The 72089-nt window shown below is 35.6% G+C and overlaps 3 protein-coding genes across 3 annotated transcripts; 2 read left to right on the top strand and 1 right to left on the bottom strand.

Moving 5' to 3' along the window:
• The first annotated feature begins 267 nt into the window (after window positions 1-267).
• Window positions 268-23106, top strand: ltl (leucine-rich repeat-containing larval translucida). Its single transcript, XM_028177230.2, has 8 exons — window positions 268-665; window positions 16813-16981; window positions 17482-17688; window positions 18326-18514; window positions 18710-18940; window positions 20143-20364; window positions 20515-20713; window positions 21054-23106. Exons 1-8 carry the CDS (start codon window positions 334-336, stop codon window positions 21515-21517), a joined length of 2013 nt encoding a protein of 670 aa, XP_028033031.2. The 5' UTR covers window positions 268-333; the 3' UTR covers window positions 21518-23106.
• Window positions 23107-31308: 8202 nt separating this feature from the next.
• On the top strand, window positions 31309-49994 carry LOC114245173 (protein zer-1 homolog). The gene is made up of 8 exons (XM_028177225.2): window positions 31309-32732; window positions 33833-34035; window positions 34112-34283; window positions 34363-34524; window positions 40792-40953; window positions 42826-42975; window positions 46340-46592; window positions 47876-49994. The coding sequence occupies exons 1-8, from the start codon at window positions 31713-31715 to the stop codon at window positions 48055-48057; spliced, it is 2304 nt and encodes a 767-aa protein (XP_028033026.2). The 5' UTR covers window positions 31309-31712; the 3' UTR covers window positions 48058-49994.
• A 5462-nt stretch (window positions 49995-55456) lies between these two features.
• On the bottom strand, window positions 55457-68741 carry LOC114245135 (glutamine synthetase 2, cytoplasmic). The gene is made up of 8 exons (XM_028177161.2): window positions 68581-68741; window positions 60263-60320; window positions 59099-59296; window positions 58086-58247; window positions 57736-57949; window positions 57189-57446; window positions 56977-57116; window positions 55457-56422 (listed from the first exon to the last, which is right to left on the bottom strand). Exons 2-8 carry the CDS (start codon window positions 60291-60293, stop codon window positions 56274-56276), a joined length of 1152 nt encoding a protein of 383 aa, XP_028032962.1. The 5' UTR covers window positions 60294-60320; window positions 68581-68741; the 3' UTR covers window positions 55457-56273.
• Between the last annotated feature and the right edge of the window lie 3348 nt (window positions 68742-72089).

The following is a 72089-nucleotide window of genomic DNA, read 5'->3' as shown; positions in this document are numbered from 1 at the left end:
CTTAACGACGAAAACTGTAAGGTATTCGAAACGCCCGAAATAATATAATGACAACACAGAAAAGGCAAGATTAAACCGTAAAAGTAGTTTTATTAGAGAATCGTAATTGTTCATTAATTTCATCATAGTTACCTTTGATTGCCAATCTATTGTTGAATTATGTGCCTATTGGTGAAATGGCAAACGAGATTATATGGGCGGCTCAATAGGTATGCGCGGGATGGGTCGTGTACTCGTGCGCCTGCGTCGGGGACTCGGCTGGCTTACTTGTCCCGTCGTGCGTACAAGCAAAGTGCCAGTCAGTAGCGCGAACAGCCCCGAACGGCACACACGATGGTCGCGCCTAAGCACGCGCTCGCCGCCGCGCTGCTGTGTGCTCTTGCAGGGCAACTCGGTGCTGGAGCTAGCCTGCATTGCGCCATGAGAAGAGAAATCTCCCCGTGCACCTGCCGACGTGAGGACACCGGCACCGGCACCGTCTTGGTAGTCTGTCAACGCATCAACGCTTATGAAGAAATCGCACGAGCTTTAACGAATAAGTTCAGTACCGAAACTAAAATCGGCCTGGACATCTCTTACTCGCAACTTCCGGATTTTGCAGAGCACAGCTTTCGCGAATTGGGACTCTCAATCACGAGGCTGAAATTGAACTTTGACAACCTAAGGCAAGTCGCTATGAAGTATTGTTAGATCACCCCCGGAAAATACGAGATGTGGTGGGTTTTTTAACATGTGTTGCTCTTTTCAGTGTGAATTCTTCGTTGTGTGAAGTCATAATTATATTTTGAATAACATTCACAATAAATGTGATCGCGATATCAAAACAATGTGTGAGTTGAATGAGAAAACAACAGGTCTGTGATAAGACGAGCGCAATACCGATGAGGATCGGCCCATTATCAACTGAGTGGGCGGAACCCTTTACAGGGTTGACAGTTCATCAGCTATGAAAACATATTTCGAAATTTTTTGGCCCACAGAACTCATTTTAAATACACATTAGCATTGGTATAAAATCTCAATCGCATTCTTCTCTCGGTATATTTCCCTTCAAATGGTGTTATTATTAAGATATTTTCTTATCAGCAATATTATCAGCAGCTAATTACTACAACATAAACGCATGCTCGAAAAGTGAAGATGTGTTAGGTAATTGACGTTCTACGAAACTATTTTCGGTACTATCTTTCTCATAAAACAAGAATTAAGACGCCCGTGACCCGGAGGTTCGATTTTATTGACCGTTCAATTGATCTTCACAGATTTTCCAGTCAGCCTAATTACCGGTACCCTCTTCATAGCATTTTCAAGGGGCCCTTTAGCTATTCCTTAATGTCAGGTATAGTTCTTATGGGATGGTTGGTTTTATTTCGTTTACATCATCATCAATGATATTGGTATTCAAATATTCAAACTTAGTATCTGGCAGATGCTGATTTAATACCTAGTTATATAATGCTGTTGAGTTTGCATTTCGTGTCGAGGTTTGCGAGGTATGAGGATGACATCTTAGAGACGGTACTCGATAGTTTGTCCGGGTTATCTAAGGTCGCTTCTAAAGCAGTAAAATTGAATGATATCATATTGGTCTTGTATCAACCGTGTTTACCCATTAATAGGGAACTAACAAATTAATGTGTTTAATGTTTATCAAAACTATTAGTAAATGGGTTTTTAATATTTGTTTCTCGTAAGTACTTTCTTAAATACTTTCCACGGAATCATTACATTTTAACTAATTTAAAATATTTAACATGGATAGCCTTGAAAGACTCATTGATTCGTTCTTTTGCCTGAAATGTTCCTTCGTACTATAAACTAGTAAAGTGTTTCCTGGAAACCACGATACTGAAAATGAAGGCAGGTACAAGAGCTAATGTTTTTAATACGATAAACAAATAAAACTTGATTGACTGATAGAATCGATATATTTCTCTCAATAATGGTTTTTTCACAGCGCGCAATGTAAGATTATTAGTATACGTGAGACGTCCGCGCTATTTGGTTTAGCATCCTATTGCGGGCTCACAGAGTAAATAAAATCTTATTCCACATTTACGGCACTCGTTTGTTACAGTTTCGGATCCGAGGATGATCATACGTGTAACCATGTTGCAATTTGATTTAACTTACAGTCCTCTGGCCAGTCGCCTACCGGCCGTCAACCCTTGTTAGGAATGAACTTATTAATGAAATAAAACAATATTGATGTAACTATCAGAAAAGTAACGGAATCATAACAAACGGGTTTCAAAGATAAGAGAGATTGGCATTTATTGACTCAACTACAATCTACCAGAAATATCAGTGCTCGTAGAAAATTATTTATAGTTTAAAAAAACATTAATATATATTTGTACTTTTATTAAATTTGGATTCAATAAGTTACCGAATTACCAGCTCTAGTGATTTTGAATTTTTCAACGATTCATCAGACGTTGAAGCCTTAGCATGCAATAGCCATAAAGATTGTAAGATCTTCTATTTCAAAAGCTAAAAATTAGCTTTCTTGTTCATTCCGTGCACGGAATCAAATTATCATTGTGCAATATAATGTGACTTTATGGTAATTTTCCATAACTTTTTTATGAACTCTAGATAAACAAATAAACTGACGTATTCAATGTTAACTGTCTTTTCTTCTTAAAAAAATAGGAGCCAACTGGGAAAAATCAATAATTTTTACCTACACTTCTCGTTTGCCTCAATTTTATGGATTTGCTGGTGCTTTACAGAGCACTGTTGCTTTTTTCCAGAATACAACATTATATCCATACTTTATATTACTTGAGATATTTTAAAAACCAAATTTTCGGAGAATGTCCTGGTCGTTTCTACTCGTCGCCGAATGGTCTGCTTGGTGCGGTATCGCGTCGGGTTACATGTCCACACTTTACAAAATTTTGTATACGGCCTAGAATGACCTTAGCGATGGTTGCGTTATCGCGCAGCACACACATAGACTCAATCCGGAAATGAAATCTGGCTTCTGCAGGAACGCCGTCGGTGCGACTTAGTTTTTAAGGAATGTAGATCTTCACGACCATCTGGGTTTGGAATCCATCAAAAAATTACAAAAACAACTGTGGACCGCTATTTCGGAATGCCGGAGCGACATTCAAACCCTCTTGTCTTAGTCGCCGCTAGCTACACTCCTGATCCGACTGATGCAGGAGCCAGTCACCATCGACGCCCTAGATACCTACGACCTAACGGATCTATCTATACGACCCACTCTGAATTCTGTTGGACATTACTGATAACAGCACTCATCACTCATCACACATCACATAACACACCTCATCGTACTCGTCAAATTCGCCGAAGAGTTCGACATGAACCTTAGAATCAGCTCGTTGAGTTTCTTGCTGGATCTTCTCATCTAATGGTAGATGCACTCGCGCTTAAGCTGTTAGTTCTACTCTAGGGGTGCTCGGGAAGCTGTGGGAAAGCCTTCCCTTCCTGGTTGTGTTTGACAAACCGCGATCCGAATATCCCACAAAACTGGACATTGCAAAACAAATCGATTTGCTATGCCATGCTTTCAAATGTATTTCGGGTGAGTTATTCCTCAAAACAGTATGATGTGATAGTTTCAAAGAAGCGAGAAGAAGTGAGCGATGGTGCCTGAAAATATTAAATTATAAATATGTATTGATAGTAACAATCTGCACTCAAGTTAGTGTACGAAGTATTTATTTCATATTCTGATCGAGCTTTTTGTTCCCTTTCGCCCTAATGACAGACATTTTTTATAGATGAATATTATAAATACATATTTTGTTATTTTATGTAGAACGTTAAGTGACCGTTCCCGAGGAAACGGAAATGACGTTACGTAAATGGAAAAAAGTGTCCTTTTACTAAAGTAAGGATGCTTTTAAATGCTTGTCTTTTTACCATTTAGTATCGAGCCACCTGATGGATAAGTAAGTAAGCAGTTTATATTTCGTGAACCTGTGAATGCTATTATGAATCCCAGCTTTGCCTTTAAGTCGTAGATTTAGCGCATCTGTTCGTTTTTTTTTAATTATAGTCCATTACATTTAATGTAAGAATAGAATTTTTCTAATGACAAGTTATTGACTAAGTATCGCCGGCTTCACCATCTCTCATCACTTTTGTAACGTTAATTATGAAGTACACAAATATTATTTTACTGACTTATTGATATTTTTGTACACAGTACAACAACAACAAATTTATTATGAAAAGAAAATGTTTAAAGAATATCTCCAAAACAGAAAACATTTTCGAAAAAATTTTACATGTCGAAACACATTTTTAACTTAAAGTCGTGTTTCGAGTCAAATACTGTAATGAAGTCGTTGTTAGTACGTTAGCCTGCTACACAGATAAAATTCGTTACAAAATACATAAATCCAGATTCTTCGCTAGAACTTAGTGAAATTCTTAATTGTGATACAATCGCACTACGGTTAAATCATTTAGTCAATGTATTATTATCTATTAATTAACTTTGCCAATTTTGGGTGGACAGTTATTACCTAATGACTTAAAAGTCAAACACGTAAGAGATTTTGCCGCCAAATTTTCAATAAACGACATCCTGACATTCTGATACATATTATTTTCTTGATAGAAAACAGCATTGCAGAAATTTCTAAAGACTGCGCTAATTTTTTATTGTATAAAATATGTATAATAAAAGTAAAAAATTGTTGCACCAAAATACTAACCAATAAACCTGAAAAGTTATTGAAATGAAGAAAATGAAAAATGTGAGATTTTTTTTAAAAATATTAGCGTAAATAATTATTAGAAACTTTAATAACATTCACAGGGGACCTACCTGCCTGAAAAAAAAATCAACGAAGTCGATGATGCCTTTGTTTTGGTCGCGACATTTCAAATTTACAACTTGCACATTTAACAATTAAGTAGTTAAATGATTTTGAGGAAGCCGTTTCGAATTCTTATATTTAAATTATTATTATTTTATTTTAAAACTAGACACGTTCCATATTATGCAATATTACGACGGTAGTGTGAACTGATTAATAAATTACACCTGAAGCGAAGCCTGTGCGATCACTCCCTTATTTAATTGATGTTTTTATATTATTTGTTATCAGGCAATAAATTCGAATTCAGTGATGTACGGGTAAAATACTCATTGGGTCGCTGAACTGTTTCTCTATTTCCACATCATAAAACTATATAAGAGACTGTCTTTATTTTCATTCAACGTTGTCGTACTGCCACGTTTTGCTAATATACAACACCAACGATCGGGGCCAACAAGCAAGTTGATCAATCGTTACATTTATGCTGTTCTATTGGTGTTTTTATTAGAACTGATTTTTTTGTTAAAAATAATAAGACCGTGCTTGTAACTTTTATATGAGCAACTATTAGAATACAGCTCAATACAAAATAACTTAGCAGCGCATTTTTGTGAATGTTCACGATTGTTTCTTGTAAATTTCGAATATTAGGCTAGAGTTACTGTAGGTCAATTGCAGTTCTGTTTTTAATTTGTTCTGTTGTTAATAGAACATTGACATATCGATCTTTCTAGCAAAATAATAATATTTTACAGGATATCGTCTGAAAATGTTTTTGTTTTAAAATAACAGACAATGATCTGCCTATTTTCTGTAAGAACTTGAATCCTCTGAACTCCTAGATATTTTATTAGTTGTAAAAATTGATTGGTAAACTACATTTGTAAACGTCATGTTTTTGCAGCGGAGCAGGGGCAGACGAACTCACGGCTGATCTGATGTTATTGTAAACGAAGACTAGAGGTCGCAGTCTCAATTGCGATATAATAATGGATATCCCTTCAAACTGGGAGCCATTAGCCGTGGCAGAAATAACATGGACGGTGAAGTTGCATTCGGGTGTACGATATAATCTAAACCCAAACAGAATGCACAGTGAACAATCGATAGATAACACTCACTTCAGACGTTTGTAAGCACATTGTTTTTTAGGCATAAAACACACTTCGGTCGTCAATAATGAAATGTAATTTATTTATTAATTAAAATTGGTGATTTATAAAGCCTAAATACCTACCTACATTTTGTTAGAGTCAAATAACTAAATCAACGAGAATTTAATATAATTTAAAATAAATAATTATAAATTAAATATAAAAAAGTTGTCTATATCTATACTTAATATTATAAAGAGGAAAGATTTGTTTGTTTGTTTCGAATAGGCTCCGAAACTACTGGACCGATTTGAAAAATTCTTTTTCCATTAGAAGCCGACATTGTCCCTGATGAACATAGGCTACTTTTTTTATTTATTTTTTTATTTTATTTTTTTGGTTTCATGTGTGTTTTAATGTTTCCGAAGCGAAGCGAGGGCGGGTCGCTAGTCTTTTATATATTTAATCCTGTTTCCTTAAGCTTGTAACAGGGTTTGCCTGTTAGAAACCGCTTCAACGTAGATCGATCTACAGAAGATGTCGCAATATTATTGTTGATCGGGAAATCTCGAAATTATCTATTTCTTACTATTACAAAGTTTTCTGAGAATCCAAGATTATAAGTTTGTGCAGGACATAATTTTCAATTACTACGCTTAAATATAAATACATAAATGTTATATTCTCGCATTCTTCACGATTATCAGATGTAATTGTAAATTTGTACAATTGCACGCATTGGTTTTTCGCATAGCACCATTGCATAGATTAAGCGAATGAAAAATGGTGTGTGCTTCGTACATTTAATAATATTTAGTCACTTCAAATCGTGACCAAATTCACCAGTTCAAAAAAACGTACAACAGACTTTTATAGCTGAGACAAGAAAATAAAACAATAGTAGATACAATCGTAATGACCACAGCTGTCCGGACAACATGATTAATTACAACAAGAGAGTGACAAGATCTTGTTGTGCCATATAACTGACTACGTACGTATGTTTATTTAATAAAGCAAGAACATTGTTCTGAAACAATAATAAGATAAAGTAAAAATATGAAGAAAGAGATAATGTGATTGTCACAAAGTGAGATACCTACGTGTTATATTTTTGTCGATGTCACATTATAGGAAACCTTTTCAATAACTGTATATTTTAGCATTTGGAGAGGCCTATATCCAGCAATGGAATGCTATAGGATGATGATGATGATATTTTGGCACTGTTTCATTAAGATTTGAAAATGGGTTCTTGCTTACCGATCTTAAATAATAGTTGAAAATCGCATATCACATAAATTTGGTGACACATGATCTGTATTAATTTTGAGTTTCATTTTTTAACCAAAACTTACAAAATATATGCATTATTTAAAATAGCTGGTTCAAGTCTTCAAAGATTGGTTTCTTAATTATTTATCGCAAATATGATATTAAAAATGTAAATTTGATGCTGAATTTTTTAAGGGTTAAACTTGATTTTTTTATTTTGCATGAAAAATAAAGAAACTATGTATTTTGCAGTTTATATTACCTATAAGATTTTCTGCTTATAAAGGAATTTATCTACTTCTTTCGTCGTGTACATTTAGTTTAAAATATTACGATTTGATCATTTTGAGATTAGACGAATCCTCAAACATCTTTGACATTAACGCAACAATTCACTCTCCTGTACAGAGTTTGTGTAGAATGGCATTTGTCATTTTTTTACACGCTTTATATTAGCTTCACTTGTATGTATGTTTGTAACTGACTCCTTTAGACGCGATTTTGACTCACTTTAAACGGCCAGATTTCATTCAAACTTTGTAGATTTATCGAGGACCGATGACAATGCACTAATTTCATAAGATTATTCCATTATTCAATTTGCAAACTAAGATTTTTGCCAATTTATATAATAATTTTTATCTATAGTAGATAAGACAGGAATTGATGTTAAAGTACTTAATAGTTTTAAAAAAAACGCCATTATAGAAAATTTAACTAAACAATAAAAAGTAAATAATAGTTTAAAAAAACTAAAAAACACGCTTTATATAAAATTCAACTAAAACATAGATAATAAATTTTAATAAATTTAAATTGAAAATAGTGTAAAAAAATATTTTATTTAAAAAAAAGCGTGGGGCGCTTTTTAAGATATTATTGAAATAAAAATTCTTCTACTCAGATCTGTCAGAAAAATATTATATAATATTTATAACTAATAACACCATGCACATTTTTACACTATTTTCACTAAATTTATTAAAATTATTTTCTATTTTTTAGTTGAATTTTATATAAAGCGTGTTTTTGAGTTTTTTCAAACTATTATTTATTAAAATATGTAATGAGTCACAACCGTAACAAATCACTATGTAGGTACTGCTGACGAGCTCAGTCGAGCCTAGCGGTTCGTTTAATTGTATTTGCTGGTCCCGTTTTGTAATTTAATTACCCTTTGACCTACGCGAGAACGTCAATTTATGAATCGTTCGACTTGCTCCGGTGTACCTTGAGCTGTGTGTCAGCTGCGTACTTAATCCAGTTCGCAAAGATTACTATGCAAAAAACACTTTCTCCTTGACCTATGTACTTGTAACAGATATTTTAAATTTTAATTTTTAATTAAGTTCGGTTATGTGAACTGTAATATTTTAAAAGTGACGTGACATTTGCAAATGTACAGTGTCACAAATACATCTTCAGACTATGAAACAAAATTTAAACTACGAGTATATAATGTTAAGCGAATTTATGTTGATTTTGGGTAGACTACGAACTCATCATCTACTTATTGTTGTTAATGGTTGTCGAAGCCTTTACACATCACTACTCGATGTAACTGTCACCTTGATACCTGGAGCTTCAACCTCTCAATAAAATCAACTCAACGTTTATTTCAAAATGACTATCCCTCCCACCCTTCAAACCCAAACACGTAATAATTAGCTTTTGTCGTTTGTGTGTTTTAGCGTTTGCCTTTGTAAAATAGAGTAATTGCTTTAAAAATAAGTATAGGATTTCTTTTCCGCATGGGGTTACCATCAATATAAATAGGCACGTTCAAAAATATTCCAGGCTACATTTTAATTTTTTATTCCGCATTAGTATGTACCTACTTCATGACAGAAGTCATCGCCGTCCTTGAACCCAATAAGTCATATCACTCAATATGAATACACGAGCTTTTTACCTTTAGGCCACAGACAGTATCGTAAAACTTAATCGTATAAGCCCGATTACACCAGGCGCATTAACTATTGTCACCCCAAGGACATTTTTTTATCTTTTAACCTTTTTACCTTGTAGATAAAATATAATATTCTTTGTGTTTCTAGTGATTGAAATTCGATCGTAATCACTGCTCATGATCGAATTAGAGTTTAAGCTTCAAGATTTAGTGATATTTTATTGACAATATTTTCTCATTGGTTTTATTATTGCGGTTTTGAAAAAAAGAAACAATAAGGCAACCTGTTGACACATGAACAAAACAATGGTACTTAATTATTTTGTCTTTGGCTGTTTAGACAATAATATTTGCAAATTTTTATTAAATCATCTGATTATATACCTGAAAAAGCCAATTCTTCAAATGGATTTTAAGCTCACGGTCGTTTAAAATTGCCTGTGAAGGCTTACTTGAATAAGAAAATTTTTGATTTTGATTATTTTTTACCCAAATAAAAAACACATACTATTCAACTAAATTTTATGATTACTTAAGTAACAACCCTACTCTGTTATTTTCGCCATATTACTAACATAATTAAATACAGTCAAACCTGGGTAAGTGAGAACTGGATAAGTGAGAAAACTCTATAAGTGAGAGTAATAGCCAGGACCCGTCATTTTAAGCTCCCAAAACCTCTATTAGAGAGAAACAGAAACCTCTGTAAGAGAGAGTCGTTTTTCCCTCATGGACCTCCGTAAGTGAGACTGCTTCATATCTATACCTCTATAAACGACAGTCGAGCTTTATTTATTTATACTATTTAGGACGTACGACTGAAAAAACAAATTACAAATTTAACATCTGCTATTTTATGACTCATTCTTAACTTTTGTGGAACTTCCTTCCTTTGTTTTTGAATTATTTTCTCGTCAATATTGAACCTATTCTATTTCGTGGAACTAAATAACGTTGTTATTTTATAGCATTCTTTTCAAATGGACACGTGTGCCTGTGTACCGTCCTGTTTGTCGGACTTACTCACTTTATCTTTAATCAATTGCGAAGGAAAGTTCTGTTCTGCATCATGTCAAAACGGAAAATTAAAGTACTGTCATTAAGTGATAAACTTAAAATAGTGAATGCGATTGAATCCGGAAAATCGCGAAATGAAATTCAGAGGGTGCATTAGCGAGAAACTCGGGTTAGTGAGAAACCTCTATAAGCGAGAATGAGATTGTGCTCCCTTGAACTCTCTCTTATCCAGGTTTGACTGTATATGTCAACTGGAGCGCCCTTGACTTACTTTCCCATAATTTTGCTGAACGTGTAGATTCCTTCCATGGCCAACTAAATTTTTATCGTATTATTTTGATATGCAAGTAGGTGTAAAATATGTCTTGTTTACCACTAATTTTCGTTTTCTTTAACAGGTTAATACGAGTGAGATAGCTAATTGTGTTATCACTAACAATCATACACAAAAATAAGTAAACACAAAGGACATTTGGAAGATTTTATCTTGTTGCATTATAACCCTACAGCAAAAATAAAAACCTGACAGACGCATATCGACCTGTTATCATGGATTCTGTAGTTGAGTTAGACTAAATTAGATGAACATATAGGGTTAACTAAATATATTTAGTCAATAATATTTATTCCTATATAATTCGTGACCGAAAAAATCTCTACAAAACCCTACCCTATTTTCTGACCTTTTTGTACCAATATTTTACTACGGAAATACACATATATTTACTACGTGAACATTACAATTACTTAAAAGCCTCCATAACTTCTGTGATGTTACTCGAGCAACCGATTTTTCCTCCATTGCTCCTGCAAAGCCAATCGAATACGTAATTTCGATTAAGGCATTACTAGTGTGTCGAAGGACAAGTGAACTTGACGAAGTTAAATCGGATTTTTGAAATTTGGCTTCGAGACTCTCAAAATGAGCAAACAATAATGATATGTAGAAATAATATTGATTGGTTTTTTGAACTAATACTAATTGAAAAATAACATACACAAATAGGCACATTCAAATGATTTTATATAAAATCAAAATAACACTTAATTACACGAACATGCGTATGTGAGTAATCACACGGAAATCATAGATTTTGAGATCAATGTGTTGTAGTTTTCGAATCTTATGGGATCTTAATAAAATTTTCATGATACAAACAACTTCTGTTGCATAACAGAATAACACAACTCAATGAACTAATTTGAAAGCATGCAATGGATGAGATGGTTGGAAGTGGCTGTGAAGGGCGTCGGGTGCCGACACTAGGCGCCGCCGGGCGACCATGCGACCGTTTGGCGCCGCCCCTACTTTGATAACCCCGGAACGTTGACCCGTTCACATTAGCGTTTACTAAACTCGCATCACTTGCATACATCAAGCACGATCTAAAGTAGCCCATAATCATTAAAAACATTTCGTATATTGAAAATTTTGTTTAGTTTTCATCTGCGTCGATAAGTGTACAAAACATTAGCGATGTATCTCCTATCTCGTATTCACAATTACAACACGAGATTTCGATAAGTATGTTGGAAAAATACTTGTAGCTCTTGTGTTCTCATTCCCCATTTAATCGCCTTAATATTTGCCGTATACATACCTACATACGTAAACGTGTACGCAAATTACACAACAATGTCAATTAACTAATTATACCTAGTTAAAGTAAAAAAGGAAATTCGTAAGAGAAGACAAAACATTCTTTTTCTAACTTTCCTATTAAAAAAAAAAACACGGGATTTCTCTTGTGATTGTAATATAACATTAAAGTGTAATTATTTACATTGTGTATTTTTACATCGTAGACATCGCCTTATATGGTTGGTAAATTATTAGAAGATCTCATAACTTACGCGAAAAACATGTTAATCATTTAGGTTCAATGTATACTTAAAAATACCATCAACAATACTAGGGGGCATACTTTTAATTTATAAAGTTTCTAATGGTTTAATAAACGTCAGGATATAAAACATACATAAAACATGTATTCAACTGTTTCGATGATCAATTAGCAAAAGTTATGATGTGAAAATAAGATATTGTTACATTTACTACTGCAATTAATATTAATTTTGATACACTTAAACGTCTTATCAAAGCAAACATTGGGTAAGATACATACGATTAGAATTTAGGTAGGAACTGATCGATTTGAAATGTGGGATCTGTAAATTATCCAAGCTAAATAAGCGCAAATTAGGTACCTAGTTACTTTTAAATTGTACGATGATAAGTAATTCATTCATTACCTATCTAATCATTGAAATAATATTAAAAAAAAACATTGAATACAGCAGTCTCGAGTTACAACGTTCCTGATAAAAAGTTATAATTGTCACAGGATTTATTTTTACCCTTTGTCCATTGCAGCCGGTGTCAACTGATAGCAAAGTGTAAGCGATTTTTATTTATCTTAATAGCTATTAGGTAACTAGGTAAGAATACTTCGTGTAGTATTGTTCAATAACTACGTCTGTTTTCTCTCATTTTCTAAAACTAATTTTCAGTTGTGTGCGGCGCAAATTAAGACGAAATTAAAAAAGGCTTTTATGACTTTTTGCATCATACCATATGCCCACGATGGAAGGTACCTTAAAATCTGATAGAGTAAAAAGAGTTTCAAGTGTTATATTCGCCTAAAAACGGACGGACCAATTCATCTTTAATATTTATCATTAAAAAAAAAGTATGAGATAACATGCATTCGAAGTTATAACCATAGTTTGCTTTATGGCTAATTCAGTAAAAACTATACAATAGATGCGTGATCATTGTCTCTTGTTTTAAATTCAGAACCTTTAATACCTAAATACCTGGTAAAGTTTATTCTTGAATGTTTGAAAAATCCCGTAAAGGCTTAAATACCAAACGTTTTTGATTTCCAGTTTTATTTTATTACTAAAACCGAAATTCTCAAACTCAGACTTTTAACAGAGAATTCATTAGGAATTAGTTATTTCGAAAAACAAGGAATATAGAAGCGAAATCAGAGATTGGATGAGAGATAGCCAAGACCTCTGTAATGATTGCTAAATTAATAAGTATTGTTTAGGAGTAACAAAAAGTTGTACCAACTTTTAATACCTACCTACCTAATGCTAGTGATGACACAAGCAGGAAAATGTTAAAACCTAGACACGTTCACAAAGCTTTTCAACGTAGAAGTTCTTCGTCACGTCTAAATACTTGGCTCTTTTTTTATTTATACCGTTATCTTATTTTTACCGTTATCCACTAAATAATAAAAAAAAAAATCGTAACAGGTCAGGATCATAAAGCAAAGTTTAATTTAGACACTGAAGCAATCTCCTTCTACCCGAAATTGAATACTGAAATCATTGTATGCAATGAAATAAGTAACGGATGCCGGTGTTTTAAAGATGTTGTCACACTCCACCTGAAATAGGACGGTGAGTGCTAAGTGTGATTGTTGGTAGCATCCGAGTGTTCCATAATTTGTAATCGATGGCAAATCAGCAATTGATGGAGCTGCTTCTATCGGACATGCCGAAGCGGTTTTTAACTATTATATAAATAGAATTATGACATTACATGAATAAATTATTTTAATTTAATCATAACTGAGTAGCAGCTTCTGGCATATTAAGCCCTTTCAAAATATATTAGACGAAGCAGTTTACCCCACTGAGTTTCGCACCGGATTTTTCAGTGGGTCGCGATTCCGACCTTGTAGTAGATTCAGCGAAGCACTGCTTTTGCTAGAGTTATGTAGTGTTAGCAATTCTCTCAAATTGAGCTCGTGAACTCACTTACCGGTCCGCGCGAAGTTGGAATAACCCATTAATTAGCCTTTTTTTATGATTGAAAGATTACTGTTGGCCCGAAGGCCTTTTCAGTTTCACCAGGACAGGTGGGCGAGCAAAGGCTCAGCCAGGAGGGGTGGGATTTGCTAACAACTGCCCGAGCGCCTCCGAAGGAGACCTAACAACACAAGAGCAATTGCTTCGCGAATGCATCTACTACCGGATCGGAATCGCGACCCGCTGAGAAGATCCGGCGAGAAACTCAGCGGGTTGATGCATGGGTTAGGTTGCACGTCGACCTCTTTGTCGAGTTCGACGAGTACGGTAACCGGAGTCCCTAAGCCTGCTCTTAGCATTAGAGCTGAAGACGTCTAATGCAAAGTTTACTGGATCTGATGGATCCGTAAGGACGTGTCTAGGGCGTCGACGGTGACTGGCTCCTGCATGATCAGGATTCGGGGAGTAGTCAGCGGCGGCAACGATAAGGCGATTATCATGACGCATAGCCTTATCGAAGTACCGTTCCGACGCTGACTTAATGTTTTCCGAATTGATTCGAGGCCCAGGTCGTCGTGTAGGTGAATGTTCCTCACGAACCACGGAGCTCCGACAGCTAACCTGCAAAAGCGGGATTGTAGCGATTGGAGGGTGTCTATGTGTGGGGGCCGCGAGAGCGAACACCACACTCGCGTAAGTCATGACGGGCCTTATGCAAGTTTTTTAAAGTGTCACCTTGTTCCGAAGGGACATTTTACTTCGCTTACAGATCATGGGATAGAGTCTGCCGAGAATAAATGCGGCACGATCGCGGACTGTTTTTATATGCGGGCGGAATGTAATGGATGCATCCAGGGTGACTCCCAGGTACTTGACCTTCCTGGCCCAGGGTATAGGTTGGCCGAAGAGGGTGATCGGGGGTGTGATATTTCTCCTCCTAATGCGTGAGGAAATAAGCGGTGAGTTTCTCCTTTGAAATAAGACTGCGGTGCTTTTCGCTGGGTTGATGTCTATGCGCCATTTTCGGAACCACTATCCTAGGACTACGGCTGCGCTCTGAAGCTTCTTCGCAATAAGGGACTTATTTCTACTCGAATAGTAAACAGTCGTGTCGTCGGCGAATAAAGCTAGCTGGGTCTGCGGAGACCGCGGAATATCGTTGACGAATAAGCTAAATAGGAGGGGCGAGAGGACAGAACCTTGCGGGACTCCAGCCGTGAGAGGTCGCGGGGAGGAGCGGGTTCCCTCGACTCGATATCGAAAAGAGCGGTTCGACAAGAAGTCCCGTATGATGAGCACGAGACTATCCGGCACACCCATGTTGAATAGTTTTACAAATCAAACCGTTGTGCCAGACTTTGTCGAACGCTTTTGCGACGTCGAAGAAGAGGGCTCCCGTGTAGATTGGTTTTGGTCGGTTAAGCCCTACGAGAATGTGCTCCGTGAGGCGGTGCACCTGTTGTACGCATAAGTGATTTGCACGGAATACGAATTGTTCATCGATGAGAATGCCTTTGGATGAGACGAAGTCTCTGAGGCGTTTGTAGAGCAGACGCTCATACAGTTTGCCTAGAGACATGAGTGAGGAGGCTAATCGGGCGGTAATTACAGTTAGCGGCTTACAGTTAGTTACATAGCGGCATTGAAAATAGATGCCAACATCACGCTGAGTTGGACGGGTAAAAGTTTAATAACGCGGTTAGATATACCGTCGGAACTGGGAGCCTTGCGAGGACGTAGGTCTTTGATCAGGTCTTAAACTTCCATTGTTTTTTTTTTTTGGTCCTACCTAACCTGATGGCCTTGAGAGGCTATTTCAGCGTAACCGTGACTAGTAGTTGAGCTCACGGGGCTCAAACCTGACGACGATGCTAACACGAACCCTAGCAAGAGCCGTGCTTCGCAGAATCTACCACCAGATCGGAAACGCGACCCACTGAGAAGATCCGGCGAGAAACTCAGTGGGCTACTTCCATTGGGGTGACAGGTGGTAACGCGTCCGAGGGTGGCAGGAGGCTCTGCGTTGTACCTCACTGCCTACTAATTATACATGAGCTGGGTCCGCGGATTGAATGCTAGGCATGCACTGGGTTTGCAATGTATCGGCCAGCAGCTCTGCTTTTTCGTCATCATCGAACGCCGCGACTCGGCTTACGAGGCCTACGAGGGGGGGAGGGGGTCTTAGTTACTACCGTATCCAATTTGAGAGTACGAGCTGAGCGGTAGTTAGACCTTTGAGAGCCATTAATTAGGCTACCAACGATTAGACAGGAAAAAAAATTTTAAAAGCAACTACTATCAAAATTGTAACAATAATATTGAAAACACGTTAATAGACTTGATAGGCAATAGAAATCTCTCCACTTCACGTAACCACCAAAAAACATTAGAAAATTGTTTGAAAGAGAACGCACGCATATTCTACGAGAGCCAAGAGCCAGTTTGCCAACTCCTTATTAGATATTTAGAAATAGTTATCAGTAAATAAATTGTTAAGTATAAATTTTCAGAACGTTAAAACCAGAAAAAAAAAATTATATCACTTTTTTTGTTAGTTTTGAACCGAGCTTTTCTCTCGTGATTTTAGGGTATGAGGTTTATGGTATAAGCATCTTTTCAATTTATTATCAACGCCATCCTTTGCGTACAAGTTGGTGATTGCGGTATCCTTGTTAAATACTCAGAGAACGCTGCAAAGTCACTGGTGAATCTTCGAGTTGTCCTTTACGGCACACAAGGCAAAAAATGTGGTGGTACTATTTTAGGCCAATACTGCGCAGTCTGGTTCGATCGATCTAGGCAAGCAAAGCAAAATCTAATATTGTGGTGAACCTTGGGAATGGTCTTTCTAAACAACTGCTGTCGGTTATACAAAGCATTTATATGTGTGTATTATTTATTGTTCAGTACTCTTCATGATTTTAAGGTAATCCCTTTGTTGCAGTGTGCTAAAGGAAAGCGTCTTTACCAAATTGGATTTGGTGGATTACTTCAGCTTAGCAGACAACTCTTTGCCGGAGTTACCAAGGCATGTGCTTCAGCACCTGCCTCACGTAAAGACACTCGATCTCTGTAGGAACAAGATAACTAAGCTCACCGAAGAAGATTTCCGGGTACGAATTACCTAATATTTTTAATAAGTAAACCTTTTAAATACCTATATCAAATATATATAATACACGCATGCATATATGACATTATGCTTCAAAATATTAGTTATATTATAATAGGGCTCAAGGCTGAATTATTGTTTATTCAGGTCAGCAAAATTTATCCATGTTGTGATTTGTTTTGGTTTATTTTAATACCGATAATTTTTTTATGAATCCTGTGTAGAAATAGTAGATCTTTGATTAACAACTGAAAATATGAATCTGAATAATTTCTATTTTAAAAAAAATATACCACTGTTGAACTGAACGTAGCATGACGTAGTGAAACAAACACGAAATGTCCATAGTCAACCATGTCTTTCGATTATAATAGTCAGACAGAATATAATATCTATGTACAGGAGTTTCTACAGGAAATTAAAAAACAATCTTAAAATGAAAAAAATATGTGAACACATTTAATCTTGGTATTTACTTTGTTGTTTTTTTTTTAAACAAAGGATATTCAAGAATTGGAGCATTTGTTGGTCGCTGACAATCAAATATCAGAAATAGAAAAAGACGCGTTGCCTAAGGGGTTAAAACATGTACATCTAGGAATCAATAAATTAAACACATTGAACGGAGCTCTCAGAGATTTGGATGATCTAGAATGGATTTTTATCAATGCCAATAATCTAAAATCTATTGAGAACGAATTACCCACAGTAAGTATGATCTTCAAAATTTTAACATTAATATATATACTATAATATATAAATCTACAGTGGTTTTTACGGACGTTCCGTTATAACTACTGAATCATGGATCCGATTGACTTGAAACTTGGTATCCGTGTAGAAAATACATGTACTTAATGGATAGGTTAATATTTATATGAATGTTGGAGTCCCTACACCGGTTGCGGGGACGTTAATGATGAGAATGTTTGTGAGGGTGAGAAATAATAATGTTAATTTAAAATGCCCAGCGAAGCGGACGGGTACTACGGTAGCTAGTCTTCTTCTATCTTCTTCTTCTATAAATATAAAAATGAATTACTGTTCGTTAGTCTCGCTAAAACTCTAGAACGGCTGGACCGATTTCACTAATTTTGGTCTTGAATTATTTGTGGAAGTCCAGAGAAGGTTTAAAAGGTAGATAAATATGAAAATGCCCGGAATTAAATAAAAATAACAATTTTGTTTTACCTTTGATGTGCCCCCCGTCGGAGGGATTCCTTTTGTTTGTTTTAAGTTTAGTTTATACAAAAAAAAAAAAAGTTTTTATATATCGATTGAGGCACTACGAAGTCTGCCGGGTCAGCTAGTTTGTAATAATAATTAATTAAATATTTTTTTGTAGAAAGCCAAAAATATGCAACTTATTCATGCAGCACACAACGAGCTTCAAAGTTTACCGAGCGATTTAAAACTAATGCCATCGCTACAGTCTTTGTACTTCTATGGAAACAACATCAAATCTCTGGACGAAACTTTGCAAAAATCAAGAAATCTCATGAGAATAGGACTTTCATTCAATAAAATCGAATTTGTAAGTGTTTTATCTCATGTTTACTTTAATTATGAAACAAAGTATACCTACCTAAGTAGGTAGATTTAAAAGCTAATTTTATAATAATTGTGATTCATTAGTACTCAATTTAAAAAAATGCTTAAATATTTGAATTATATAAAAAATATGAAGTTGAAATTATTGTCAATGCTAAAACATTTTTCTAACTTACAGTTGACTAAAGACGATTTCACTGAAGCAGAAAAGTTAGCTGAACTAGACATCGCATACAATCAACTGAAATATTTGAATGGCTCCTTGAGAAGTTTAAAATCATTACGATACTTGAACTTGACACACAACTATATGACTGAATTTTCATTGCAAGAAATTAAAGGTCTCAGAAGACTATCTGTGATAGATCTTTCCCACAATCAAATAAGTCTTCTTACCGGGAGCTTGGAAGTAAGTTTTGTATAAAAACGACCGTTCTTTGTTTTGAGTTATATACCTATTAATTAGTTGAGTGGACGTCTATATCAGGGATTCCCAATAGTTTCCCAGGGGACAACATAAAGCAAAACAGATTTTGGGGGTCAACGAGATGGAAAAAACGCCCTTTAGCTAATACAAGTTCATATTTGAAGCTTTCAAGATACTGAATAGGTTGTATGACGTGTACCAACTTAATATAAGATTGACTAATATTTTATTAGAAGCATCATCGTTATAGTTTTACATTTATTTACAGAATTTATTTAAAATTTATTTATTTTGTTAAATTTTGCTGTGAAAATGTTATCAAGTTTACTTACTTAACCAACCGCAAAGTTTTGAAATTGGTAAGTATTGTATATCAATAGGGAAAAAACTAGAAATAGCATTTTTAAAGTAATTTGGCTAGGCGGGTCAGGTATCGGATAATTTTGGAACAGGGGTCTCTTATCTAAGATAGTTTGGGAATCCCTGGTCTATATGGTAAAAATAAAATAGTTACTGGAATCCAAAGATATTACAATCTCCAGCTGAAATGAATAGGTAGATATTTACCTTAGGATATAAAATAGAAGTCTCCATAAGTAAAATAAATCAGTCGTCGTATATATTGCTGTCATAAATCAAACCCACAAAAATAAAGATCGCGTAATTACTGGTGGTCAGGCATATAATACGCACGCACGAGTAGGTGTAGTACTCATTTCTATTGTGAAGCAGCTGTGTTTTATGGATTGAAGGGCAAGACCACCACCATTATACTATACAATTGAGACTTACTTAGACAACATCTCAACGAAGGTAGCGGCATTCACGTTGTGAAGTGTATGAGCTGAGTAATCACTAAACAGCAGGTGGATCGAGATTATGTTCATCCGTCTAGATGTAAATAAAGAAAACCGTGTAAATCAGCAGGATGGAGGAACTCACCGATGCCTGCTTATAAGACACCATACAATCAGTAAAATTAAAGGGCTGAAATGGTTTCATAGAGAATGTATTTAAGGAGAGAATCTTACTGCTGAGGATGAATTAAGGAAAGATGGTTGCAATAACTAGATGTGGCTGGTGTCACGTATCCGTATCTTCTGATGAATAGGGAAACGAAATAGGATTATCTGAACTCAAAGTATAAGAAATGTATTGAATTAACGTTTAACTTTGTATTGCAGAATTTAGTAGATGTCGAAACACGCGTTTTGGAGTTGCGATTAGACCACAATCATATCTTCAATTTAGGTGGAGCGCTAATGGGTCTTCACGGTTTATTGCGACTTAATTTGAGCAACAATCTCATTCAAAAAATTTTACCGGATGACCTTTTAGGTCTAGAAGACTTGAGGCTACTTGATGTCTCGTACAATCATATTACAACTTTAGAAGAAACGTCGAAGGTTTGTGATTTCTTAAAAAAGGTACACAAAGAATTGCAGGGCGAGCCAAGCGAATAATAATATATAACACCTATTTATCTATTTTAAGCTTATGCGATTGAAGGATTCGAGTCTGGTTAGATATTTTAAAACAAAATTGATTACTTTCAGACATTCTTGCCGTCACTTGAAGAGTTGATAGCACATCACAATAACATAACAGTCCTGGATAAAGATTTTCATGGATTGCCGTCACTTTGTTCTGCTGATCTATCGTTCAACAAAATCCACACAGTAAATTATGACCTAGTTTCGAAGTCACGATGTACCATTAACGGAGTGCCTAGTATTTTGAAGATTTATCTTCAAGGTTTGTAAATTACTCTTTCAATTCTATGGATGTTTCGAAAGTGACGCAAAATGTGCTGAAAAATCCTTATTTTCAGTATTTTATCTGTTCCGCAATAGTAATAATTAGGCTGAGCGAATGGTTATTATTTATCGGTAAATAATTAATTACCTTAAATGTGCTACTGCGACGTATACCTCTTGCATATGCATCAACTCCGACTAACAATATATCTAAATACATAATTACTTCGAAAACAAACTTATATTGAATTAAAAGTGAACTTCTGGAATGTTAATTTACCCATTACATAGAGTCTGTGTAATTGACTTATTACAGGATGCTTAAAAAACTCTTACAGATAATCCTGTGTTGTGCGACGACCATCTTTACGAACTGGTGACAGTATTTGAGAGTCTGAATGCTCGTGTTAGTGGAGCATCTACCTGTGTCGCCCCACAAACCACGGCGCCAATTTTGATGCGGGCTCTCAACGATATTGGGCCAAAGAAAGAAAATTCACCACTAATCGTTGTGGCGCACATGGTCCCTGATATTCGTTTGGTGCCGCAAGATAATTTAAATCATGAAACTGTATCGTCTGCAATTCCTCAATTTGTATACAGACGAGTTAACCCTCTGTACCGCCATGTACTGCCAGATCAAGAAGATGGAATATCGGTAATAGCAGATCCTCCGTTAACGTTACCATCTACAAATAGGAAAGTTGTCGTAAAGTGGCCAGAAGAAACCAGAATTGATAAACCCTCACATCCTTTAGCTGACCAAATGCGTCTGCGCGAACTCAACGAATCACCACAGTGAACTTTGGCGCAAATGGCGCCGTGTTGCTTTAAAGTCGACGCCATCGAACTGAATACTTCGCCTTCGGAACAAATATATACTGCTCTACATAGAAAAATGGGCAAGATGTCTTTAATTAGGGCAGGCGAAGATGAAATAACTATTAGATTAAACCTATTAATTTAAATACATTGTAAATAAGAAATTCTGTGTAGTCGGTTCTATTTTCGGTAAATCTGTTTTTCCGCATTATAATGTTTATGAATAAAGCAAATAGTATGGACATCAACCATTTTAAAAATTGTTTTCCAGGCAAAGACATTTACAATTTTATTGGTTATTATGCCCCATTGACATTCTTGTGTCTAAGAATTATGCATATTAGTGTAGTATTGGAGAACAATAAAATAAATATTGAATAATATTATATTCAGTGTCAACAGTAATAAATTTGCTGTTTAAGTGGCTTTGGACCTGATAATAATACTCATAAATATAACTGTCAGTACTTTTCAGACAGTTCGATTTAAAGAAGTGTACAACTAGTTTAATATTTTGTTTATTTTAAAGTAGATAAGAATCTATTTTAGTATTAATATTGTGATTACTATTGTCGTGGAACAAAACGTAAAATAACCTAGACATTGTGAATTATATTAACAAAAAACTAAGCCAATGTATAGAGCTGATAAAATGTGTGATTGTAAAAACATTTTTTCATAATTTTTCTGAATTGTATACATTCTAAAGATAACAATCCTACAGATGTATTTACATTTTTCTAACGCTAACATCATGTTTCAAAATAGGAAATGATTTGCAAATTCATCTGGTTTGTACAAGTTCAGCACTTAAATTAACAAACTACCTATCAAACTTTTACTTTGATTTTGATTTTGACTAATTTTGCATCAACCCGGAACAAACTATATCTATCTTGTTTTCAAAGAAATTATGAATGTATTATAATCCGTCTCATTCTACTGTTATTTGTAAACAATCTTCGTCAAATATGATATAGCAAATGCACTGCACACTTTGTGCAAAAATTGTAAAATAAACTCTAGCAGCAGTCACCAGACAATGAAAGTGCCTAAAACAAACAAGTGATATGAAAACAAAGACAAATAATAGTGCATATTATAATTATTTATTTGCTCTTTGATTATTGCAGGATCAATTATTTAAAACATATTCAATTGATATATTTTTGAATACTCATCTGAAATGTTGCCCTTTACCTAATGAGTTTGTTTATTAGACCACCGCAACTTATTTTAAATTTAAATGAGTTTTTTTAAATCATTATCAAGCTATTTGTATACAGCCATATTTTAAATTTCATGAAAGGTATTCTTTGCATTTGTCATCAAGCCTTATATCAATTTTATATTGTCAGCTTTTTCAAATAAACCCATTTTATTCAATAGTTATAAGTTTCACATTACATCTAGCCATCTTATTATTAGTAAAGCCAATGTGTATAAACGAAATGTGTTCTAAAATAACAGAAATTTAATAGATACTATTTCTATGAACTACAATTCTGTTAGAGTATTTAAATTTTGTAAAATAATACATACTAATAAAAATAAATGTTCTAATTTGTTTTTTTTTTGTATTTGTTTGTAACCTGTGATTAGAAACAGTTTTGTTTTAGATTTATTTTACCAACATTTTAGAAGTGACAAATTACTCATATTTTATACTCTGGACTATTTAAATGATTTGCATGGTATAGTTTAACTTTTTCTAATCTAAATTATGTCCATCATGGTTTTAATAAGAGTTACCTCAGGGAATCCTCTAACTCTGTATAGCTACTTGATTCGGCCTTGTAACGATAAATACAGTATCTGCCGTTCGATTGACGATTAACTATTTACAACGTTACTTTTCAATAAATAGCCTTATAAATTTCAATGAAATATCTTCATTCAACAGATGAACAAAAATTTTCACATTCATTAAGTATGTATTAAACAAAATAAAAATAATGCCGCTTTTTCTTTTTATTGTCTCGCACGGATTGTGCATTTGCCACTACTAGTGTGGAAAAGGTAGGAAAGAAACCATTTTTATTTAGGAATCAATTGGAAGGTTTGAAATTGGGAAAGGATACGTAATATGATTAGGTTAGGTAATAATATATGATATTACCTAAAAATGAATTAAAGATTAATATAGTATTTGATATTAATATATTATTATTAGATACGCAGTGTAATTTTTACTTTTTTATCTGCTCATGTTTTATTTTTATTATTTCTATGGGTGACTGATTCAAAAACTTTTTGTTAAAAATATTAAGTGTATTATTTATGGCAGTGACTGAAACCCATAACCATCATAACACGAATGCCGAAACCTTTCTTGCTACAAGAGGTTAATCTCATTTGTATCGATTAAATGGATGTCCTGTGAAAGTATTAAAATTTAATAGATTTAAAAACAATTTTATATGCCCAAAGGAACGGTCCTTTTTTTTTCAGTATGGCAATCAACGTCGTAAGATGTCATTATTGTCCGGCGATGTCCCATACGTTTCGTTAATTTGGTTTATCGATACAACGGCATGCGACTTGCATATTTTTTATCGATACTTAACAGTACTGTACAGTGTGGCAGTACTGTATTATTATAGCTTCGCACGTCATTACGGATCCTCCTGATCCATTAACGGTGCTTTTAGGCACCACAAACACCGGTCACCGTCCTCGTCGAACCCGTCGCTTGCGACGAATGGCTCGACGAGCGAATTAACCCACAGACACAACCCACTGAGTTTCTCGCCGGATCTTCTCAGTGGGTCGCGTTTCCGATCCGGTGGTAGATTCTGCCAAGCACTGCTCTTGCTATGGTCAGTGTTAGCAACTCTCCGGTTTGAGCCCCGTGAGCTCACCTACAAACGTTAGGGCGAAGCTGAAATAGCCTCTCAAGGCTATTTGCATAGGTAGGAAAAAAATATATAGCTTCGTCGGAATATCATATTGTATCTATTTCATATTTGGTCTATAAAATACTAAAATAGCTACCTAACAATCATGAAGATTAGAACTAAGAAGGACCATCTTACTACAGTAAAGTGTCCGCCGAACGGAAGCCAATTAAGGTGGAGCCATGGTAACCAGAAGAAATATTAAAAAAAAAATAGTGCGCGTGCAAATTGATGCACGTGAAAGAAGCGAAACTTCTTTTGCAATGTGTATTATTGTGGTTCTCTTCAAATTATCTTTAAATGAAATTTATCTTGTAATAAGGAATACTGTGTATAAGAGAAACGACCTCTTCACCATTTATATACATATATTTTAAATTATATTCTGACCGCAGTAACCCCCTTACCTAATCCGGGTTCTGACCTCGGAGGGAATTGGACGCCTGGGCGAAGAGTGCAGGGGACTAGTTTAGTGGGTAGGGCCCCGAAAACATCCTTGGGCTCGCGGTCTCGCAGTCGCGAGAAAAATGTTATTTATTAAATCCTTCATTAAAAATAAAATATAAGATAGCCAATATGTTACCGCCATCTACAGGAGTAATGTGAAATTAATAATAAGCCGTGTAGACAGCCGACGCCTGTAAGCAGAATTTGTATAAGAGAAACGACCTTGCTCGCTTTCTCCGTCTCTCAAAGGTCGAGTGGTTCGTGAAACGCTCTGTCTATGTTCTCACTCTCACTCAACCTAAATTGTAATCTTTTCTCTCTAGCCGCAAAGAAACTGTCGCGAATTAATTTTACTCTCAACGCATCTAAAGAAGTTTCACTTCAAAAACAGCGCCATAAACTACCACACTTCGGCTATGTTCCGATATACACTACACCGGTCACCGTCCTCGTCGAACCGAAGCGAATTATCTCAAAGACACAGCCCACTGAGTTTCTCGCCGGATCTTCTCAGTGGGTCGCGTTTCCGATCCGGTGGTAGATTCTGCGAAGCACGGCTCTTGCTAGGGTTCGTGTTAGCATCGTCGTCAGGTTTGAGCCCCGTGAGCTTACCTACACGTTAGGGTAAAGCTGAAATAGCCTCTCAAGGCTATCGGCATAGGTAGGAAAAAAATATATATTATACACTACGATTCCGTAAACGTGCACGATCACGTGAGATATGACGTCAATTTAGTATATTGCGAACTATCGAAGTTTCTAAGCGTTATTTTCATTAAAAAAAACTTTGTTATTTTTTTAAATTGCGTTTTCAAGTTATTTTCTTTATTATTATTTATAAGAATTAATGGCAGTAAGTATACTTTTAGGTCAAATTAAACATTGTGCACCAAGCTAATAGGCTGCGGAAAAAGTCTTTTCGCAGTATAGTATGTTTCAATGAACTGGCTAGTTTTGGTATGATTAAAAGTTTAAATTATAAAGAAGATAATTCCAAATTCAAATTAGGAAAATGTGTAATTTTTATTTATTTTTCGTACTGTCAAGATGAGTGAATTTAATGAAGAAATTCGATACATTTTAAAATTTTACTACAAAAAAGGTAAAAATGCAACGCAAGCCGCGAAAAAAATTTGCAATGTATATGGACCTAGTGCAGTGTCTGTGAGAAAAGCACAAATTTGGTTTAAGCACTTTCAATCCGGAAATTTTGATGTCAAAGATGCATGTCGCTCTGGTCGGCTATTACGGATAAAGCTGATGCCATTTTTGAAAAAGTGGAGCAAGATCGGCATATCGGTAGTTACGACGTAGCTGAAGAGCTGGGAATTGACCACAAAACATTTGAAAAAAACGGGGTACACAAAGAAGCTCGATATTTGGGTACTTCATGATCTCACTGAAAGAAACCTGATGAACCGTGTACTCATTTGTGATTCTTTATTATGACGTAATGAAACCGAACCATTTTTGTAGAAGCTGATAACTGGTGATGAAAAGTGGATCATGTACGACAAGAACGTGCGAAAAAAGTTATGGCTAAAGGCCAGTCAGGCTTCACAGACTGTGGCGAAACCCGGGCTAACTCGCAACAAGGTGATGCTGTGTGGGTGGTGGGATTGTAAGAATATTATTCATTATGAGCTGTTACCACCAGGCAGGACCATCGATTCTGAACTCTACTGCGAACAACTGATGAGATTAAAGCAAGAAGTTGAGAGAAAGCGGCCGGAATTAATCAACAGAAGGGGTGTGGTTTTTCATCATGATAACGCCAGACCTCACACTCTTTAGCCACTCAGCAAAAATTAAGAGAGCTTGGCTGAGAGGTGTTAATACATCCACCGTATAGTCCTGACCTTGTACCTTCAGATTTCCACCTGTTTCTTCAGAATTCTTTAGGCAGTGTCAGGTTAACATCACGAGAGGACTGCCAAAACCAATTGTCCCGGTATTTTGATCGGGAAGCCCCAAAATTTCTATAGGAATGGGATCATGTCCCTACCTACAAGATGGAAAAAAGTTATCGAACAAAATGGTACCTACATACTTTAGTTAAATGTAAATAAACTATATTAAAAAATGTTGTGAATTTTCTTAAAAAATGCGAAGAAACTTTTCCCCCAACCTATTATTTAATGCTTAATGACTTAAAACCGAATTATTGAAATGAGGTTGCACGGATAAAGTGATCACGCGATCAAAGCACTGAGAGGACCTTACTTCAAAAACATAAATGTTCACAGTAGAAAAATTGTGACGATTTATGGCGTCTATATTTCCTTAGGATAATGCGACTGTATACTGTCAGTCCATAACGGACTGAATTTTTCCCCAGTAAGAACATTTAACACTGCTCACAGTATATATCAGTACATTGCCCTCAATATACATAGCCATCAGTACAGAGCCACTTCACTCTAAAATTGCTTTAATCATATAATTTCCACTTCTTACACTAGCACTATTTCGGTGAGTCTTTGAACAATAGCTTACTGTTTACAGGTTGACACTATTTCAAATTGTCCCTAAACGTGATATTTTTATATTTTTTTTTGTCAGGAGGAAATCGCCGGACTTCCGCCCTTCACTGGGGATGGAGGGCGGAGCATGTCGGAGTCGAACCGACTAAAACCTCCTGTCACTCAACAACCAGCATCCAAACCTCGCATGAGACAGAGCTCATGAAAAGACAAAAGGGGGAAAGTGCGTTTAGTGCGGTGCACATCTCTCCCATCACCCTCCCCTTCGGGACGCCGGACCGGCGGTCGTCGGCGCCACGACCACCAACCCTCTCGGTCGGCAGGCTGTCCGAAGCCCGCCTAGATGGCGCCGGTTAGAATGGTCTATCCTACGGAATACTCCGCTGGGTCAGAACCAGCGTGGGTTGAGGATAGCCGGCCTTCCATCACCCGGATGCTCATGCATAAAACGCGTGCAGAGCAGCTTGTACGTCGTCTTCTTAGGCCCCCTTCGCCGGTCCCCAGGCCGACATGTGAGGGAGACCCGAAACACTTAGAGGGCCAGGGCTTGGGCGAGATCCGCCTCCCTGGCCCCCGCTCGACGGCGGCGGGCCTGTGCGTCTCTCACGCGCCCCGCCGCCTCCTTCTGCGAGATGGTGCACTCGCAGAAGTCGAGCATCACCTTCCGCGACTCGTCGTCACCGAGCATCGATGCCACAGCACTCGGCAACGACAAGTCGTTTCCTATTTTTGCGACGAGAACACGGCGCCACCCCTCCCATGCGGGACAGGCGACGAGCGTATGCTCTGCCGTGTCCAAGTCGCAACCACAATGGTGGCACTCTGCTGTCGGCTCGGCTCCGATCCGGTGCAGGAACTCACCGAAGCAACCATGCCCAGTGAGTACCTGCGTGAGCCGGAAAGTGAGGCGTCCTCTGTCACGATTCAACCAATTCACAAGAACCGGGCGAATCGCTTCGACGGTCCTACGACCAGCCGAAGGATCGGCCAGCCGCCTGGACCATGACTCCAGCACGGACCGCCGAGATTGGGCCCTCCGCGCTCTGACCACACTGGGGCTGGGACGCGCCACTCCCCGGGCACGAAGGTTAGCCCGCCACTGATAGTCAGCGGCGAGCGCCTCCGCCTCCAGGACCCAAGGCGGCGTCCCAGCCATCCCTAAACGAGATAGTACACAATTTTATTTCAAGACCAGACATAACAGAAAATATTCGAACAAAACTTTTATCGACTAAAATAGTAAGGAAAAGTAGTAGTAGTAGCAGTAAGGAGTAGTAAGGAATTATTTTTTTCTCAAAAAAAGGAAATTTAGTGGACTTCAATTTTCGTCATTCCTGTATGGTAATGTCTTGTTATTCTTGTATTCATACTAATATTATCAATTTATAGTTTAACTAGCGACTCGCCCTCGCTTCGTTTCGGAAACTGTAATTTATTATTGATTTCTCCACAATATAATGGATGTTAATATACATATAAACCTTCCTCTTCAATCACTCTATTTACTAAAAAAAACCGCATCAAAATCCGTTGCGTAGTTTTTAAAGATTTAAGCATACATAGGGACAGAGAAAGCGACTTTGTTTTATACTATGTAATGAAGTACATACATACATACTTGAAGTTCATTTAAATTATCACTTTTCCTATTCCGTGATTTCCTCGCAGGGGATTACAAGTTTTACCAATACAATACTGTGTAGTACCAATGACTGATAATTTGATACAAATGTCACAGACTACCTACACAGGTACAAGCTAACATGGCCTTGCTCCGATAAAATAAAATTAAATGCAGATCATGCAGATTGCAGATGTCTTTAAGTTACCTCTTCTTTATTTTTTGGCTCCGTCACGGCTTATGCATTAGCCAGCGTCAAGTAATAAGATTTTTATAATTCCCCCTTTTAAATTATTTATAGTTTATAATAAATAAGAAGATATCTCAGAAAAAAATGTTATTGGGGCTTTATGAACGCAATAGAACCCAAAATAATGATTTTTAGAATTTTTGTCTCTTTGTCTGTTTGTCTGTGCGTTTGTGCACGCTAATCTCAGAAACAGCTTATCGGATTTAGATGTGGTTTTCACTAATTTATTGTGGTAAACTTAATGATAAGTTATGTTTTATGATAAGTACGTGTTTACCAAACAACGTTGTGTTAGTAGGTACTAAGTACTTATTGTAAGAACGCCTCGAAAAAGATCCAACCTCTCTCAGTGCAGCAGGAATGCTAAAAGGATCAGATTAGTTTGATCACAGGAATCTGAAGGAAATCATGAGGCAAGACTCAGGTTTGTCCATCGATCGTGAATCTCATGCATTATCGCTTGAGTCTGAGACCTTTACTGATAGGAAAATTCGTCTGAGCTCTCAGAGGGTTCGGACAGCAAATTTTCAGTCTCAAGAGACACTTGAAGAACGCAAAGCACGTCTCACTGCCGATCGCGAGGCTCATGCACTATCGCTTGAGTCTGAGACCTTTACTGATAGGGAAATCCAACTGAGCTCTCAGAGGGTTCGGAAAGCAAATGCTCGGTCTCAGGAGACACTAGAAGATCGGGAAGCACGACTCACTGCCGATCGCGTTTCCAGTGAGCCTATGTTTCGTGATGATAATAAATAAAGTCCAAGGTCAGATGCTAAAAGTAGTGGGTGTAGATCTTAGTGTTAACTGCTTTTCACACAGTCAACTCGGTCACACGGCTATGTAGCTCTGTCACATGTTAACAATCCTAGCAACCGGTATGCTTTGATCCCCGATGGCTATACGTGTAATGTCATATATAGAGAAGCATTACTTTAAATTAGATTTTTGTAAATACCCAAATGACGGTGTTCATAAACCAAAAGATATGTCCTAAAACTGCCGCCCTAAGTCGCCATTCCACGCGGACGGAGTCGCGGGCACAGCTAGTGAGTAATAAAAAACTAATCGAGACATAACATAAATTATTGAAAACGAATTAAATTTATAAATGAGATGATATTGGATGAAATGTAATCTCAGTAAAATGGTGGTTATTTACTGAGACGTTTTCAATGGACTTTTTGGAGGATCCAGAGAAGTAACTAAGAAGTTACAAAGGCTTTGTTTCATTTTCCCACATTTGTGCACTTCCACAGATACTAAACAGTAAATAAACCACCATTATTACACATTTAAACCCCAATAAACACTAAATAGACAAAATGAAACAACTCACACAACTTAACTCCTCACGTTCCCGCCAAAAAGTCCAACTACGTAATTCTAGAACAGCTCAAACTAGGGATAATGGATGTACAAAAGTATCGATTTAATATATCGAAACTTTTTGATGTTGACATTTTCAATGAAAAATATCGATCAATGCGATTTAAAAGTTGTTGTGTTAGAAATAGTTGTATTAGTATTAAAACAACCATTATTAAAAAAATTAAAACACTTAACTGAAGTCAATAACACCGATAAAAACTACACGAAGACGTCGTAACCTAAAGTTTATGATGCTAAAAATCAAACCCGCAAATAATTAATTTGCGTAATTAGTAATAATATGACATGACGTCTTGTTAGTCCACACGGGTAGGTACCACCCCCCCTGCCTATTTCTGCTGTGAAGCCTTAATGCGCTTCGACTAGAAGGATAGGGCAACTGTTGTACTGTAAACTGACCTTAGAATTCATGTCTCAACTTGGGTAGCGGCCTTTACGTTGTTTAAGTTTATAGGTTCCAGTAACCACTGAAAACCACGTGGGTCGTGAGCTCATGTACGTGAAACTTAAGTAATATAAAATAAAAATACTATTTCTTAATTATTCATGAAATTAAATCATCTGTTTATACTTTTTTGTACTAAAAATTTAAAATCGATTTTTCAAAATATCGAAATATAAAAATACGCCCAAATATATCGATCCTTAGAATTCAAAAGATTGAGACATCGATATCGGTATCAATTTGTTTTCGTTATGCCAAAAGAATAAGATTAAGCAGTAGTGAGTAAATAGTAGATACCTACACGTATGTCTATCTCGATGTAGTATGTTGTACCTACCTGCTCTACTTTACTGAAAGTAGCATTGCATCCATCACAGATTATTGGTTGCGCTTTGCGCAGAATCCATCGGGCATCGCTCGATATAGATTTTTTCTCAGTTGAGGTATCCATATTCAAGATTGAAGCTGTCTACCGTGTTACTCCTAAAAAGTGTCTTTGTTCTGTAAAAATGAGTAGTTCATTTGTGAAAGGACTTCATTGTGTATGTGGGTAAGAATCTCGCGAAATGATATAAATTGGCAGGTTTCAATAAACTCATTTGCAGCACATAATTACTAAATCGTCAGTAGATATATAGACAGGATGGCGCACAAAGTGGTGGCGGAGATTACTTCGTTGTACGATACCTCACCAGATTCCCTACTTGAGATATGTTTGGAATATTTAGTTGAACATCTTAATATAGTAACAGATTTGGATCATACAACTCGCTGGCGAAAACTCAAGGAAGACATAATACTTCCTGCTGAAATATGTGAAAAATTTCTAGAAATATACCAACGAATCAATCGCATTAACGACAATATTGCTAACTTGTTTCGCGATCGATTTCGTACACGCCTCGACGCCATAAAACTACGTAATTCCCGCATCACTGATGAGGGATTTCGATTCCTTATGGAGCACAAACCACAGGAAGTTGAACTCATACAATGCGAATATCTCTCTCCAATGTCACTGGAAACAATAAACAGAAACAGCAGGAACTTAGTCTCTCTCAAATTTGGTCCTGCCACACATGTCCTAGCTCAAGATGAAAGTGCGTATAAACAACGAGGCTTCATAATTTTTGCACCTAGACTTCGGAGACTTACTATACACAAGCGTGGACTTGCTATTTTCCACTTACTGCTCCTTAAACCTCTCTCCAATCTGACACACTTGGATCTCTCTGAGTGTGCATCAGCTGGTTCAATATGGGCATTAACTCGATTACGAAATCTGCGATCTTTAGTACTGCACAGTGTGCACTGGACCAAAGATATCACTGATTGGATTATTGGTCTTCGAGCTTTACAACATCTGGACATATCACAGTCAAATGAAAGACATGGAAAATATCTTAATCCAAATGAAGTGCTGACAAAGTTAGTGACAAGTTTACCTGCTCTGGTTTCACTTGACATATCAGGCACAAATTTAGCTGGAACAGGAGCTGCAACATTGTCAACTGTCAATGACAGCACCTCTGATAAAATGGAAACTGAAGTACGCTGTGATATACCAGGCCTAGTGTCTCGTGTGAATAACCCTTTGAATTTTCTCGGATTGTATGGAACACATCATGGTGCGTGCAAGAGACATGATATACCCGCTAAAGTGGTGAGTATTTATAGATTATAAAGAGATTAACTGTGCTTTGTATTTTGCACTCGAAACAGCAAAATTACTTCTTTTTCACTGAAACAAAAATCTATTACTTCCTCGTCCTTAGTAGTAGCATCTTTTTATTATTTTTCATCCAGCATTCATCCACCCTGTGATTCTCATTTTAACTATTTTTGAATAGAACCTGCTTGGGTTGGTACTATTGTTTATTTATAACATGTATTTCCAGTCTGAAAGCGGAGGATAACTTTATTCCAATAAAATTGAAAAAGTAGCCTTTTGTCTCAACAAGAATAAGAGTATTGATCTACAACAGCGGTCGGGGAACCAGGGTAAATTACCCCAAATGGGGTAAAATGAAATTTTGGGGGGTAAAAATTAAACTTTTGTGAGTAAAAAGTATATATTTTCATTTTTTTTTGTTTTTCGCCATGGGGTAATATCAACTTACACAAAAATATTTTGGGGTAATAGTTAAAAAAGTTCCCCGACCGCTGATCTACAAGCAATATGCCTTACTCACTTCTACTTAAACCTTGTAATTCATTAGGCTATTTTATTACTATAGTTTTTGCAGAGATATTCCAAGCATGGCTGTCTCCATTGCTCTATGGTTGACTTTAAGCCTCCTGATAATGTTCATTACGAGCAACCACATCTTCTTGTCATATGTACTTGCAACACAAGCTGATCAAAAACTTTCTTTTTGAGATACTGTTATCGGTTGATGAGTAATATCTGCTGTTGCTTATCTGAGTTGTATTTGACAATTATTGTGACTTACCATCACCCTGACTATTTCTGTCATGAAGAAGTAATAAAATTGAATAGTGAAGCAGCTGTTATACTATTCTTAAGAAGGATGTTGGCATCCACATTGTAATATTTATAGGTTTTGGTAACCATTTAGGACCAGGTTATAAGCTTATTCAGCTGCCAATGTACTAAAAAACATTGTCTCTTGTACTTGAGACCATATCTATATATGCTAAGAAAGCTGGCAGCTGTTTTGGACTTACTACTACTAGAGGACTATTCATGTAGCTGATTTGTGTAAGGCCTGTTAAAAAATAAATAAATCTTCTTTGTTTAAGATTTCTGGTGATGCCAATGAGAAGCAGATTTTAATTGCAGCTGCAGCATATATGGAAAGGCCAGTAATGCTGACCCGTGTTTTAAATGATCTATATTACCTGTTTAGATATGAAAATAACACAAATGTGTTACGGGCCTTGAATGTTGTGCTTGATGCCATGGATAGACATGTGTCTGAAAAACACATCCAAATATCTGGAAGGTAGCAATTTAAAAAAAAAATGCTTAATATTGCTTATGCACTTGTTTCCATGACTTATTTGTTATTATTTTTACAGTGCCACCTTGTTTTATATTGTGAAAGGCAAGGAAAAAGAACGTATTGGAATTAAGATGAAGAAGCGTATAATAACAGCACTACTGGATGGCATGGATGCACATCTTGGTGATGACACCATGATGAGGAATGGATGTCTTACTCTCTGTCAATTCAAGATTCCTAATGATGTGGTACAAAGTCGAATGTGTAATTCAATTAAAATATGATATCAAACATACAATTGAATTACACTATTTTCTTTAATTTCAGCTTTTTGAATATGAACGAGCTGTGCAGATACTCCTAAGCGGTGTTACTGATGTAAATCAAGAAGGCTTTGTTCAACGGATTGCTATATATTTACTCAACTCACTCGCATGCCAAGTTGATGGAAAGCAAAAAAGATTCCTTGGGAACCAAGGCGCAATTGGGGTTAGCTTTTAGAACATACTATATTTCAAAATGTGTACTCGCATTCTTCATTCGTAAGGATGTAATATCATCTACATATCCTATTTGTACCTAATTTTACAATATATAATAATACAGATTTCACGTAAATCCAATTGTTTTGGTGAGCAATATTTTTTCTCAGTTTTGTCGTGTCATGACAGTTGCATAAGAATACCTATATTTTATATTCATTAAAAGTGATCTAAAGAATTGTGCAGTAAATTTTATCAAGATTATAAACTTAATTGACCCAGAACGAACCAACTCAAAATACTAAAATCACCAAATACAAATTAACGTGGATCTTATCTACTTGCATTTTAAAAAGTGGCAACGCGAATATGTTGATTTGATTACAAATTACTGCGATTTCGATTAAAATATAACACAGCAAAAGCGAAAAGTACACAAAAGTAAATCAAATACCCTTGACAACGAGTGATCGAGCTCCTGGGAACAGGATACCGGCCGTTTTCTTTTTTCGAAAATGCCGCGACATTATCTACTAGATGCAGTTAACGTAACTTCATTACGCGGGACCCGAATAAGGGACAAACTAACTATAGAATATACACTAAAACTCAACGATTAATCATATCTGCCATCAGGCATTGTGATGTTAGAATATAGATTTTATGTAATGATTCAAATACTGTTTTTGGATCCGATAAAACTAATACACGTAAAAAACAATTTAAGAACGACTTCCATGCAATTTTTCTCAGTTTTGAAGAAAATATTAAAACAAGATTTCCTTTTTGAAATTTTTATCAGTTTCCTTTGAAATAAAGTTATATAAAATTAAATTTACCCTCGGACCTTTGTTTTGATAGAGAAGTAAATAAAGTGATGCATTTCACGTCACAGTTTCAACTGATATTGTTTAAATTCAATAAATGTTAATTGAAGTTCATATTGAGATGCGAATTTTGAACAAGGGGTCCGTAAACAGCATGTGTGAAATCCTTGAAAAAGAAGAAATTTGAAATGTTTGATAATGAATTTACATGAGGGCTATTATTGAAATGAAATAACATAATTATGTAAAGTGGATAAAAGTCGTCTGGGTTTTGTGTTTTTCTTTTTTTGTAATATTGAGAGGTACTATAATTATATTGAAAACTATAAGCCCCCCATTCTAACTATTCAATAATGCTTCTTACGTTTATTTGTTTGCATAAAAGAGTATTAATTTGCGTTTTAATCATATTTTAATTTCGGTCATCTTGTTAATTAGGCGAAATATTTTAATATTCTCAATTATTTAACTGCAACTTTTTTTACGAATACATAGAATTTTATTGTTTTCTAAATTTCCTAATTGTTGCGTATTAGTGCACATTCACAGTCTACACAATACGGCCCTAGCGCGGTTGCGACGATGGGTGCGAAATATCAAACATAGTATTTAGGAAATAGCCGTTTGCACCCACAATGCTATGTTTAATAAAGCTGGATTTAAAGTGCCGGCGTAACTCAGTGCAGCGGTGGGCGCGATAAGCAGGGCGTAGCCATGATCTTTTTAAACTTTTAGATGTATTTCAGGTGCTTCAAACTACGAATGAAGTTTTATTAGTTAGTTTGTACGAATATTTATGGCATGGGATGTGTTATAAAGATGCTTTTCCACGAAGTAAATCGTTGCGCAGTGGATGAAAAAGGCGATTTCGTATTTTTAAACTTTGCGCACGTAGTTCGCGCATATACCGTATTGATTGGCAGTCGGGGGTGGGAGGGGAGTTCACGTCAGGTTCACGTCCTGCATATTGTTTTTTGCCGTCGACACGCTTGCGCTATGCTTACGCCGATACCGCTTTTTATATAAAATCCAGAATTTAAAACAAACAAATTTAAGTCAATTTCGAAAATGATAACAGAAAAACAATTCAGATCTGCTAATGGGAGTTGCTCTTTAGGCTTTATGACGTCATCGATATTATAGAGCGGACGTGCTAGGGAAATGGGAATATGAACTACCATGTAAAAATATCAGTTTTCCCGTAATTTTAAAACTAATATCCATGATGCTTTCAAATAAAAACTTATTTTTGAATGGTATACATATATATTAAAATAGTTATAAAACCGAAACAGTTATCAGTACATGCAATCGTTACATAATGATAATATTATTGCAATAAGTATTTAATTCACGATATCTTCAATATGGGTGGGTTTATACTTTGTTTGATTAGAACAATACACTGAATTTTCACTATTGAATGTTTCAAAAATTTAATTTTCAATAATTGAATGTGCCTTGCAAAATACACTGACTATAGAAGCTACAACTATAAGGGAACTCGAAGCCATTTAATTAGATCGTACGATTTCTGTAATCACGTATTAAATTCGTTATTGTGCGCTTTAGTAAATTTGTCATTGAAGACGTATCTTCGTGATTAACGTAGCGTTCATTAGAATATCAACGGTGAAAAAAAAAATGGCAGATATCGCTTGCGGGAAATGGTCATTAGAATGCATAGTAAAAATAATTATCAACCTAAATTTGAACGTTCTTTTATAACATGATTAAGTTCGTACCTGACATTGCTGCCAATTAGATCAAGGTAAGAATTTGTAACAATGTAGTGTTTCTAAATAGTTAACTTTGTATATTCTAATGTTTGTTGCTCAAACAGTTAATTATGGAACGGTAGTATTCATTCGAATGTTCAAATATAAATTTGTAAGTAAATGTTTTTAGATTAACGATTCGTGCAATGCTTTGTTATGTATACCTACGTGGTTAAATCTGCAATCGATTTAGAAACAAATATTTTACTGTGCACGCGTATTAAGGAATTTTAATTTGAAACATATTAAAAGAACGATGTGTTTCAATTAGTTATAAAATTTAAATCATCCGACGCGTTTTATGAAGTTACATGAAAATAAGACGTTGCATGTCTCCTTCTAAGAAATCGGTAATGAATCTCCAAACCCTATCATATTACATCAAACATTCCTCTGCCTTAGGTATCTTTATTACTATTGGCTGATTTTGTTTTATGTTGGGCACACGACCGGTTGAGTTAAACTATTAGAATTTTTTTAATAATAAAACAGATCGTGTCCTCGAAATTTAGATTCCACAGTTGCTTAATAATAACAAATAGTAAAATTTTGTTGTCGAATCAATGCAGGCCTGTGTTATGAGTGAACGCGATAAACCGGATTCCGCGTTATCGCGCTCATAACCAATGACAGAACATGTTAGTTCGTCGCTTAAACGATATCCATCATTTTAGAGGTGCCCGATAGAATACTGGACGTAAGGCATGTAGTGCTGTTTTCGGAACTCTCCGTTTCTCGATATCGGAGGTCAAATAGTCACGGTATCAATCTGTTTAAAATTGTATTCGTTCTAGTATGTTTTAAGATTTTAATTTTTTAATTTTATTTTACTTCGTTGTGACTATTCGATATATAATAAAATGTAATCTTATTTGTAAACAAATTTTGCCGAAATAGCTAGACGTTTCTCGACCGGAAACCACGACCAAAATCATAATATAATTGTAAACATGTTCCAAACTATTCATTATATTTGAAAGAATTACCAGCCTTAAATTCGGACTCTGCTATTAGCCGGGCCAAGACGAAGATGATGATAGTAGACAGGACTGAATAACTTAGAACCGATGTACAAAACAGCTATTATAATTGCGAATTTTCACATATCTACATCTACCGCGCCTCTAAAATCTGCAAGCCATAAGCACTGGAAGATATGGTGATGAGATCCATCACTAAGTTGGCAGTGGAACAGCTGAGATCAAATTGATGAAATGTCTTATGTTTCCAATCTTTCTCTATGGAGCCGAAACCTTGTCTCTAAGACTGCATGATCACCGTAAAAAAGATGCCCTCGAGATGTGGTTCTTTTTATTCCTACCTATGCTTCGCCCTAACGTGTAGGTGAGCTCACGGGGCTCGAACCGAAGTGTTGCTAACACTGGCCCTAGCAAGAGCAGTGCTTCGCAGAATGTACCACCGGATCGGAAACGCGACCAACTGAGAAGATCCGGCGAGAAACTCAATGGGCTGTGTCTGTGGGGCTGGAGACGTCTCCTAAAGATCCCGTGGATGGCATTCACCATCAATGCATCCATCTTCAAAGAATTCTTTATCAAAGACTGACTTTCGTCAACTGTGAAATTGCGTATTTTAAAGTTCTTTGGTCACATCCAGAAAAAGGAGATGATGAAGATACTAATCGTTCAAGGCCAGGAAAGCAAGAGATCATTCGGCCGATCACTAACACATTGAACTGACCTAATAAAAAAAGAAAGTCAACCAGAACTGCCAGGTCTGGAAGCGCAACGCCAAGAAGGCAATCCTCGAAACAATTGGGGACCTAACGAATGCTTCTGCGTGCATATCGTCAGCTTAACCACGACGACTCTGACAAGAGTTTCCGACTAAGAAAAAAAAATTGTAAGATTTCTCTGTGCGGCCTTGAAACATTGTACCATATATGTACGTGATTTGAATAAGATGATGCCACATTTAAGCTTTCCTGAAACAATTTCCCAGATAATTACCTAGTCAGGTCATAAGTATTGTCACACAGTAAAAACTTTTCTTTTAGAATGCTGGCCACAAAAAAGTTTATTGAATTCGAATATCGAATTGTTCATGAAAATAAAAATGTATACTTTTAGAATTTTACTCATTTTTAAATATGGAGTGGACGCTTAAAGAAGACCGTGTTGCAGTTATTGCGTTGCATCGTTGCGGTTACGCGCCAATTCAAATTTTTAACATACTGAAAAATTTGAATATAACCAAAAGATTCGTTTATCGTACCATCAAACGATACAATGAAGACTCTAGTGTAGATGACAGGTCAAGAAGTGGTCGCCCTCGGTCTGTTAGGACTCCAGCAGTGATAAAAGCTGTGAAGGCGCGAATTCAAAGAAATCCCAAACGTAAGCAGAAACTGTTGGCCCTTCAGATGGGGTTAAGCAGAACCACGGTGAAAAGGGTGTTAAATGAAAACTTAGGGTTTCGGGCATATCGAAGAAAAACAGGACATCGTTTGAATGCTCGTCTAATGGACCTGAGACTGAAGAGATGCCGCGCTTTGTTGAAGCGGTACGCGGGGAAAAAATATCGGGAAATTCTTTTTTCGGATGAAAAAATTTTTACCGTAGAAGAGAGCTACAACAAACAAAATGATAAGGTGTACGCACACAGTAGTGAAGAAGCGAGCAACCGTATTCCGCGTGTCCAACGAGGTCATTTTCCATCGTCGCTCATGGTATGATTGGGAGTTTCTTATTGGGGCTTAACAGAGGTACATTTTTGTGAGAAAGGTGTAAAAACGAATGCAGTTGTGTATCAAAATACAGTCCTGACGAACCTTGTGGAACCTGTTTCTCATACCATGTTCAATAACAGGCACTGGGTATTCCAACAAGATTCGGCGCCAGCTCATAGAGCGAAGAGCACACAAGACTGGCTGGCGGCGCGTGAAATCAACTTCATCCGACACGAAGACTGGCCCTCCTCCAGTCCAGATTTGAATCCGTTAGATTACAAGATATGGCAACACTTGGAGGAAAAGGCGTGCTCAAAGCCTCATCCCAATTTGGAGTCACTCAAGACATCCTTGATTAAGGCAGCCGCCGATATTGACATGGACCTCGTTCGTGCTGCGATAGACGACTGGCCGCGCAGATTGAAGGCCTGTATTAAAATCACGGAGGTCATTTTGAATAAACTTTAGTGTCATAAGAATCTATGTTTTGTTAAGTTCATTTTGGTATATGAATGGTTACATAATGAATAAACTTGTTTCAATTATTTTACATTAAACATGTGACAGAATTTATGACCTGACTAGGTAATTACAAAAAATATGAATATGTATAAAATTGAATTTTGCAGCTTTAAACAACGACACGTGAGCTCGCGTGCTCATTATAGCCAAACGATATATTGGTAGTAGGTACTATTGGCATATATGACGATTTCTCTAATTTATAAGCTAAAATCAATAATTAATACTAATACACCTCAACATTATCGTTGTGGCTCACGGCGGCAGTGTGTTTGAAATGTTATGATTGCGATTAGAATTTGACTGTTTTGCAATATTAACATTGCATCGGAGGATAGCTAAAACAATGATTTGTGATGTTGTAAGCTTGATGTTTCGAACAAAAAAAAATATATACGAAAATAAGAAAAAAATATTATTATATGAATCGTTTTATGGTTTTTTTTTTATTATTTTAGAAAATGTTGAACTTGATATCGGATCGCCTGAATCGGCGCATATGCGACGATGTTTTGGAGGTGGCCTGGTCCACTATGTGGAACGTTACTGACGAAACGCCACAGAATTGTCAAAGATTCCTCGAGAACCGCGGCATGGAATTTTTCCTGGCATGTCTTAAAGTAAGTATCTAAACAAAATGTGTACAGTCGATATGGAATTTTGCTTTGAAAAAACTCGAACTGGATGTAAGTTTCTGTTCTTATGTTATGCCTTGTATACATAGAATTTTTCGTGGTCTAACGTGAAATGAGTGGAGTGACAAAGAGAACCGAATTTTCATAATAATGTTGCAAAAAGTAAAGGTATAAGCTAAACACAACTTTCCGAAGCGGTCTATCCGCCTGTTCGTCAAATGTTTGCAATGTATTTTATCTAGGTAAATGAGTTAATGTCTGCTATATCAAGAACGATGTCGCGAATTTTAAAATATGTCTTTTGACGTGCTTTTAGCACGTGCTTCGTGCTGTCCTAAATAATCTGCTAAATAAATATAATGTACAAGTATAGTTCCGACAGAGATTGTTATTTTGATTATTATTATTGACCGTGATTATTATTGACTAAGCTGCATGGACGATATATTAAGTAGTTGAGCTATAAAGACATGAATCTCGTTATTTTTATGGATTTTTTGTAAAATTGTTTAATTTGACAAGGACATTAAAGTCTTTTTACAACAGTTTAGGTACAATTGAGTGAATTTATAATTGACACAATTAATATTTTCTTCATATTTTAAGATAGGGAACAAATTCGTAGTAATAATCTTTGAAGCGGTTTTTAATTATAGGCGATCGATGACTTGTTCATGGGTAGAAACATGTTTTACTAAGTAGGGTGTTGATTTAAATATACGAAAAAATTATATGTCGTCTCGTATGATTCAAAAATGTGTTCTTCGCGTTGAAAAGAATATAGTAAGTCTTAAACATTCCTGAACAAGCGTAGTCTATTTTCGAGTACTTCGATCTATAGTTGCGACATTGATAAATAAATAATGTTTTGGTAGGCCATAATTGGACATTCGTATTGTGGCTATATTATAAGAAAAGGAATTGCGTCTTCTAATAACCACAATCAAAAGTTAAACCAAGTGCTCCTTCAGTCGTGTTCTTCGGGTCAGAGGGTCGTGACCACTTTCATCCATGAGTTTCATCCTCATTACGTTGTGCCATCTCGTTCGTCTCCTTTGGGCGACTCTAAGTATCGGAAATAGTATGATCGAGGGCAGTATTGATCTGGTTAGACCAATGCGTTGCACTGCACCCCGTGACCTTTGTCCCTTCTACTTTGTCAGTAATCACCAGTTTTTTCAAGATTGGCTCGTGTCTTCCCTGGCAATGTGTCCGTTGTAATGTAGGTTTCGTTTGAGGCCAATGCGCACTAGAAGATTTTTTATGTTCAGACGTTGTTCCTGCGCAGGTGGAGCTTCGGTAGCATATTTCACACCGTCCGGTCCAACAAGTCGCTTTCTTTTTCTACTATATTCAGGGTGACAGGTGTTTTCTTGGGAATATAGTCGCCGTGGGTTCCGACGTCTTTCCGGATCAGTCTTTCAGAGATGATTTAGATCTTTCTGTCGTCTGGTGACCACTTCTGGTTACACAGGATATTAGGTTGCTCAACCGCCGCCTGATATTCGGTGTTGGCTTTTTACGGTTAGTATACGGGAGGTACCTCTTCTGACCAACCTTTTTAAATCCGGAGTTGCCGCCACCAAGGGCAGAGTTAATTCCAAATAAATTAGATCAAACTGTGAGCTTTTCTAATTCTGAGCTTAGCTAATATTAGCTAACGCTCAGCACACGGCCTTATTATATTCGAAAACCGAATTTGTGCTCGGCTTGTATGTAGCGACGTATGTGCGTAGAGTCCGAACTAAAGTCAACAGCACTTCATAGATTTTACGCTTGGACCTTTATATTTTGGTTATATTTGCGAATGAAACACATTTAAAACAATAAGTAAACTAATTTTTAATTAATTTACAGAATTTCCCAGACAAAGAAGAATTGCTTCGTAATATGATGGGCTTACTGGGAAATGTCGCGGAGGTCGGTGAACTGCGTCCTCAGCTAATGAACAAACTGTTCCTTACGGTCTTCTATGACCTCCTGGATTCTTCCAGTGATGGAATTGAGGTCTGTATTGTTAATTAAATGAAAACGCTTTAATTTATTTATTAATTCGACTCCACATTGGCCACTATATCATTATTTAAACATCTTAAGCATTTGTAGTCTGGATTCTTAACGCCCTTGTGGTTTGTAATGTGATGAAACGAAAAAGCGACACTAAAAAAAGACAAACAAACTTTATAAAATTTTAGCCTGTGAGTGAATGAGACAGAATACTTCTATGACATTTCGCATCTTCCGTGTATGAAATGCATATATGTTTTCGTATGTATGTGTTTTATATAGCTCACTCCAAAATTTTATACTATGTATTGTATCAGCGTCTATATACACCATTAACGAATGAAGGCAAAATCTTAATTGCATTGTGTAATAGCTCCTTGGCTAAATGTATGACTGCTTGAAGCAGAAATAGGCGGAGAGGCGGTACTGACACGTGCGGCCTTACGAAATGCCGTCTGCCCAGTAAAATCAAAGTTATAGTTCGCAGCGAATGAAACTAGAATAAAAAAGAAGATGTAATTCTGTGTACATCCGAACTCATAGTTACTTCACGTCTGTCGGTTTCACAAGAAACACTAATTATTGTGTAAATTAAGCGATTAGATTTTTAGGAATAGTCTTTTTTTTTGTATGGTAGGGACTTTAAAAAAATTCTCGTTTTTTTTTTTCTAAATTTATTTATAATGATTCGTAATGTAAGGCCAACCAGACGAGATAAAAAATGTAAACAAAGTTTCAGGAGTAAAAAACATTTTTATGTAAATAAATTATTACAAAGTTCGAATTTTAATCGCTGTCATCTGTACTAGACAAAGATGATTCGTCGGAAGAGTCCGAGTCAGCTGTGTTTATGATAAAACTATCTATTGTATTATCAATCATGTTGTCAATATTGCTATAAAAATTGTCCTCGATTTTTATAACATGATCCACACAATTTCGCCATTTATCAGCAGATACACGTTGGATCCCCTCTTGTAGCAGTTTTTTCATATCTTCAAATTTAAATGTAGTATTATTGCGAGCTACGTGTCCCTTTATGTCAGCCCATACGAGTTCAATGGGATTGAGCTCGCAATGATAAGGTGGCAGTCTTAGGACTTCCACCTTAAATTTTTTTGCTAAGTATTATTTATTAATTATATTTTTAACTAAGTACTCACAATAACAGCAAAAATCAAAAATAAAACTAACAAAAACGGAATAATAACAACAACAAACCAAGTAAATACGGAAACGAAAAAATATGTATCACTTCGAACGCAATCCAAACAGGAATGAACTTGTTCACAAAATGGCGGACCAAATGTTGACAACTGCGATACTCGGTGCTTTCCTGTACCACGAAACACACAACGACAGCTGTTGTCGACCAACTGACGCCATAACTGCGCGTACGAGTGATAAGGACAGAGATAATAATCCCTCGCTATCGCAATGTAACTCAGTAACGGTCCGCTTGTTTACGTTTATTATCTCGTCTGGTTGGCCTAAGTTTAGTACAATGTATCTTGTAGTTAGCAGGTCCAAAAATTTAATGCGTAGCGTCAGAACTGTTTTCGTCTGGCCACACTAAATTGTCAAAAAATTCTGGATGCTAGAGTTGTCTTATTAACTAAAAGCATTGTTTCTTTTTTTTTGCTTAGGTTAGTAGACGAGCTCACGGCCCACCTGGTGTTAAGCGGTTACGCTCCGGTAACCGCTTAACACCAGGTGGGCAGCATCTACAAGGTAAATGCTGCCACCCACCTTAAAAAATGAGTTTTATAAGGTGTCACTTTTAACCGTACATCCGCTACCCCGCCCTTCAAACCGAAACGCATTACTGCTTCAAAGCAGAAATAGGCGGGGCGGTGGTACCTACCCGTGCGGACTCCCAACTCTCAACACGTCCTTCCACCAGTAATTACGCAAATAATAATTTTGCGGGTGTGATTTTTATTACACGATGTTATTACTTCACTATGGAAGTAAATCGTGAACATTTTTTAGGTTTTTATTCTTATTTTTATTGCTTAGATGGTTGGACGAGCTCACGTCCCACCTGATGTTAAGTGGTTACTGGAGCCCATAGACATCTACAACGTAAATGCGCCACCTACCTTGAGATATTAGTTCTAAGGTTTCAGTATAGTTACAACGGCAGCCCCACCCTTCCAACCGAAACGCATTACTGCTTCACGGCAGAAATAGGCAGGGTGGTGGTATCTACCCATGCGGACTCACAAGAGGTTCTACCACCAGTAATACAGTAGTACACACCAGGTACGTATTTTGTTGGAAAAAATGGTACCTGCCGGCGGGATTCGAACCCATAGCTACTACTACATACGAATGCACCGGACATCATATCCGTCATATCGTTTAGGCCGCGACGACTTCAATGGAATTGTGTCGGTAGCCATCACAGAACACAAGATATTTGACAGATGCTTGAATCTCGCTTACGACATTTTCAAGATAAGCTCGCATATATACATTTCCGAAACAACAACATTCGGACCGTCGGTCTACCGAGCAAATATCACCCGCTCGGTGGAAGATCTTCCCTTTGTCGTATATAGTCCCCGGCACGTAACTTGGCAAGAGTCGTTAGATGCGCAGAAGTCGTTTTTTAGGTCTCTTTGGTTGTCAAGCGGGACGCGGGGAAAGACGTAGCACGGTTCCGAGCGCGCGATTGGTGAGTCAGTCGACCCTTGCCTCCCGCACCGCGTCCACGTTCCGTTCGCTCCCGGTTACACATGCGCCTACTAAAGTTGTAGGAACCCTTTGTTTATATTGAGTTTTACTTACGAGTTGTTATTATTGTTTTAAATTTAGTTTTTGTTACGAGTGTTATTGTTTTAAGTTTGTTTGCAATATCAGGACCAAATACCAATGACCATATAGTCGATTCAGTCACTGAGCCGTTTTATTATTTACGTCAGTGACGACAGCGACTCTTCGTCATGTCGACGATGAGGAGGCAACTCCTTCCACCAGCTCAGGTGCTACCATAAATTTAATCCAAGGGGTAGCACTATTAGAAAATGATAGTGACGACGGCGACACATAATTTTTAATATTAACTATATTTTTTTAAATAAACTTCTTAACTTTTTATTGTATTTTATTATAACACCTAATATACTTCACGAATTCCTCTCTTTTCTTTAACTTTTTTCTAAACACACAGACTTGAAAATAAATTATGGCAAATAAAAAATTTCATAAAATAAAATTAAATTATATGCGGGCAATAAAAGTGACCATTTTTTTGTTGCAATGTGCACTATGCGCGACATTACCCCCACTACACCAAAACCTTGCCAACTTACGTGCCGCTTACTATACCCACAGCACGTTCAATGGCATTGTGTTTTAGGTTAGCTACAATGCGGCTGGGGTGCTGGCCCACATGGCGTCTGACGGGCCGGGCGCTTGGACCGTCGACGAGCCGAGCCGCGTCTGCGTGCTGCACCGCGTGGCCACCGCCGTCGAGCGCTGGGACCTGCACGCCGAACGCAACATCAACTATCGCTCCTTCGAACCGATACTGAGTCTGCTCCACGCTCACCACACACCGCAGTGCCAGCACTGGGCCGTGTGGGCGCTCGCCAACCTCACCACAGTCTACCGTTAGTACTAGAGTTTATTGTATACGATTAATCGAATTTCGACCTTAATCACTGACAATTCAAGGTCTATATTCATTTGATGTAGGTATCGTTTTTTTTCCCCTACCTATGCTGATAGCCTTGAGAGGCTATTTCAGCTTCGCCTTGAGGTGTAGGTGAGCTCGCGAGGCTCAAATCTGACGACGTTGCTAAGACAAACCCTAACAAGGGCCATGCTTCGCAGAATCTACCACCGGATCGGAAACGCGACCCACTAAGAAGATCCGGCGAGAAACACAGTGGGCTGTGTCTATGGGTTTATTTACTCGTTGAGCCCTTCGTCGCCAGCGACGGGTTCGACGAGAACCAGGACCGGTGATGGGGTACCAAAAAGCACCGTTTGGATCCGAAATGACGTATTTTGGGCGACGTCGACAGTTTACCATTTGGTCCGCAGTCGGTTTGGTCGGCTGTGTAGTTTCCGGCGGCCACGATGAGAGGATCCTCATGTCGTGCCGCTTTGTCGAAGTGGCACATTGATGCTGACTGTAGATACTTACTGATGGACTCTAGGTCCAGGTCATTATGGAGATCTACATTCCTTAGGAACCATGGTGCTGCGACGGCTATCTTGCAATATGTATCGTGTTTTCTCTTTTGTTAATGAGTAAAATAAAGTACGCCAACTAAATAAATAAAAAAAGTCGACAAAGAGCGTGAACCGATACTGAACTATTTTGTTGCATGGTATGCAAAGTCAAAACAATTGAAACGGAGTTCGTTTTGTTATAATAAAATTTTTGTGCGTTTTATTAAGTAATGAATAAATAAATAAATGGGTCAGTATACAATAATTATACGAATCATAAAATGTGAATGTAAAATGCGAGTAAATATGGTATTGTAGATATAAGTTCGAAGATCTCAGTATAGTTACAACGGCTACCCCACCCTTCGAACCGAAACGCATTACTGCTTCACGGCGGAAATAGACGGGGTGGTGGTACCTACCCGTGCGGACTCACAAGAGGTCCTACCACCAGCAAAATATTTTTGCACATACTCAAAATTGACGACAAGTTTCAGTTTCAGTTTCCTAGGTGATGCGATGGAAGTACTTAAAAAATCACTGAAAAAAGATGTTGGTTTCTCGTTTTGTTTTTCATTGTTACACTTTTTTCGGTCTTGCCCCTCAGCCTGCAAACAAAACGTGTGATAATGATAATTATCCGTTCGAAAATTTAAATTTTTTTTATCATAATTATTATTATTATTGTGTTAGTCAATTCTATGAACATTTTCAGCCGAGAAGTACTGCAATTTGGTGGAGGCCGAAGGCGGATTGCGCCTGCTGAACATTCTCTTGAACCATCCGGCTCCGTACGATCAAATCAAGAACCTGGCTTGCATTGTAATCAACAACTGCACTAAATACGCCGTACGCGACGCCTCCACTCCCCCGATACCGACCACTCCGGATAATTAACTAATGGAGTACTTTGAGGAGATTGACCCCTTCCTCGAAGAATAGCAGTACCTCTGCAGGGTTGCCCTGATAGTTGGTTTGGGTCTTACAGTAGCATTTTGCTGGAAATTCATAGCGATTCTCCTGTATGTAGCGGACAATTAATTTAGTCGCTTAGAGACGACATATTCTATGAAATTATAGTATTTAACAAGTTTAATCCCCGTAGTAAAATGTATACGCAGCACGTTTAAATTATTGGTGTCGTAGTAATGTTTAATGTGTGTGAGTTTAGATTTCACTATATCTCTGAAGTCTCAAAGGAGTTCGAGTGATTTGACGGCTCGCGCCCCACCTATGGTGCGTTTATGGTACTATGACAAGAAGCTACTCTGTATCATCAACTTTATCTATAATAACTGCAACCGACTCAGACATTGCCTGAGTTTATCGTTCTCATAAAAATACTAACATTCATCAATGAACAGATAATCGAGTGAACTCGTTTTCTCCATTCAAGCATACACATAATATTTCCTAGTATATTCAATGTAGTATGGTTATGATATGGTATGAACTTATAGTTAAAACTATAACATTATATACGTTTTTTCTCTATCGGTGTTTTAGAATATAACGTTTTTGAATCATAAATGTCTAGGTGTGCATTAGATTAAGTATCTACTATGATTGTAGTTTATTTTTGAATTACTAAATTACTATTTATTTTTTCAGGGGTGTCTAAAAACTATGAATATTTATTTAGAGATATTTTTTTTGTTAACATGCCTTCATCATTCATTTACACTGAACGTTGTTTATTTATTCTATTGTTTTACCTGAGTTTATCGTTCTCATAAAAATACTAACGTTCATCAATGAACAGATAATCGAGTGAACTCGTTTTCTCCATTTAAGCATACACATAATATTTCCAAGTATATTCAATGTAGTGTGGTTATGATATGGTATGAACTTATAGTTAAAACTATAACATTATATACATTTTTTCTCTATCGGTGTTTTAGAATATAACGTTTTTGAATCATAAATGTCTAGGTGTGCATTAGATTAAGTATCTACTATGATTGTAGTTTATTTTTGAATTACTAAATTACTATTTATTTTTTCAGGGGTGTCTAAAAATTATGAATATTTATTTAGAGATTTTTTTTTTTTGTTAACATGCCTTCATCATTCATTTACACTGAACATTGTTTATTTATTCTATTGTTTTTATTGTTTAGGTGGGTATTTATAACTTTGCTATGTACCTTAGATACGAAACTTCAACATTATATAGGGACTTAGTCCGTTTACGTAATAATAGAATTTACGATACGTAGCGTAGATTCTTCATTAAAATATTATTCATTCGTAAAGATAAAATTTTGTCTCGCTTATCGATTACTAGTATTAGGAAAAGCTATAACAGCAAAATTTTCTTTAGTAGTTTTTAAATCGTAAGTCGAAATTTATTCGAGAACTATTTTGTGTTTTCTTGATAATCGCATTATAAAATTATTCGTCGTAACAACGATGGAAGCGTTACTCTGGTAGTTGCTTTTCATGCTAAAAATGTAGTGATTAAAAATATAGTGATTGTAATAATCATCTAGTTATATATTATCTGGGTGTTTAAATAAATAGATGTTGTAAATTGTTTTTGTTTATTCTGTGTTTTTTTTTCATTTAAATTAGTTTTCATTTATAATAATTATATTATAGTATTACTAAACCGTCTGGCTTTGTAGCGTCTGTGAAAACTAGAAGTGGCAACAAGTGAATTTGTCTCTTCAGGCACTTTAGACGGTACTTGCATTATAGTAATATATATGTCGTTCTGTTACTAGATTTGTCTTATCTTTATATAATATTATGTATTTATTCGTACTTCTTTAAAAGATGTGTCATTGTAGAAATTATTATGTTATCAATAAAAGTGATTATTGATGTGAGATTGTAGTTTTATTTCTATTTATTAAGTACCCTACCTTATTTTTATAGAAAATAAGTATTCTATGGTCTTGGTCTATCCTAACTGTTCTTTGGTCAGTTTACTCGTAGTCTAGTCGTCTAGCAAAAGATTCTTACAACAGCCTCACTGTAAAAAGGTTTTTGTTACTGAACTGTTACTTAAAAGTCTGGTATAAATTATGAAGATACTATTGAAGAGTTCAAATCAAAAATACAATTTTAATACAGCTACCACTGAGTATTACTGATACTTAGTTTTTTTCTACCTGTTCGCTGATAACCTAAGAAGCTATTCCAGCTACGCCCGGACGTGTAGGTGAGCTCACGGGCTCAACCTGAGAGAATTTGCTAACGCTTCGCAGAATCATATCACCGGATCGGAATCGAGACCCACTGAGAAGATCCGGCGAGAAACTCAGTGGGCTGTGTCTATGGGTTAGTTTGCTCGTTGAACTCTTCGTCGTAATCGACGATTCGACGAGGACAGTGACCGGTGCTTGAGGAGCCTAAAAGTACCGAGAGTGAATCCGGGGATCTGACAAGACATGTGTTGGGCGACGGCGGCTTTGCATTGCCCCGTGACGGTCGCATACGTTGGTACTCTATTCTCACAGGCTTACACCAAGTGCTCGTATAATGCTTAGTTCTCTCCCAGTTAAATCGACCCAAACCTAAGTCGGAAGTGTTTGCAATAAAATCGAGATCAAGGTCATCTTATCGATTTTTTTATGTAATACAAGTCAACAATTTCTGTAAAATAAGATTCGGTTAATCACATCGCAATCAACCAACAACAACAACTGCCAGCTATTTTTCAACTACAAAAAAAAATGAATTTGGGTTCCTAGTTTGAAGATCAGGCCCCGATTTTCTGGATGAGATTCAGTTGTTAATATCGGTGAGAAGTCCTTTGTTTTTTTGGAATTACTTCTATTTTCTCGATTAGTAAATGTATTAAAAGTATTTTTATAATATTTATCGAATCGGCGTCCCTGAATACAAAAACTGAAGTAATACAAATGTCGTTTTAACCAAAATAAAAATTATAAATGGGAAAATAAACCGTAAAAAGAGCATTTTTATAATTTTGGTTCAAAAATCGATTCTTCGATTAATAAAATTGATCTCAGATCGTGAACCTACCTTGAGTGTAGGTACTTAACAGATTTTCTTTAAGTTTGCACACCGACTAACCAATGTAATTTCTGCTAAAATTTAAGGTACTTTTTATGCTAATTTTACAATTTCTGCCAACAGTTCAACGATGCAAATGTCAACATGTCGTTTGTTACGGTCGGCAATGGTTTTTCATTGAATCAGTTTACTGAGTTTGGTACCTTACCTACTGGTGAATTCTTTTATCCGTATTTTGCATGGTTCAGATCAGGTAATATAAACTTTTTAGCGAAAGGGGTGTGAGTGCTGATTCGAGATAATATACCTAGTCAGGTCATAAGTATTGTCACACAGTAAAAACTTTTCTTTTAGAATGCTGGCCACAAAAAAAAGTTTATTGAATTCGAACTTCGAATTGTTCATGAAAATAAAAATGTATACTTTTAGAATTTTACTCATTTTTTAATATGGAGTGGACGCTTAAAGAAGACCGTGTTGCAGTTATTGCGTTGCATCGTTGCGGTTACGCGCCAATTAAAATTTTTAGCATACTGAAAAATTTTAATATAACCAAAAGATTCGTTTATCGTACCATCAAACGATACAATGAAGACTCTAGTGTAGATGACAGGTCAAGAAGTGGTCGCCTTCGGTCTGTTAGGACTCCAGCAGTGATAAAACCTGTGAAGGCGCGAATTCAAAGAAATCCCAAACGTAAGCAGAAGCTGTTGGCCCTTCAGATGGGGTTAAGCAGAACCACGGTGAAAAGGGTGTTAAATGAAGACTTAGGCTTCGGGCATATCGAAGAAAAACAGGACATCGTTTTAATGCTCGTCTAATGGACCTGAGACTGAAGAGATGCCGCGCTTTGTTGAAGCGGTACGCAGGAAAAAAATATCGGGAAATTCTTTTTTCGGATGAAAAAATTTTTACCGTAGAAGAGAGCTACAACAAACAAAATGATAAGGTGTACGCACACAGTAGTGAAGAAGCGAGCAACCGTATTCCGCGTGTCCAACGAGGTAAGTTTCCATCCTCGCTCATGGTATGGTTGGGAGTTTCTTATTGGGGCTTAACAGAGGTACATTTTTGTGAGAAAGGTGTAAAAACGAATGCAGTTGTGTATCAAAATACAGTCCTGACGAACCTTGTGGAACCTATTTCTCATACCATGTTCAATAACAGGCACTGGGTATTCCAACAAGATTCGGCGCCAGCTCATAGAGCGAAGAGCACACAAGACTGGCTGGCGGCGCGTGAAATCGACACGAAGACTGGCCCTCCTCCAGTCCAGATTTGAATCCGTTAGATTACAAGATATGGCAACACTTGGAGGAAAAGGCGTGCTCAAAGCCTCATCCCAATTTGGAGTCACTCAAGACATCCTTGGTTAAGGCAGCCGCCGATATTGACATGGACCTCGTTCGTGCTGCGATAGACGACTGGCCGCGCAGATTGAAGGCCTGTATTCAAAATCACGGAGGTTATTTTGAATAAAATTTAGTGTCATAAGAATCTATGTTTTGTTAAGTTCATTTTGGTATATGAATGGTTACATAATGAATAAACTCGTTTCAATTATTTTACATTAAACATATGACAGAATTTATGACCTGACTAGGTATTATGGTTGTAACCTTCGGAAGCGACAGGAAATTAATTGTATGATTTTTGTTTCGTTTCATCTCAAGTAAATAAACTTAGGCAACTTATTAATACTTTAAATTTTCTTAAATATCAATAATAACAATAAAATTGTTTTCAAATGAAGCATTAGTATATAAGCGATAAGCATGAGCTTGATGAGCGTTTTTTGCTTTATCCTAGTTTTTACTTACGATTAATATTTACGACGACGACTATAATAATTCAATAGGTATATGTAGCTTAGAGTAAAAAGCAACATTAAGCTCTGGCTAATTTATAATAATATTATTATAACCTCATATTATGTGACCTTCTTAAAATAATAGATAACGAAACAAAGCCACAAAAAAACAAAAACACTTAATATCTACTTAAGTAGGAAAATTACATTAATGTAATTAAATTTAAGATTTACATTTCAACATTACATAAACTTGAAAAATAAAAATTGAGAAACCATTTTATTATTCTGTAACGATTATAAAAGGAAGCCAATGAAAATCAAATATAAAAAAGGTACCATGTCATAAATGTGAAATAAAATAAAGAATATATTTTTTCTATTTATTTTAATGTTTGTACAGAATACGAAATTATTAAATTCAAATAGGTTTTTGTAAGAACTGAGGAATTTGATATATTCATTTCATTAAAATGTTTTATTAAATCAACACTGTTGTTTCTGTTCTAAAAACGTATCCTTAAATGATGACTTAAAACTTGCGCAAAAAATTTATTAAACGAAATATTCACTTTAGCACAATTAAATGCACTCGGAGTACCAAAAATATGTAATAAGAGTTACTACTCAAACACAGGAAACATTAAACAATTTTTGTTTATTTTTTATCACAATGCTCAGTAATAACTAAGTACTTACTTACTATAAAAGGATTTTAGCTTATAAAGCATGATCAACTTCTAAGTGATTTTAAATTAAATGTAAGTATAGATTAGATCTCTAGATTAGATATATAGATCTCATTCCAAGCACTTTGAAATTCTGAAAAAAAAAAAAATTGAAACGAATATTCATTAAAATTAATTGGTTCAACGCTATTTTCACGCGAAAACAGATTTTTCATTTTCTATCTCTGTCAAACAGATACGAGCATATCTTTGACTCAGCACTTATCGAAACTCGTTATACCTTGTCGCTAATGGACATCGCCGTCACTAATGCGGACCAAGCCGCTTATTATTTTTCTGGGCTTGTTTCTTACCTATTTCGAATGTGAACACTTCATAGAGTTACGAAGCATAGAGAAGAGGAGTTCATTCCAAAGACAAGTTTTTCATAGCAAAAATAATCATTGGAGGTTCATCGTCGGAAACCTCAATGGTGGTGGTGAAAATCCGTTTCGCTTGCGATTTGTGGAGTCATCTCAATACTTCCTCAGACCACTTTTAATGAAACTATTACGTAGATTTCAATTAATGACAATAATCGAATATCAGCGAGACTGACCATATTGGCTTTGTGAAGAATAAGTCTTCGATCGGATAAGAAGTTCTTAATCATTTTCTTTGTAGAGGTAATCCAATATTTTCAAAGAAAGCTTAGCTTTACTGTCCAAATAAATATGATATTATACGAAATTAATACGACACCGAGCAAAAAATCACCTCTGAAAAAGAAATATTCTTTTAAAATTCGACAGCAGCAGACTTCGTGTGGTCTATTTAATCATATAATACAAGGTGTGTTAAGATATGGTACTTAAGGTTGTATGGTTAAGTGTTATATACAAGGTGAAGGTATAACAGTATTCAAAATTATAACACCATAAAAACTCATTTCAATTCCACACATTTTGAGACCTAGCCCTGACATTTGGTCACTTTATAATAATACAGGCTTCGCGATATTCTCTTGATCAGAACGACAGATAAGTTACAGGAGCGGAATGAAAAATGTTGATTTGATATGAAATTATAATAAATTAATATAATGAAACGAGATAAAACGAAATTAAATATTATTCGAGTTAAAATTTGATGGGAATTTACCGACACTTATCAGGTATTTTTGGACGTACCCAAGAAGCCCTGTTCAGCAACATTATTTGTATTTCATTTTTCATTAAAATTACAGTTACAGATACTGTATCCTTTAATAAGCTCGGTTAGGCCTGAAGAAACACCTAATTGGCAAAATAAAGTAATCAAAATACCTAACTTCGGTCCTTGTATTCCTACCAAAAGTCCTATGTGGAAAGAACGTGAATATGAAAATTCGTTGACTAGCGTAGTACTGTTATTTGTATGAATTTATCTGTATCGTCGAGAGAAAAATATTTGGCAATAAATGTTCCATTTTAAGTACCTGGGACCATAATTGAGGACCGTTATCACGCAGTCTCAAGAAAGCAAGTAGGTAGGTACAAACCAGTAGTACTGTTTCACCAGATGTTCCATGTTTGGTAGAGACCATACTGGCTGGTCAAAGTAGTCTAGCCGGTTTTTTCTGGAGCAATTTGAGTTGCATTTCTCAACAAATCACGTGTTTTAAATAGTATAGGGAGTGTGAAAACAACAAGAAATTCCGTTGTACTTTTTTTTTCTATTAGATGAACAGAAGGCCATCGTGTGATCAGGTCCAAGTATGTATGGGATGAAGGCTACCTTAGTATTCACACTAGAGAGTGTAATTATTTCGGAGTTAAATAAAACCACCACGAACAGTACAACAAAATTATACTTTATTTCTTTTAACGTCTTATATTTTATATAGTAACATATAAATAGTTTTATTAATAGCAACTTTATAGCATATAAAGATACAAATAACCAAAAAAATAACCAAAATACGCGAATATACTTTGTGCGCTAATATATTTCAAATAGTTGTAATTATTCATTATTTAGATATTTATTCATAAGTGCTCATGTTTCAAAAAGGCTCCGAGTTTTCTGTTGCTTTCACAAACAGATATCTTATAAATAATTTAATAACATCATGTTAGTTCTCATATTATTATGTTCAACAATGTGTTTATACTATCTTTGTTAGTTCTAATGTTTAGATTATATACTAGTCTATTATTAGGTCCTAAAATACTAATGAATTAGTAAGTTGTTCCAATGTCACCTTTTCTGATCGTCCCGATCGTCCAGTAAACAATAGTAAATAGTATTAATTTTATTTGTATTAAATGAATTTATTACAAATAATGATATGTGATTACTTATTCGATTAAATTATTTAACATGAAAGTAACAATTTAAATATCACATAATATTCGTAGAAATATTTATTACGATTATAGTTTTAATATCTTTAAATGGTCCATTATTAAGCGCATTATACATCACGTGTCTGTCTAAATACCTATTATTGTGCAGTGCTTATGAAGGCTTCGTTTATTATATTCCATTTTGTACCGTTCCATTTATTCCTCTTTTTAGAGGAATCAATTTACCCTACGCGTATGGTGAGTTGCAGTTTTTAGGTGACACGTGGCGCAACAGTGAGTTATACATCATTTTATTCAGTGTTATTCATTAAGAATACAAGTACGCATGAGCGCATCGATCACAGAGTACGGGTCACAGTTTGAAGCCGGTCGACGATCTTCCAAATAACCCTTCTTATCTTCAGCGACAGAGCGAGGTATTCTGATACTGCTACCGCGATTAGCAACGCCTGTATTTAAAAAAAGAATTCTTGGATAAACAAATAGACTACCAATGAGCCATTTGGCGAAATACGCTCGGGGTATCAGTCTTCTGTTCTTTAAATTCGTGAAGCATGACTGTTTCGCATTAGAACTATAAAAAATGGCGGTAACGACCGGTGCAGTAAATCCCTTAATCATTTTTTGGGACACCCACGGAAAGAAAGAAGGTGAGTTACTTAAGACCGATGAACACCACGCGCCAAAAAAAATACATATTTTTTACAACAGGACTGCTTTTCTGGAATACGAACTAGCAAAAAAAATCAGAATAGAATATTATAGCATAGTATTTTATACAAAGTTTCGAAAAGCGAAATTGACAACAGATTCATTGTACTTTATGTCGTGTGAATAATTGATGCTATTAATTGTCGGAAGTTCTTTGCACGACACAATAACATATGTTTCCACTCGTATTCGAGTATTTTCCTCTAATAAATAAATCCTTAATAAATTTACGATCTGTATCGAACCAACATCTTATAACAATAAAAAGAGCGGTCTGAAACAAGCTGCATACCTGCACTGAAGTCATTAATACTGGCAGTTTCGTGAAGGCCAGTCAGCCTTCTCTCATTATCTTTTCCACCGCGAGGATCATAAACCTTAATGTGCTTCATATGCACTTTGGAGAGTTTATCAATCGCTTTTTCGATTTCACTGTAAATGTAATAATGAAATATTAGCTGGTGTTTGAATAACCTAAGAACAAGCATAATTGAGGATACTTACATGATACCGTTATCATTTCTCATCTTCTTTGTAGAGAAGTTGGTGTGAGCGCCAGATCCATTCCAATCTTGAACGGGCTTAGGATCAAACGTAACAATAACACCGTATTCTTCAGCTAGTCTGTGCAAAATGTAACGAGCGACCCAAAGGTCATCACCAGCGTGCACTCCAATTGAGGGACCGACTTGGAACTCCCACTGCGAAGGCATCACTTCAGCGTTTGTACCGGCAATCGGTACGCCAGCATAAAGACAGCATCTGTAATTCGTTTTGTTTTTAAAGTTTTGTTATTTTACATATAACATTTTACTTATAATCACATCACAATAACGTAAGACGCAGAAACAATGTAATATTTAGTACTTCGATCGTTTACGAAATAACAGAGGATTTCTTTTTACGTGATATTTTGTAAAATTTTGTCGATGGAGTCAATTTAACTTTGATCGATTAATATAGATATCCGATTATTTGTTTTAACATTTATAAAGAGTTTCTGAAAATTCAAACATTTCTAACATAAGTTTAAATATGCTTTAGAACTGACCGATAGTGGGCTTCGACAAGGTCTCTGGCAAAGACTTTGTTGGCACCGACACCGCAGTAGTATGGCCCTTGCGGTGGGGGGAAACCACCCGGGGGCCACCCGAAGGGGCGCAGATCTGAATCCAGTAAAATATATTCCTGTTCTATCCCAAACCAGGGCTCATCATCCTTGCATTTGTCGTAAGCTTCTTGACAACTGATGCGATTGTTGCTCTCTGTGTGTTATTAGAAATTAAGTACTTTTACATATCGTTTAACGGTAAATCATATTAATCGTTGTCACGAGATAAAGGTTGTTTCATAATGATGATTATCTAACAAAATGAACCTCTAAAGGGAAATATTCAGTACCTGTTGGCTCCATGTTGTATTTATACGTATCACACATAACGAGGATGTGATTTCCTCGACGGAATGGATCCTTGTAAATAGCACGAGGTACGAGGTAGGTATCAGAATTGTGCCCATCAGCTTGGTTGGTTGAGCTGCCATCGAAGTTCCATATAGGCAGATCTATAACAAACTTATGGTTAAGAAATAAATGATAACATGATGTAAAACGTATTTATAATAATTCTAGAAGAATCTAATTAGTTTCACTCGATTGAGACAATAACAAAACTACATTTGCCCTACATTTGTCTATATATCTACATTCCATAAACTACAGCTAACAACAGACTATGTTTGCGACATTCAACATTTCTAAGATTGCCGAAACCTGAAAAGTTTTCATCAAAGCTGTTCTTGCGTTCATTTTTCGATGAACAGTTAGATTCATAGCCAGACGGACCTTCTTGATCTTTCGGATAGTAATGTATTAGAAAATGAACTTCGTTCTTCAATTTCCATTCTCTATCATTCGATTTTGCTCTTGCATTATAATCTTCGAGGATTCGACTTAGTTTGTCTATTAATTGAACAAATAATCACTAAATTCATAATTTAAATATGTACGTAAAAAGCGGATCTCATTCTCAGGAGTTTTGTCTCCGAAAAACCAGATACACAATTATAGCTGTTTTTTAAATAGCATTGTTTTAGCCTGAATATTTTACTTTTGTGGTTAATCACACACAATGTAGTTAGAGGTCAAACAATTTACGTAAAATTGTTCTAATTACTTTAATTAGCTGTGAGAGGATGCATACAATATAAACGGTAGTTACAACAGCAGTTTCGTCATCAGGTGACTATGTTACAACAATAATTACTGTGACATTTATATATTTTATTCTTTAATAGTTAGATAAATAAGCAATGGCAGTTTTTGAAGATAATTATTCAAATATCAATTGTTCATTTTAATTCGAAAAAAACGCGCTTTATTAATGATGTAATAATACATTTCGATTGAATCTTACCTTTGGGAGCTTTAGGTATGAAATTCAAGGTGCGATCTTTGCACCTCAGGTGTTCGCCAGAGCCGTCGATCCAAATGTAGGTGGCGAGAATCTTGTCAGCCGGCAGTGGAAGATCATTGTATCGACTCAGTAGCGTTTTGGACAGCACTGCGTTCGGGGAGTTGGTTAAAACCGGCCCCGATAGAATCTTCGGATTATCTGTAATACGTATTCCAGTTATACTCCCAAGGGTACACGTTTATTAATAGACATCGTTGGTATATTGAAATGGATACTGACAGGGTCGATGATCGATAACTGGGTCTACCATTTCTGTTGTTTGCATATCAAATATATTGTTATTGGTTGGCGGCTTCTCGCGTCTGACTGATTAGTACACCCACAATTTTTAATTCAACTGATATATTATTACGTGCATGTTTAATCAATGTTTCAACAAAGACAAAAAGTGATTCATATTGCGGTCATCGGGGTATTATAAACAGAAGATTTCATTATTGTATAAAGCCAATCTATGCACGTAACCACGATAATTTGTTTTGAAATGATCAATGACAATTTGCTGTCAATTTTGAGCGTGTAACCTCAACATTGCTTACGATCGAAGCGATGTTTGTTATATTAAGTTCTATTGTTGTTGTTGTGTTTATGTTAGAATATGCTCTAATAATATTTTATTTACGTTCTTTTTAATTTATTGAAGTTGTTTCTGCCTTCAGAGGGGTTACGACACCGCTAATATTATTTCGGATAGTACCTACAATGTATTATGATATAATTACATACCAGGTTATAGTCAGAATTTCTGGCTACAAAGATATATTTTCTTAAAGTAATCACGTAATTCGCGTTGCGCTTCAACTTTTATGTAAAATAAATAATGAAACCAACTTGAAATCCAATATTAATTTGTGATGCGAATAAATAATATACTCGAATGTTCCTACCACGCCCATTCTCGAATTACGTCTTAGTTTTACTGACAGAAGGACAATGTGTATCTGATTAGATGAAATAAATTTCAACAAAAAAATTGTGATATTTAATAGTGAATACTGTTTATAAATTATTGCCATAAATGCCATACAGTCTATGGTATTTTCTCGTGCCGATCGGAAATAGTAATTTTAGAAATGACCCATGCACAATGTTGTAATCACTCACCTTCTATTTTGGTATGCGCTGTATCAGCCATTTTGAAACAGGTAAGGCACGATTATGTCTGTAAATAAAAATAAAAATATGAAGAATCTTACTATTTCGTATAAAAATGTATGAAAAAGAATGACTGGCAAACGTAACTGATCAAAATTAAGATGTTTCTCCTTGACATTTAATTTTATCGTACGTTTATTGCCTACTTATGGAACGGCAAACGAATGAATTTAAATTAAAAATATTTTGATTTTGTGAATGACTAAAATATTTACAAGCACATTTATAACACCTCGACAGCTGATTATCTATTAAAATGTAAAAAAATATATATTACTGGAACGATTTTTTTTTATTTAACGAGAATATTGAACAATGTATCCATTAAACAAAGATGAATCTAATTTTTCATTTACTAAGAAGCTAATAATAAAATTACGCATTAAGATCGTGGTTCCAATACGTAAGTTAATTCATTATTTCAATTATTTCATTACTTTGAGTGCGCGGGCCATTGAAAAAACATTACTAGAATTCATCTTTTGAATTTTTTTGTTGTGTGAATCTTTTCAAATTTGTATTTGTCTTCGTTTTCGGGTACGATGCTAATAGACCCGGTACACTAGTCTAGAAATAATATCAAACGATAGGAAAAAGTGACTTAGCAGTGATTACCGACGTCCTTGATGAAAGGTAACCGCTGAAGACCAGATGGACCGTAAACTCGCCCGTGAATGGTAATAAAAATATAATAATTGATATAATTTATGCACTTTGGAAATTCTTTAAGCAAATTAGTAACATAGTCTCCAGTATTACTAACTTTACGAAAAAATAGACCAATAAAAGCCTTAACACGATTACAAAAAGATATTTTCGTAATCGTCCAATATTCATTTAAATTTCAAATAATTAATGTTTATGATATTATTCCCTAATTGGACTGACTAGATGAAATTGCTTGAACTATAGTCATTTGATACTAAGAAACAGAAATTCATTTCACAACTTCTACAAAATTAGGTACCTACTCAATTTCAAACACGTCGCTTACAAAACGATTTTTGGATAAGGACATTATAACCAAATAGGATATTTAATGGGAAAGAAGAATATAGAGTTTTGTGTTATTTTCTGATAATGTTTCGTATATTGGTTACGTATAAGTCGTATTAAATGGTATAAAACAGACAATTTTTGTGTGGTTTCTAATGCCTTAAGCCGGAGTTATTTAGGAGTTTTTGAAGACTTTATGTTACGAGATTTTTGATCGATCGATTAAATTAAGAGTTAAAACAAAAGGAGGTAATCTCAATTATAAAACTTAAAAATCTGTTGTAACTAACCAAAAACATTCATAGTGTAATCCAAAGTCCAAAATTATGATTTATTTTATAATGCGTACGCTCGATAATTATTTGGGGTTGAGTATTTTGTATTGGAGATGAAGTTGAAGTAATTCGAGGTATACAAACGGTAAAAATAGGAAAACCTTTATTCACAAGTACAAAAAAATTTGGATAATTTTTTCTACGTCAAATTTAGTATCCATTTATAGAATTTTGCACAACGCATTATTATATGTGGCAAGAAGTTCAAGATTTCTCTAATGAAAAAAAACCTTGTTTACATTGATTGCGTAGAAAATCTATTAAAATATATGTACATGTATGGGAAGAACTATGTATGTTGTATGTAACAATATTAATAGTCAGTTTTGCAACAATTTTTGTAATTAAGTCAGAAAAAAGGGCGCGGCCATTTCGTGGCAATCAAATAACGTTCGCTAGTATAATGCAGGGTAAGTCGCGGCACTTACCCCCGTCGCTTGCGACGATGGGCTCGACGAGTAAATTAACCCATAGACACAGCCCACTGAGTTTCTCGCGGGATCTTCTCAGTGGGTCGCGTTTCCGATCCGATGGTAGATTCTGCGAAGCACTGCTCTTGCTAGGGCCAGTGTTAGCAAGACTCCCGGTTTGAGCCCCGTGAGCTCACCTACACATCAAGGAGAAGCTGAAATAGCCTCTCAAGGCTATCAGCATAGGCAGGAAAAAAGAAAAAAACAAGTGGCACATGAACAAGTCATTTATGTAATGGAAAAAGTTCTTTATAAAATATATGCTAGCTATCAATAATAAACCGACCTTAGATTACCGATATTCAGTTTTTTATAGTCGGTAGTTTGTATATTTACCTATACGATCGAATTCGTTAGACCTTATAAAAGTAAAGGCATCTTTATTATAAAAGATGTGGATGCTTGTAGCTTTGTTTGTTTTTATGTTGTCCTATTTATCGTGATCAATCTCTGTATCTTAATTAGTTTAAAGTTATCTAGTACTTGTGTACATACAAATCTGTAATGACATTTTTATTATTAATACACTGCACGTTAGTCTTTTGTCAAAATATAATGATTAATTAAATGATTAAACTAATGTGAAATAATCAAGATTAGAAATTAATTCACGTCTGAATCTACATAACGTATCAAACCTAAACATCTCAATAATATTTTCTAAATGATCATCAAAACATCATAAACAAGCTCAAAAGTGCAAAGTCATGAAACATGTAGGTACGTGAAAAATGAAACCAGAATTAGCTGGTTCACTCAAACGCGATTGACTAGGTGCTAATTATAATTATACGAGGCATTAAAGTATAAAATAAACATATCAGTGTAAATGTCGAGATCGAGATCTAGAGCTATGTGTGGATTCAGCACGAGCGGAATCTTCCCAGTTTACTTAAAAAAATTGTGATTTCATTTATCGAATGGTTCAATTTGAAATTAAATTAAGTAAATAATAATAAATTGTATACTGAATCCATGACGCTCGAGTTGTCAACTGCATGATTAGTTTCGTTTTTTTTTTTCAATTTTTTCATTGTAAGTTGAATACTTTAACGGGAGTACCAAAGCGCCATTGTGTACTATTGTTAAGGTTTTAACAAGGAAACATTTCGATTATTGTAATGCGGAAGCAACGACACAGATTGTATTTTAAAACGAATAAGAATAAATGTTTTTTTTAATAAATTTTATTGTTTATATTCTTTTTAACACATACTAAACGTTTTATTTTATTTTATTATCGATTGTTTATTACAGTTGTTATCTATTTGGGTTAACATTATTGAATCGTTATTATTGCCCTATAGATCATACATTGCATCAGCGCTTAACGATTGGATTGTAAATGCACTTGAATCAATGGAGGGCTTTAGATGGTCCGAACAATCGGTAACATAGTACAAGTAGGTACTTACATCCTCTTTGTGTCGCACTGCGGACGAATTAATGCACTGTTCAACGTTCACAACTGTATCATTAATAATCGTACTAATGAAACAATACGCCAGGAAATAATGAATAAGACAGGTCATCATAATTATAACAAAATTATAGACTCGAATGTGAGCTAAATGGTTTCTCCTTCTTTTTCTATTTTTAGGTTGCAACATTTTTTATGTAGGAGCAATTAACCGGCTCAAAAGACGTCTATGTGGCTTTTTAACCCAATTAGATCCCGAAAAAATGAAACACGACTATCATAATTTTTAACTAACAAATTTAACGTAGATCAAAAATGCGGCATATCGCTACGTCTTGATCTAATTTGTATTTGTTATTAAAATAGAATCACTACTAATTTAGCTACATCAAGATCGTCTTAAATCTCTTTTAAAGTGAAACAACGCAATAGTAGCAACCTTTGAGTCTTTACTATTTTTACTTTAAAAGAAAAATCGGTTTTATTATTACAATATTTCGTCGAATTTTCTTTAAAATATCATTGAGGGCAATGACTGACTCACGCATAACGACCGTGCTACGGCATCTCGGTCGATATACATACCTACCCTGCTCTTATTCAGAATGTCAATATTTTACTAATCTAATAATAAATAATGCACCACTAAACATATAATGAAGATATTCAGAGTAATTGGTTTAAAAAACTTAGAATTAACTGATATATTTAATAACGAACAAGGTCATAACATAAATTAGGAAAATTACTACAACTATATTTAAATACTGCTGTCCTCTATTTTTGTATGAAATAAAACAATTTTATGGCTTGCAGCGTTCTTTGTGTCCATTTTGTTCTGAATCATCGAGTAACGTACCTATTGCCCGTTCGTTTACGTCAAGCTTATAAAGACAAAGAAAGTAAAACAGTGATTTAAAGATTTTAAATAAAACGCATACGTAACGCAATTATGGCTAGGTTCAATCATTTATAGGTATTATAAGTGAGAGTCCGTAAACCAAAATGGAATGAATAGTCTATTTATTCACAACGACATTCCATATAACATCTGAGCCAGTTTATTCATACCCATTTACCTTAAAACATTTCGTGTTAACATTCTGACCCAATTTGCAGTATTCGAACGGAATAAAATAGTAAGTTCTCGATAGACTGAAATCTATTTTTGTTTGTAGAATTATTTTGAATGTTTTCATTTATAAAATAATTACTATTTAGAAATAGTTTTTTTAACGCCGTTAACATTAATACAATTATTTTAGTAACATTAACTATGTAACAATATATAAGCCTTTGTATATTAGAGATGCTTCATATCAATTTTACGACTGATAAACAATTATATATAATATAGGTCAAACACTAACTTGCAATATGTGTAAACTAAAATATATGATAATAATATATGTCAGAGTATAAAATCGTGTGCGTAAAATGTTAATATCTAATCTGTCTGTATGTTTTTTCTGTACGCGGGGGGAATAAACCCGTTGCGCAGTTGCGCTATTAAAAATATCATACTAAAATTATTGTGAAATACAAGCAAGTATTTATTTTTCAAATTAACAAAACGATCTTCAATGCAACATAGATTGTGTGAACTTACGTATTCTCACTTACCATTGCTTATAACAAACAGTACTTAATCATTAAACCGTACTTAATCTGTAACCTAATCGAACTATTAAAACATCTAATCACCATCGTACAGCTTGAATGTCTTTTCTCTAGAGGATAAAATGTTGCAATTTTTGCTTTTGGCCATTAAAGCGTTTTTCCAAATTCGTCGTTGTATCATTGTAATGTGTTTCATGGAGCGATTTAGTACAATAATAGCGTCAGTTTACGCAAGACGTTCTATAATTTAGGTCAAGAATAATCTAAAAAATTGTACGCACTGTAATGTTCCATAGTCTGATTGTAAAACACCTATATCACTTAATTTATCTTGACATCTATTTGATTACTTAGTTGATAGTAATTATTGAGGCAATATAATTAATATCGCAATTACTTTAGTGTGTCAGAATCTAATTGCCAATAAGAGTTACGTAAGTTCATAGACCAATTAAATTTAGAATACCTCTGTTTCTAAAAAGGTCTACTAATATTCTAATTTAATCGTGTAAGATCAATAGTTATTAAAAAAATATAAAAGTTAATATCTCATGTACGCTGGAAGAAGGCAATCAAAGTGGATTAAAACCCGATAGACTATACAGATGAGTATATATATATATATATATATATATATATACCTAGGTAAATTGGGGTCTTTCAATGCAAACAGCAACGAAAAGAAAATAGAAAGGCGAATACTTCAATTACGCATGAAAACTAAATTAACTAATACCCTTCATTTTAGTTTGAAACAAAAGTGGAACTCGGCAGGACACTTATCCAGATATAAGCATGAGAGATGGACTTACCGAACTACTAAATGGCTGGGCCCAAAGGGTAAACGAAATGTGGAAAGACAGAAGAAAAGATGGGTCTATGATATAATAAGGACTGCTGGAGCAAGATGGATGCATTTGGCTAAGGGCAGGGAAAAGTGGACAAGGATGGAGGATGCTTTTACCCAAGATGGGGCCACAAAACAACGAAAAAAGAAGAAATAACTAGTTTACAATCTGACATATAATTGCATTGTTAAGTGCAAATAAAGGTATAATACTTAATAATAATACGCTAGAAGGCAATGTCTTATTTACTACCCAACCTTTTCAAATGCTAAAATTTTGTTCGTTATCATGTACTAAAATGAAATATAATTAAAATAAACAACAATAAATATATTGCAAAGGAAAAGACAAGATAAATTTACGGATACTAATGAATCACGCGTTAATAACACTGAACCTCTGAGCGACCGCGTGAACGAATTTAACGTTATCTTCTCAAACACGTGCGGTTGTTTCACATTTTTATGTAAATTTTTTTTGAAGAACAAGACCGTCCTTTTGTTCTTCGATCTTTAACAGAATGAAATCAAAATGAGCGAGCATTTTAAGGAATTACTAAATGCTTTTTTTTATTGTTACTGTTTCCTTATCTTCAAACAAGACCATGAAACTGAAGCTTGTCACTGAGTTTTATTACTAGTCGTGCTAGATAATGCTGTGTAAGTGCTCTAGGTGGTACTGTTAATAAGTATAAACGGAGATTATTGTGAGGAGCTACAGTGTTGTTTACAACAATGACCTTCACTAACATGTAACGAGGCAACCTCTAAGAAGGATAACGAACGGGAACAATAATATACAGCACGTCAGTCATTGAAATGCTTACCTTTAATTTATCTAAGGTAATTCACCCAGAGCCTCGATACCCGAGAAGGTTATTTTTTGTTTGTCATGATATTTAATGATAAAGTTTAAGTAATTGTAATTTTAACTGTATCATGTACGTATCGTTTTAAAATTTTGTAAATAAGAAGTCTAAGAATCAAACTAATTCTTACTGAAGACTAAATACATATATAGCTCGTATCTTTAATTTCGTAATTGCTAAACTATGATCTGTGAATACTGATATGATATGACTAATGGCGTACTATGGAGGGAAAAACAAAATTTTAGCTCATGTCTATGAAAAATGCCTATGAAAATGAAGTGATTTATTTATCTATAGTTTGTAAGCTATTAAGGCTTTGTAGTATCCAAACGGAGGAACAGATGTTTTACACATATGTAATTATATTTTTGTTGTTGTTGGAAGTTATTGTGATCCTGATTGTACTAACGAAAACATGTATACCTGCTGACTTCTCTTCCAAATTGGTAGGAGCAATTTAAATCAATAAAACTTAGCTCGCGTCGAGTTTTTATTAATTTATTTATTTTATTTTCAAGTTTTTGTCTTAAATTTGTCAATAATCTAAATTGGATTAAGAGAATTTTCAAAATAATAATTGTGATTGTTGTGCATGATTGTAGCGAAACTCAGTATCAGACGATAGCCAAAAAGTTGGACGGACGATTCCAAGGTGGTCGATTCTGACAACCGGGAAATAAGGAAATTAAGGTCTATTTCTAGAGGAGGATATCGTACGACTGATACTGATGGCGATCGAAGACTTGGTATGTGCAAACACGTATTCTTACTAACAACCCGCGGCTGTAAATGGTTTTAATTATATTGATTTTCCCGGAAACGATGTATGCTATTTATTAGATTTTCGGTAGCGGACTAAACACATCAATGAATACGGAATTTCTAATTTTTTTTGTATTTTTAGAAAACGTTATAATGAAATGATTATGGTGATTTAAAATATTTTACATTGATAGATTTATTGTTCTGTAAATATAGTTAATTCATTTTGAAGTAAAATTAAATTTCATATCACGATTTAATACCTATTTTAAATTTTGTTTATATTATACAAAATACAAGAATCCAAGTAAAAAACGGTTTTTATTATTACGAACTTCGATCAACAATATTGTTGATCGAAGATTACGAATTCTAATCAAAAGTTTAATTACAAAATAAATAATTTTTTTTTCAACAAAACTTATTATACTAATCTTACTTTAGATTTACCATATATTAAATAGAGTCTTAGAAATTTAACCTCAAGAATAATGATATTGACAAACACTACTGACAAATTTTTTTCAGATTTGAAAAAATCCCCTCTTTACCAATTTTATAAACTAAAAAAAATCTAATAATGTCGTTGTTGCGTATAAGTTAACGCAATAACTTGTTTGTATTACATTTTTCAATCTCGTCTGGGTTCTATGAGTCGTGATGTTATGAGTTCGCTGTCGTTAAGTTCGCTAAGCTTTATTGGTGTCGGCGGCACAAATGTTGGCCAAACTTGATGCAATTCGCAATGCAGCCGGATGATGGCTGGCGAGTGGCGCGTGCACTGCGAATGCACGTGTTAACTAAGGTCGACGGGAAGTTTCCACACGCGACTCAGTGCACCACCCACCAAAAACATTACGTACTTTGCAGCCTTTCGGGTGCAAAAGCCTGATTTTCTCAAACAACCCACTTAATTTATTAATGTTATTGTTTTGTTTACGATACCTTGAAATGTTCCCTCGATGCGAGTGTTGAATATTGCGCGAAAACGTATTTACGAAAGGTTTTGTCGGAGCGTAAAATATTTCGATCGCCTCACGGGGCGCTCTAGAGATTGACTGGTGGTCGCGCGGAGTGCTGGAGTATTTATGCGCGCGCATCTCTTTGCGTTTGCGCTGTGGTGGGTGGGAGCACATACGCACACACACACGCGTTCTATGCATGTACGCTCAGTTGTATGTAACCAATTCATTCACATCAAATTTCGTCAGGAGGGAGAGATCCCTCTAATAGATCCCACCCGTTGTTTATCCAGGATGGAACTTCTAATCACTGAACTTTGATCTCGGATACCAACGGCATCCACAATTTGCTGATCAAATATTTGAGGGAACATAGATTACAAGTTAAAAACTACAAGCTTACAAATACATCTACGTAAACGTCTACACCAATTCTGTTAATTGTTCTACGTTAAAAATACCAGAACAAGAAACATAATTAACAGTCAATTAAGAATTTCTATTATACTAATTTATTTTTAATTGTTTTGATTTTTAATGTAGGTATATTAATGTACAAAAAGTATTGTCTTCGCACTATCTACCTCATGGAACCGAAATCTTTCCAGATTTATTGTGAACACTGTGGTTAATTACGTTTGTTGTTTCATTACGTTTATATTCTTGTACATTAATACTAAGGACATTACTGTATCATTTGGTTTGGCGTCTGAACTGTCATCGTCTACTGGAATATGAGTGACGTCTTTAACTTCGCGGGATTCCTTACGTCGTGAACGTTTATCGAATTCTTAAGACTGATTATCGATCTAGTGTCGACACTGTGCACTTGAAAATTGTTAAGTCACTCGTGCCAGAGACGAAATCTCTAGCTTGTCGGATCGCGAGCGGCTAGCTTCCTGCACCTACAGAAGAATCCAGCGATCTCGACCGGCTATCAGGAGACGCTTTTATGCCTTTATTTCCTCTACATCTGGTAGCATAAGAGGCTTATTCTATCTACACGCGAACTAGTACATATAATAATATGGTAAAACTATATATAATAAAGAGACTACGAATAGAATATTTCGTAAAACAATAACATGCTGTGTTGTAGTTGAATTAATGCTGTTTCTTAACGCTGTTAACGTCAACGCGGTCAAAGAGGAGATAAGGGTGTCAACAACATGATATAAATGTCAACTCGAGTAACATCAGACATTTGAAGTCGTCGTGGCTTAAAGGATAAGGCGTCCGGTGCATTCGTGTTGAACGATGCACTGACGTTCGAATCCCAGGCGGGTACCAATTTTTCTAATGAAATACGTACTCAACAAATGTTCACAATTGACTTCCACGGTGAAGGAACAACATTGTGTTATAAAAATCAAACCCGCAAAAATTATAATTTTCGTAATTACTGGTGGTAGGACCTCTTGTGAGTCCGCGAGGGTAGGTACCACCACCCTGCCTATTTCTGCCGTGAAGCAGTAATGCGTTTTGGTCTGAAGGGCGGGGCAGTCGTTGGAACTATACTGAAATCTTAGAACTTATATCTCAAGGTGGGTGGCGCATTTACATTGTAGATGTCTATGGATTCCAGTACCCACTTAACAACAGGTGGGCTGTGAGCTCGTCCACCCACCTAAGCAATAAAAATAAAAAAAATAAAAAAAACATCCCAACAACTACGCAATGAAGTTGCTCATCATTAGTTACTCTAAATTCCCCGAACACTAACTACCACATACAAGCTTGGACGCCCTATTACCGGCAGAAGATGATGCCCTTGCTGAAGATACGTTCTGATCGCTAAATAAACATTAACTTTAATCTATTTATTGTCCATTACTGAATTTTGATAAACTCTAAATAATATTCATGTACATTACGCGCCTGATTTTTTAATTTCCGTATCCTTGAGAGGCAAATAAACATACATATATCATATATGTCTATGATATCACTCACTGTAAACTTTAATAGTAAGTTGTCACGATTTTCTATCAGTCTCATTTAATATAATTGGACACTAAAAAGGCTACAAAGAAAATAATCCGTGACTGACTATAGAACCTAAATAACAAGCCACTTGACAATTGGTTCGGCTTTATGTAAAGATGATCACGCGAATTTAGCGTGCAAGCAGAAAGTTTTTACCACATCCATCTGTTATCTACCAAATCTAAGTGTAAAATGAAATCGCAAATAATTTTACACTGGCAGATGTAATAACGAAAATCTCAGATGTGACTTTGGCTTACTTGTATGTGTTTTGTTGTATTATATTCTAGTCGTTTCCAAAGTTTTTCCTCTTCAGATGTTTTCCTTAAAAACACTTAAGATATCTATAGATACAAATAACAAAAAAAAAAAATAGATTTCAAAGTAAATATATAAACAAATACATTAACTTCGAAGCATGATGCAATATTCTCATACGTTTAATATAAGAAAAGGGATATCTATAAACACTCCTCACATAATGCCCATACAGTTTAGTAATCACTTTGTAGCGTTACACGTAGTTATTTATACGGTTGTAGCGTAGCTCATTATACAATAAATTTTAACATATTATACTCTAATGCCTTTTAATAAAGAACATTATTTTTATTTCAAATTATTAGGTGAATAATTGCTGTTATATAATAGTAAATTTTTTGTTATCACGTTTTTTTAGGTTTTAAGTTACGTAGTTGGATTCTTCCAAGATGTTGTTCTATTAAGTACTGTATGACCTGTCGCACTTCCTGCGATTTTAGTAAGTTCATTGCTACTGCTTGTTTTGGAGGTTACGTCTACTCCTGTTGTATCTTCGGAGAAATATTTGAAGATTGCACATAAAAGTCGTCGTTTTGAAGTCGTCGTGGCCTAAAGGATAAGACGTCCGGTGCATTCGTATGTAGCGATGCACCGATGTTCGAATCCCGCAGGCGGGTACCAATTTTTCTAATGAAATACGTACTCAACAAATTTTCACGATTGACTTCCACGGTGAAGAAATAACATCGTGTAATAAAAACCAAACCCGCAAAATTATAATTTGCGTAATCACTGGTGGTAGGACTTTTTCGGAGTCCGCACGGGTAGGTACCACCACCCCGCCTATTTCCGCCTGAAGCAGTAATGCGTTTCGGTTCGAAGGGTGGGGTAGCCGTTGTAACTATACTGAGACCTTAGAACTTATATCTCGAGGTGGGTGGCGCATTTACGTTGTAGATGTCTATGGGCTCCAGTAACCACTTAACACCAGGTGGGCTGTGAGCTCGTCCATCAACTTAAGCAATAAAAAAAAAAAAACTGTAATATCAAGGTGAGCTTCAAGAACGAAAAACTGGCAGTCTCAAGATGATTAATAACTGACACGAGATATATAAACATAATAAAATTAATATACTCGTAATACTATTTACCTACTACTAGAATCTATATTTTATGTAGCAGTGGATTTATTTTATTTTATAGGTATCATTGGTATGAAGATTAGTTCAAGAAAGTCTAACAAGA

The sequence above is a fragment of the Bombyx mandarina genome, chromosome 01 (genome assembly GCF_030267445.1).
Source record: "Bombyx mandarina strain Sakado chromosome 01, ASM3026744v2".
Classification (NCBI taxonomy): domain Eukaryota; kingdom Metazoa; phylum Arthropoda; class Insecta; order Lepidoptera; family Bombycidae; genus Bombyx; species Bombyx mandarina.
This window is presented reverse-complemented; position numbering and strand designations above follow the sequence as displayed.

Bases quoted from the DNA above. Each gene is read 5' to 3' on its own strand.
- LOC114245173 (XM_028177225.2), top strand. From the start codon at position 31,713: ATGGCGCACAAAGTGGTGGCGGAGATTACTTCGTTGTACGATACCTCA. The intron at 34,036-34,111 runs GTAGCAATTTAA...TTATTTTTACAG, and splicing joins CACATCCAAATATCTGGAAG to TGCCACCTTGTTTTATATTG. The intron at 46,593-47,875 runs GTTAGTACTAGA...GAACATTTTCAG, and splicing joins CAACCTCACCACAGTCTACC to CCGAGAAGTACTGCAATTTG.
- ltl (XM_028177230.2), top strand. From the start codon at position 334: ATGGTCGCGCCTAAGCACGCGCTCGCCGCCGCGCTGCTGTGTGCTCTT. The intron at 18,515-18,709 runs GTAAGTGTTTTA...TCTAACTTACAG, and splicing joins CATTCAATAAAATCGAATTT to TTGACTAAAGACGATTTCAC. The intron at 20,365-20,514 runs GTTTGTGATTTC...GATTACTTTCAG, and splicing joins CTTTAGAAGAAACGTCGAAG to ACATTCTTGCCGTCACTTGA.
- LOC114245135 (XM_028177161.2), bottom strand. From the start codon at position 60,293: ATGGCTGATACAGCGCATACCAAAATAGAAG. The intron at 57,950-58,085 runs GTACTGAATATT...AATAACACACAG, and splicing joins ATACAACATGGAGCCAACAG to AGAGCAACAATCGCATCAGT. The intron at 57,117-57,188 runs GTAAGTATCCTC...TTACATTTACAG, and splicing joins AGAAATGATAACGGTATCAT to TGAAATCGAAAAAGCGATTG.